This window comes from Salvelinus sp. IW2-2015, linkage group LG14 (genome assembly GCF_002910315.2).
Source record: "Salvelinus sp. IW2-2015 linkage group LG14, ASM291031v2, whole genome shotgun sequence".
Lineage (NCBI taxonomy): Eukaryota > Metazoa > Chordata > Actinopteri > Salmoniformes > Salmonidae > Salvelinus > Salvelinus sp. IW2-2015.
Window position 1 is genome coordinate 54,026,551 of NC_036854.1, and position 69,935 is coordinate 54,096,485.

At 41.5% G+C, this 69,935-nt stretch overlaps 2 protein-coding genes and 1 long non-coding RNA gene across 5 annotated transcripts; 2 read left to right on the plus strand and 1 right to left on the minus strand.

Annotated features, from left to right (window-relative positions):
* The first annotated feature begins 18,768 nt into the window (after nucleotides 1–18,768).
* Nucleotides 18,769–22,339, plus strand: LOC111973101 (enkurin). 2 transcript variants are annotated; one of them, XM_024000320.2, is made up of 6 exons: nucleotides 18,769–18,985; nucleotides 19,282–19,427; nucleotides 19,514–19,746; nucleotides 19,934–20,080; nucleotides 21,373–21,425; nucleotides 21,980–22,072. In XM_024000320.2, the coding sequence occupies exons 1-6, from the start codon at nucleotides 18,906–18,908 to the stop codon at nucleotides 21,984–21,986; spliced, it is 666 nt and encodes a 221-aa protein (XP_023856088.1). In that variant the 5' UTR covers nucleotides 18,769–18,905; the 3' UTR covers nucleotides 21,987–22,072. The 2 variants fall into 2 exon arrangements, with proteins under 2 accessions (XP_023856088.1, XP_023856086.1); XM_024000318.2 differs by lacking the exon at nucleotides 21,373–21,425 and having other exon boundaries at nucleotides 18,774–18,985; nucleotides 21,980–22,339.
* Nucleotides 22,340–43,814: 21,475 nt separating this feature from the next.
* LOC111972466 (uncharacterized) lies at nucleotides 43,815–47,291 on the minus strand. 2 transcript variants are annotated; one of them, XR_002878460.2, is made up of 3 exons: nucleotides 46,734–47,288; nucleotides 46,254–46,293; nucleotides 43,815–45,707 (listed from the first exon to the last, which is right to left on the minus strand). It is a non-coding gene; the product is annotated as an uncharacterized lncRNA (long non-coding RNA). The 2 variants fall into 2 exon arrangements; XR_011480960.1 differs by lacking the exon at nucleotides 46,254–46,293 and having other exon boundaries at nucleotides 46,734–47,291.
* A 106-nt stretch (nucleotides 47,292–47,397) lies between these two features.
* On the plus strand, nucleotides 47,398–54,607 carry LOC111972594 (zinc finger protein PLAG1-like). The gene is made up of 3 exons (XM_023999610.2): nucleotides 47,398–47,534; nucleotides 51,563–51,925; nucleotides 52,452–54,607. Exons 2-3 carry the CDS (start codon nucleotides 51,675–51,677, stop codon nucleotides 53,659–53,661), a joined length of 1,461 nt encoding a protein of 486 aa, XP_023855378.1. The 5' UTR covers nucleotides 47,398–47,534; nucleotides 51,563–51,674; the 3' UTR covers nucleotides 53,662–54,607.
* The last annotated feature ends 15,328 nt before the right edge of the window (nucleotides 54,608–69,935 follow it).

Here is a 69,935-nt window from a genome sequence, read left to right on the forward strand (position 1 = left end):
CTGGTTGCATCACCGCCTGGTATGGCTACTGCTCGGCATCTGACCGTAAGACGCTACAGAGGGTAATGCGTACRTCCCAGTACATCACTGGGGCCAAGGTTCCTGACATCCAGGACCTATATACTAGGTAGTGTCAGAGGAAGGCCCAAATAATTGTAAAATACTCCTGTCACCCAAGTCATAGACTGCTCTCTCTGCTACTGCACGGCAAGTGTTACCGGAGCGCCAAGTCTAAGACTAAAAGGCTCCTTAACAGCTTCTACCCCCAAGCCATAAAACTGCTGAACAATTAATCAAATGGCCACCCGGACTATTTACATTGACCCCCCCCCACCCTTCGCTGTTCATTATCTATGCATAGTCACTTTACAAATTACCTTGGACTAACCTGTACCCCCGCACATTGACTCGGTACCGGTACCCCCTGTATATAGCCTTGTTATTGTTACGTAATTTATTTTGTTACTTTTTCATTTTATATTACATTTTTCACTTTAGTTTATTTAGTAAATATATTCTTAACTCTATTTCTTGAACTGCATTGTTGGTTAAGGGCTTGTAAGTAAGCATTTCACGATAAGGTCTACACGTGTTGTGTTCGGCGCATGTGACAAATACAATTTAATTAGCTGTGACTGAATTTTGAGTGAAGGGAATGTTTTCAAGTTTTAGGAGGATGAGTTTTGTGTACAGGTTGGTGGCTGATTCTTGATCTATACCAATTATCCTTCCCGTCGTCTTAATCAAGCACTGAAGCTTGACTTGGTCTTGCATTCGCATGTTTCAAAACATGCATATCAGACCAAAGGACAGCACACTCTGTAGGACAGATTTATAGAACATTTGTAAGATATGGTGGTCCACATTAAAATGGTTCAGATTGCATAAAAAAAACATTCTCTGTTGCAATTTCTTTATCTTTGCAAAGGCACAGTCATTGAATTTCAGTTTAAGGGTCTATTTCGATTCCCAGGCACTTATAGGGGGGTAGGTGGTAGTGGAGTTTTGTTCCTTCTGAAATCAATTTCCTTGTCTTTTGTTTTCTTAACGTTTATTTTAAAAAAGTTATCTGCCCATCACTGGACGAATTTTGACGTTTCTCTATCAAAACCTTGAGAGGCTTGGTATGGGTGGAGGAAACCCACAACAGCAATGTCATCTGCATATTTCAAAAATGTGTGGGGTGCTTCAGAGGCTTGACAATCATTTGTGTACAGTGTGTACAGTATCGGTGAAAGTACGCAACCTTGAGGGGCTCCTGTATTCACTGTTCTAGATGTAGAGATGGCGGAGTTGAACTTCACTTGTTGAGTACGGTTCACAAGGAAGCTATTCATCCACTTAATCAGTAGAGAGTTGACACCCAAATTCACCAGCTTATCTACCAGTAGGTGGCATTGGATGGTGTTCAACGCACTACTGAAATCAATGAGTACAATTTTCACTAGGCTATTTGCCTTTTCTAAATGTTTGTAGATATTGTTCAGTATGACCAGTAACGCATCATCCACACCCCTGGAGGCACGGTAGGCGAATTGGTTTGAGTCTAATTGGGATGAGAGGCCAAAGAAATATATATATTTTTTCATAATTCTTTCTAAATATTTCATATGTACAGATGTCAGGGCAACAGGGTGTAAATCGTTATTTTCTTTTTGCATGTTGTTTTTAGGTATTGGGAAAATCAGCAACTTCTTCCATAAGTCTGGAATTATCTCACTGTTCAGTGACAGTTGGAACAGCTTCTGGAACAGTAATACAAGCTGGTCTGTGCACACCTGAATTGCCTTGCTKCTGACACCGTCCGGACCGTATGATTTTTGTAGGTCGACACATTGAATGTATTGCTTGACATCATTCACAGAGATCTGTATATCAACAGCTGGTATGCTGTGTATACTGTCCACGTATAGAGACATGACTTTGTTATACTGGTGACTAGCAGGGGAATACTACTGGGCATCAGACAGTAGCTACACAGGATATTGTACAGAGGGGTGTTATTGTGAGAGAGAGTAGAGAGAGTCCTCAGGCAGCAGCACCAGGCATGGCAGTCATGAGGTAGGATGGCACGGGCCTGGGGACAAGAACTCCCTGTCCACTGCTGTTTACTTGGTGGGGTTTTAGTTTGTTTTGCCAGGTAAAAATAACCCTGCTGAACACTCTAGGGAAGATAGTGACTTCCGTTGTGTTAGGATTATTGTATAATTCATGACTTTATAATATACAAGGGGGGAAAAGGATCTCACTTTTTCCAGCTGCCATATAGTGGAGTATATTATAATGCCAAATACTGACACTGGAAATTGATGGAAATTGATGGACGACACAGACACCTAGCTGTTGGGAGAGGAAGAGGAGATTTTCACTCTAAAAAAGGTTATAGAGATATCTCAATAAAGGATGATTGCAATCCTTCCACTGCAAAAATCAGACAGGTGGGATAAAAAAAAAATACGGATTGAACCCTGGTCTTCGGTGGGGAAAGAGGAGTATACATGTGTTTCAGCAAGAAGCAGTACTGCAATCTATGCTCACATGTCGCTATTCAACCCATAGGTCTTCATATTTGACATCCAGACCCTACTTAAAAGACACAGGAACATAAAGGTGTAATATTTTCCTATACTGCAGATTATCCCTCTACCCCACTGCGTTCCCAAAAAAAAGCTCTATAGTCAAGATGCATCCAAGATACATGCATCCCTTATTTTTGATGTGACCTGACATGGTATGGATGAAAGGCAATGTGATGCGATGTTTTTGGAGTATCATCTCTATTTTTATGCAAACAGTGCGACTATGGGGGCAACATGGGCCCCTGACGGTCACAGTTAATGAAACCTTTACAAACTAGAGCTGACAACTGAATCAGAGGTGGTCCAGCACTGGGCAGCCACACAGCTGAGATGACATGCATACACACAGGACACATACACACACACAGTCACACACACACACACAGTAGACAACTACACAGCCCAGCTAAGATAAAGCATGTTGTGCATCACTGTGCCACTCCACATCTCAGATGTGCACACCCCAGCTGTGATAAGGCAGCGCCCCATACACTCAAAAACACACATAACTGTGCCACACATACCCCATTTCCATCACTGGGCCTACTACACACACACACACACACACACACACACACACACACACACACACACACACACACACACACACACAACACACACCACACACACACACACACACACACACACACACACACACGCACCAACAGATGACAGCCATCCTGAATAAACAGTTAGCTCATTCACCTTTCAGAGAGCAGACTGTGAGGGCTTTTCAGTAGCACTGCCACTCTCATGCTGCTATACAAAATGTTATAGCATGGTTCTCAGTTACAGCCATGGCCATTTCATAGAATGAGAGAGTCGCCCCAGTTATGGCTTCTCACGTTTCCACCCAAACTCAATGTAATGAATGCTTACCAAATGTGAGGCTTTGTCGCGCCGTTGCTACAGCACTAATCCTATGCTCAAACACAGGCAGAAACACTGAAACCAGCCTCACTTAGACCTTAAAGTACATAGGACCCTGCCTGCCTGCCTGCCTGCCTGCCTGCCTGCCTGCCTGCCTGCCTGCCTGCCTGCCTGCCTGCCTGCCTGGGCTTGTATGTGTGTGCAAGCACACGTGCATGAGTGTGTGTATGGATCTAAGCACTATAAACCAACCCTGCCAGATATGACCGGGCGCTGCCAGAGAGAGCCCAGTAATCTGTGTGATGAAAAAGGGGACGATAAAATGCCATCAGATTTATTTCCCTGGCCTTTCTAAGGGAGCGGGGATTAGTGGCCATTGGCAGGCCAGGATTTCATTCCTCAAAGGAGGCCAATTAATGCTGGGCAGACTTGGCCCGGAGCCATCAAAGAAATCACAGCTAGGACACACACACACACACACACACACACACTGGGGCTCACTGCATTATTAGCACAGCTCTCCCTCTAACAGTCATTAAAGCACATGCCCAATAAGACTAATCCACCAGTTTCATAGGACTCATATATTCTCTTTTAAACAGCAGTATTCATACAAGGTTAAACCTGGCAGGGAGCTAGCACAGTGTTAAAATTGACAAGCCCACTAAAAAGAAAATGACAGTCATTCCCGGATAATTGACAGATACATAAGAATGCATTTTAATGGTGGGGGCCGACTTTAAATCGTGGCTTTATGGAGTCCGACATTGTGTGGTTACTGCGGTAGCCTAAAAAACCTGTGAAGGGAGAGTGGGTGGAGGAGGAGGTGAGGAGGAGGCTGTAGAAAACAGGAATATGAGAAGGGGGAGAAGAGGAGTAGGTAGAGGAGAGGAGGTGAAAAGGAAGTACAGACGAGGTAAATAAGGAGAGGTAGATGAGAGGAGGAGGAGAGTAGACACTCATCCCATAATGAGGCTGTTGATGTAGTCATTTCCATCCATGAGGCCAACGAAAGGAATGGAGACCAACTCATACTATATAAGCATTGATTGGTATCCTAACATGTTACATGACACAAGACCTAGTTTCCTGTGAAAGAGGTGCCATTTCAACCAAGGCCTCTCCCTCCAATGGCACACAATAGCAGAATAACACTGATGCTCTCTCGCTGTGCTTTCTCAAAGAAAATGTATATCCTTTTTGTGTATGTTAGACTCCCTGAACTCCCCACTAACCCTGCCTCCTTCACAGAAACGTATTGGTGTGATTTATAAGTAAAGAATGAATTAAGAATATATACATATGTCTTATGTCAGAGCGGCATTGGACTAAGATACAGTTACATAGTATAGAACACAGTGATAGGTGATGCAATATTTACACACAATTAAAGTGATTAAGATGCCGTAGAATAGTATAGAGTACAGTTTATACATATGTGATGAGTTATGCAAGATACAGAGACATTATTAAAGCGGCTAGTGTTTCATTTCCTTAAAGTAGCCAGTGATTTCTAATCTATGTCTATAGGCAGCAGCCTCTGGTGTGCTGGGGATGGCTGTTTAACAGTCAGTGGTGTAGTATAGAATACAATACAGTACATACATATGAGATGGGTGATGCAATATGTAAATATTACTGAAAAGTGACTAAGATACCGTAGAATAGTGTGGAGTGCAGTTTATACATATGAGATGAGTAATGCTAGATACTGAAACATTATTAAAGTGGCTAGTGATCCATTTCTAAAAGTGGCCAGTGATTCCTTATCTATGTCGCTGATGTGCTAGTGATGGCTGTTTAGCAGTCTGATGGCCTTGAGATAGAAGCTGTTCTTCTGTCTCTCGGTTCCAGCTTTGATGCACCTGTACTGACCTCGCCTTCTGGATGATAGCGGGGTGAACAGGCAGTGGCTCAGGTGGTTGACGTTCTTGATGATCTTTTTGGCCTTCCTATGACATAGGGTGCTGTAGGTGTCAAGGAGGGCAGGAAGTTTTCCCCCTGTGATGCGTTGGGCAGATTGCACCACTCTCTGGAGAGCTTTGCGGTTGTGGGCGGTGCAGTTGCCGTACCAGGCGGAGATACAGCCCGACAGGATGCTCTCAATTGTGCATCTGTTAAGGTTTGTGAGGGTTTTAGGCGTTAAGCCAAATTTCACCACATTGTCTGAGTGGGTGGACAATTCAGTTTGTCAGTGATGTGTATGCCAAGGAATTTGAAGCTTTCCACCTTCTCCACTGCGTTCCCATCGATGTGGATGTGGGGTGCTCCCTCTGCTGTTTCCTGAAGTCCACGATCATCCTTTGTTTTGTTGACGTTGAGTGAAAGGTTATTTTCCTGGCACCACACTCCCAGAGCCCTCACTTCCTCCCTGTAGGAGGTCCTTTTGTTCGATAAATTCCTTTATTATAGCCCCAAAATATCAATTTATTTGGCACGTTTGATTCAGAAAATACACTGGTTCCAGCTCGCCCAACATGACTACACAGTTTCTAATAAGTTACCTGTAAACTTGGTCCAAACATTTCAAACGACTTTCCTAATCCTTCTTTAGGTATTTTAAAACGTAAATAATCGATAAAATTTAAGACGGATTATACTGTGTTCAATAGCGGATAAAATGAAAGTTGAGCCAGTTCCAGGTCTTGCACACCAAAAAAAGTACACTTGGCTTGACACTTAGGAAGGAAAAGGATRCTTTTTCATTTCTCAAAGGAAAAACATCAACCAATTTCTAAAGACTGTTGACATCTAGTGGAAGCCATAGGAACTGCAACCAGGTGCCTCACAAATTTAGTTCCCTATAGAAACCCAATTGAAAACACAGTGATCTCAATTGTTTTTTTCCTGGATGGTTTGTCCTCAGGGTTTCGCCTGCCAAATAAGTTCTGTTATACTCAGACATCATTTTAACAGTTTAGAAACGTTAGAGTGTTCTCTATCCAAATCGACCAATTATATGCATATCCTAGCTTCTGGTCCTGAGAAACAGGCAGTTTACTTTGGGCACGCTTTTCATCCAGACATGGAAATACTGCCCCCTAGCCCAAAGAGGTTTTAACAAGAAATTTGTGGAGTGGTTCGAAAAACCTAAGTGTATGTGAACTTCCAATTTCAACTGTATGTGTATGTACAGTCGTGGCCAAAAAGTTTTGAGAATGACACAAATATACATTTTCACAAAGTCTGCTGCCTCAGTTTGTATGATGGCAATTTTCATATACTCCAGAATGTTATGAAGATTGATCAGATGAATTGCAATTAATTGCAAAGTCCCTCTTCGCCATGCAAATGAACTGAAAAACATTTCCACCGCATTTCAGCCCTGCCACAAAAGGACCAGCTGACATCATGTCAGTGATTCTCTCGTTAACACAGGTGTGAGTGTTGACGAGGACAAGGCTGGAGATCACTCTGCCATGCTGATTGAGTTCGAATAACAGCCTGGAAGCTTCAAAAGAAGGGTGGTGCTTGGAATCATTGTTCTTCCTCTGTTAAACATGGTTACCTGCAAGGAAACACATGCCGTCATCATTGCTTTGCACAAAAAGGGCTTCACAGGCAAGGATATTGCTGCCAGTAAGATTGCCCCCTAATCTACCATTTAAGAACTTCAAGGAGATTGGTTTAATTGTTGTGAAGAAGGCTTCAGGGCGCCCAAGAAAGTCCAGCAAGCGCCAGGACCGTCTCCTAAAGTTGATTCAGCTGCGGGATCGGGGCACCACCAGTACAGAGCTTGCTCAGGAATGGCAGCAGGCAGGTGTGAGTGCATCTTCACGCACAGAGAGGCGATGACTTTTGGAGGATGGCCTTGTGTCAAGAAGGGCAGCAAAGAAGCGACTTCTTTCCAGGAAAAACATCAGGGACAGACTGATATTCTGCAAAAGGTACAGGGATTGGACTGCTGAGGACTGGGGTAAAGTCATTTCTTTGATGAATCCCCTTTCCGATTGCTTGGGGCATCCGGAAAAAAACTTTTCAGAAAAAGACAAGGTGAGCGCTACCGTCAGTCCTGTGTCATGCCAACAGTAAAGCATCCTGAGACCGTTCGTGTGTGGGGTTGCTTCTCAGCCAAGGGAGTGGGCTCACTCACAATTTTGCCTAAGAACACATCCATGAATAAAGAATGGTACCAACACATCCTCCGAGAGGAACTTCTCCCAACCATCCAGGAACAGTTTGGTGACGAAAATGCCTTTTCCAGCATGATGGAGCACCTTGCCATAAGGCAAAAGTGATAACTAAGTGGCTCGGGGAACAAAACATCGATATTTTGGGTCCATGGCTAGGAAACTCCCCAGACCTTAATCCCATTGAGAACTTGTGGTCAATCCTCAAGAGGCGGGTGGACAAACAAAAACCCACCAGTTCTGACAAACTCCAAGCATTGATTATGCAAGAATGGGCTGCCATCAGTCAGGGTGTTGCCCAGAAGTTAATTGACAGCATGCCAGGGCAGATTGCAGAGGTCTTGAAAAAGAAGGGTCAACACTGCAAATATTGACTCTTTGCATCAACTTCATGTAATTGTCAATAAAAGCCTTTGACACTTATGAAATGCTTGTAATTATACTTCAGTATTCCATAGTAACATCTGACAAAAATATCTAAAGACACTGAAGCAGCAACCTTTGTGGAAATTCATGTTTGTGTCATTCTCAAAACTTTTGGCCATGACTGTACTATATGTGAGAGCAAAAAACAATAATTCTAATGTACATATTTCTTATAACACCTCAGAATGGCAAATTAACTACTTGAAATTGACTGGGGTAAATGTGTCTTTTAATCGTTATCAAATGTCCATCAACACACTGTGAAAATATGAATGCTACTATGATTTCAGGCACTGAATTCCTTAATTAACATTTGACATAATTTACTATCAAATGAATCTGTGAGTGATGTAATAATTGATTATAGGGCCTTGATTTTCTTCTTGACCAGGAAAACTGTAGTTCCTAATTCCACACCATAGGCGACATCATCAACATCAATCTACATCATCAAAATCATTCAGAATTATTTTCTATGGTTTGTATCATGACATATATTGAGATCGTGATTCCCATCTCCCCTATAGCCCCAGAGGTTAGGCCCTGTGCCTGAGGAGAGCTGAGTAGCTTGCTAGCTGTAGACACATCAACGATGTATGATTCTTGAGCACTGATGGAGCTGGGAGAGTTTGAGCGTCTCCCCACATCAACCTAGTGCGTGTTGACTGTGTCGTTTCAACTGTAGCCCATCCCCCCTTTTTTATTCTTGCTTGGTGGGTGTTTATTCCACTAACTATTTGTTAATAGTGATATTTATGTTAACTAACATGTCTGATTGTATTTGACCAAAACAACGTCTAATACATATTGTATTGCTACATAATGTAATATCTCTCACTCTGCTCTTGGAAGCTATGCTCTGAATCGAAGAAACATCCGGAGCCCCTTCCTTGAGTGGAGACTCCTTTCCAACATAAACAAAGAGCACGTTGTGTCTCCTCATCATAGTCAACCATCTGTTTGCCTGGATGTTCTCGGACTGCTGGCCTGGAGAGGACAGAAGACATACACACAAACAGAAACATTACAGTTAAGATAAGATAATGTCTTTGACATCAGTTAAAATGCTTWGAGGCAGAACACAGGGTGAACTAATCACCGGTTTCCTCTGGTTGAACTATAAAGTGTATGGTTCTGGTGCCATCTAATGGACACTGCAGCAGCCTGCAGTTAGAGAGAATACCTTTGATGTATAGGTTCATACATAGTCCACTGAATATACAGCATATGTCCAGTGAGACTATAGGATTCATATGCCTACATGCAGGGCATGTAGATGTAACAGGGTTAGTTACGTTCCCACTTTCCTCTGCAGAAATATGTATTCAATGGTTATGTATTCATATTGGTTGGTTGAATTTACATATCATTAAGGTGTTATGTTATTGGTCATGCTTGCAGATAGGGGGAGATTGCGAACATCAATTCTTCCCAGTCTGATATTGACATGCAAGAGGTAGGTCACGTTCTGAAATACTGTATTCTATTTTCATATTTACAATGTGTATGAGTTCACTATGTACATGTCCTTATGTGTATAGATGTTGTAGATTCACCAATATTTTGTTCTACTCGGGTGCCTAACGTCACACCATCAGCTCCTGTAATTATGCCTAGTTACACCCACTCAGATAGTTCAGAGCTGGCCAATCCTGAAAATCTTATCACACAATTTGCTCATCAGATAGGACCGTCTATATCAGCTCAGATTAGGAAGGAAGGTGCGAGGAAGGATGATAGAGGGGCACATGCTCAGTGTAGGCCAGACATTCACTGACACACCCTCTCTTAATTTATCTGGTATGAAGTTGATCAAGCAGTCTGACATCAGAGAGACCCATTATTCAGAGGGGACGGGTCTGACAAGTACTCAGTACATGAATAGGAGGAGCTCATGGATGCTTACCTGAGGAAAAGGGGCATGCCTGTGATATAACAGTCACAGGAGATTATGTCCAAGCTTATGGTGAGAGCTAGAGACATCGTAAAGATAACACTCCACAGCAATACATCTCTGAAACCTTACGAGAACCCTAAAGTGATAATAGATATACTGAAACAGCATTTCAGTGAGTCGACATATTCATCCATGCTTCTTGCCAATGTTTATAACACTTTGCCAGTACTAGGTGAAAATGTCACAGAGTACTGGATCCGTCTGAACAAGTGGCTGACGAGTGTTTGAGGAGGCAGGGTCAGAGCATCGAGGACTCCAGCAGAGGTAACCATGATGTTTGTGAAACACTGCCCAGATCCTTCTCTTTCTGCGGTTCTAAAGTTCAAAACAGCTGATAGGTGGACGGCAGCTGAGATACAAGAACGTCTAGACGAGTATCAGTCTGAAACGAAAGCCCGATTGCTGACCAGGTCAAAACGCCCTGCTGCTGTGAGACAGGTGGCCACATACGTCCAGACACCTGTACTTGAAGATGAAGTGACAACTTGTCCAGTGTCTCCTAGCCATAGTGAGGTACTTGTCACACCCTCTAATCAAACTGAGCGAAACTGCATGCAAACCTTGATAAGTCTACTTGACCGTGTGCTAACACAGACCACTCAGACAACAGTAAGACCGCAGAACCCACCTAACCAAAGGTACTCTTTCAGGAAATACTGCAAGGTGTGTAAAGGTACAAACCACTCTACGCTTGCATACTGTAGAAGGGAGGGTCTGTGTTTGTCAAGCTTTGAGTCAGGTCACTGGAAGAAAAACTGTCTGAAGCCTGGGTCTAGATACAGCGAAGAGCCAACACAAGCAACCCATGGAGCGGAGCCATTAAACTAGGGGGCCCACATTTGGAGTGGGTGTATACGGGTCAAGAGAAAGAAACTCTCGAGTGTGATGAAGATTTAGAACAACGATATGTGAACGACGAAACATCATGGTGGGCCGAGTCATCACACCCATGTGGGGCGACAGGTGGGTGCCCATGAATGTCACTAACCTATCGGACAAACCTATCACTCTAAAGAGAAACTGCAAGCTGGCTGATGTGTCTCCCTGTCCGGCTATAGAAGACTTCACAGTTTTCCAAGGCTCCTGCAAGATGGAAGGGGAAACTCTCGGGATGCAGTGGATTTGAAGCAGCGACTACTAGATGAAGGGTTGGGAGAGGTTGACATCGAATCCTGTAAAGTCAGTCAAGCAACAAGAGAATAATTAGTTTAACTTGTTTGGGATAGGGGGCAGCATTTTCACGTTTGGATGAAAAGCGTGCCCAGAGTAAACTGCCTGCTACTCAGTCCCAGTTGCTAATACATAAATCATATTATTAGAGTTGGATAGAAAACACTATTAMGTTTCTAAAACTGTTTGAATTATGTCTATGAGTATAACAGAACTCATATGGCAGGCAAAAACCTAAGAAAAATCCAACCAGGAAGTGGGAAATCTGAGGTTAGTAGTTTTTCAACTCTTGGCCTATCGAATACACAGTGTCTATGGGGTCATATTGCACTTCCTAAGGCTTCCACTAGATGTCAACAGTCTTTAGAACCTTTTTTGATGCTTCTACTGTGAAGTGGGGGCGAATGAGAGGGGATTGAGTAAGGTCTCTCCCAGAGTGCCACGAGCTGACCATGCGCGTTCATGTGATAGTTAGCTTGCGTTCCATTGCATTTCTGAAGACAAAGGAATTCTCCAGTTGGAACATTATTGAAGAGTTATGTTAAAAACATCCTAAAGATTGATTCTATACTTCATTTGACATGTTTCTATGGACTGTAATGGAACTTTTTGACTTTGTCTGCTCCGAGTGATCGCGCTTCATGAATTTGGAATACTGTTGACTCCAACATGGCGGATATCTGTTTGGGTTGTGTTGGTCTCTGAGCGCCGTACTCAGATTATTGCATGGTTTGCTTTTTCCGTAAAGTTTTTTTGAAATCTGACACAGCGGTTGCATTAAGGAGAAGTATATCTTTAATTCTGTGAATAACACTTGTATCTTTTATGAATATTTCTGTAAATTGATGTGGCTCTGTGCAAATTCAAGGGATGTTTTGGAGGCAAAGCCAAATGTAAATTGAGGTTTTTGGATATAAATATGAACTTGATCGAACAAAACATACATGTATTGTGTAACATGTTGTCCCGGGAGTGTCATCTGATGAAGAATATCAAAGGTTAGTGATTCATTTTATCTCTATTTCTGATTTTTGTGACTCCTCGCTTTGGTTGGAAAATCGCTGTATGCTTTCTGTAACTAGTTGCTTAACTAACATAATGATATGTTCTGCTTTCGCCGAAAAGCCTTTTTGAAATCGGACACTGTGGTTGGATTAACGAGAATTTTATCTTTAAAATGGTGTCTAATACTTGTATGTTTGAGAAATTTGAATTATGAGATTTCTGTTGATTGAATTCCGCTAGCGGAACCCCGGTCCTAGACAGGTTAACCTTTTCTCAATAGGGGGTGCTGTTTACACTTTGAAGATTTTTCGTTCCCAGATTAAACTGCCTCGTACTCAATTCTTGCTCGTACAATATGCATATTATTATTACTATTGGATAGAAAACACTCTCTAGTTTCTAAAACTGTTTGAATTATTTCTCTGAGTGAAACAGAACTCATTCTACAGCACACTTCCTGTCAAGAAGTGAGAATTCTGAAATTGAGGTCTCTGTTCCAGGGTCGGTTTATAAATTCCCTTATAAGCTATGGGGCTACATGCACTGCATACGCCTTCCCCTAGATGTCAGTAAGCGGTGAGACTTTGAATGGAGCGGATAGCACCATCTGGGGGAGTATAAAACCTCTTACATTTACATTTAGGTCATTTAGCAGACGCTCTTATCCAGAGCGACTTACAAATTGGAAAGTTCATACATATTCATCCTGGTCCCCCCGTGGGGAATGAACCCACAACCCTGGCGTTGCAAGCGCCATGCTCTACCAACTGAGCCACACGGGACCACGGGGAACGGAAGTACTCTTGGAACGGAAGTACCGACCTTTTCGACGAGGCGCCTGACGCAGGAGGGAAACCGGCATGGCGTCTTCAAAAGCTTTCGGTTTAGCAGTTCTATATCTCCGGCTCTGATTTAATTAGTTTTTTGTTTAAAAAACTTCATAAGGTAGTTCATTTAAACCGACTTATAGCAGTTTATGGCAGTTTATTGCGATTTTCTGGAGTTTCTTTGTCAGGCGTTGGGCACCTCTCCGGTACATCGGCGTTAGCAGCTAATTTCTACAGGAGTAGAGGACATTTTTCAACCAAAAGACGATTGTTCTGGACAAAGGACCACTTGCCCAAGATTCTGATGGAAGATCATCCAAAAGTAAGAGCTATTTATGATGTTAATTCGTATATCTGTGGAAAGATGTAAAATTATTWGTYCGCCATTGATTTAGGCATGGTCTCGCTGTAACGCAYGCTGAATGTCGAGTAACGTTAATTTWAAAAATCTAACACAGCGGTTGCATTAAGAACTAWTGTGTCTTTCATTTGCTGTCCAACCTGTATTTTTTAGTCAAGTTTACGATTAGTTATCGATTAGATTAGGTGCCTCTCCAAGAAGGCGCCGGCCAGATTGCCTGAAATGTTGCTACTAATCACATTGTATAACCACGATTTGTGCTGCTAAATATGCMCATTTTCGAACAAAAYCTATATGCATTGTGTAATATGATGTTACAGGACTGTCATCTGATGAAGTATATCAAGGTTAGTMAAAAATTATATATCTTTTGCTGGATTGTTACGATCGCTAACCTTTGCTACTGGTAAACGGCTTGTGTTTCCGGCTATTGTGGTAAGCTAATATAATGCTAAATTGTGTTTTCGCTGTAAAACACTTAAAAAATCTGAAATATTGGCTGGATTCACAAGATGTTTATCTTTCATTTGCTGTACACCATGTATTTTTCAGAAATGTTTTATGATGAGTATTTCGGTATTTGATGTTGCTCTCTGTAGTTATTCTTGCTGCTTCGGTGCTATTTGTGATTGTAGCTGCAATGTAAAACTATGATTTATACCTGAAATATGCACATTTTTCGAACAAAACATAGATTTATTGTATAACATGTTATAAGACTGTCATCTGATGAAGTTGTTCCTTGGTTAGTGACTAATTCAATCTCTATTTGGGGGTTTTGTGCAAGCTACCTGTGCTGTGAAAGAAAGGTCTGTGCTTTTTTGTATTTGGTGGTGAGCTAACATAAATATACGTGGTGTTTTCGCTGTAAAACATTTAAAAAATCGGACATGTTGGCTGGATTCATAAGATGTTTATCTTTCATTTGCTGTATTGGACTTGTTAATGTGTGAAAGTTAAATATTTCTAAAAAATATTTTTTGAATTTCGCGCACGCCTTTTCAGTGGAATGTGTTAGCGGAACCCCGGGGCTAGACAGGTTAACATTGCCAAAGCAAGTGAAGTAGATAATAAACAATTAAGAACTGTAGTCTGTATTCCTGCTGTTCTGGAAGCACAATTTGTACTAGAAACATACACAAACAGGCTGAAATCATCACAGAAAGGGAAACAAATGGCATCAACCTAGTCTCTAGGCCGTGCCGAGTTCAACGAGATGCCCCACTTGACCATAGCTCACTCGGTCTGAAAACACTGCATTCAACCCTGTGTAAATCAGTAAATTCTTAACGTAAAGACTATAAACTATAAACTCATGCAGACCCAGTGGGTTAGTGAAGGCTGTATACGTTTTATTCTCCTCACACATAGGTATGTTGTTAAAGCCTCTTCAAGTCCATTGTACTGAAGTAGGTGTTGCCCCCTTGGTCAGAATGGTGTGGAAGTGGGTGTGCATCTTTGAGTGTCCTTGCATTTAGCCATCTGAAATCTTTACATATACGGAGCCCACTGTCTTTCATCCACACCATTACCAGAGAGGAAGCATATTTGCTGACAGATTTCCTGATTATATCCTGTCCCTCCATTGACGTCAATACTTGTCATAGTTTGGGCAGGCAGAACCCTACCGTATGGTAGGCAAAATGGTCTGTCATCTGTGAACCAAATGCGATGCTTAAAGCCCTTGGCTTCGCCACAATCCTGAGCGCTCTTGGAGAACACATCATTGTAGATAATATTAAACCCTAAACCTCAACTAAATCTTGTAATAAATAATGTGGAAATTGAGCAGGTTGAGATGACTAAACTGCTTGGAGTAGCCCAAGACTGTAAACTGTCATGGTCAAAACATATTGATACAACAGTAGCTAAGATGGGGAGAAATCTGTCTATAATAAAGCGCTGCTCTGCCTTCTTAACAACACTATCAACAAGGCAGGTCCTACAGGCCCTAGTTGTGTCGCACCTTGAGTCGTGTGGTCAGGTGCCACAAAAAAGGACTTAGAAAAATTGCAATTGGATCAGAACAGGGCAGCACGGCTGGACCTTGGATGTACACAGAGCGCTAACATTAATAATATGCATGTCAATCTCTCCTGACATGCCACTAGAGGTCTCTTCACAGTCCCCAAGTCCAGAACAGACTATGGGAGTCAAACAGTACTACATAGAGCCATGACTATATGGAACTCTGTTCCATATCAAGTAACTCATGCAAGCAGTAAAATTAGATTTAAAAATATATAAAAATAAACCTTATGGAACAGCATAAACTGTTAAGCAACACAAACATGGGCACATGCATACACACACACACAATAACATACACACACATAAACATGGATTTTTATAAATGTGGTAGTACAGTAGGAGCCTGAGGGCACACACTTATTAATGTGTTGTGAAATCTGTTGTGAATGTATTGTAATGTTTTTAAAATTGTATAACTGCCTTAATTTTGCTGGACCCCTTGGCAGCAGCTAATGGTGATCCATAATAAATACAAACACAAATACACTTCACTTACTGCCATTAAATAACCCAGATTTTTTCAAATTCAAGGTGTCATATCATAGCTGACACCCCATTATTTCTGCAGACATCTTTGAATCTGAATTCAGAGTAGATATTTAACTTGGAAAACGTGGTCACATAAAAAAACGGAGGTACATTTTAAATGTGTTTTGTAAAATTGTCAGTGGAAATTGTTAAAAGTAGTCATTGTGCATAGAGTTGTATGGTTTGTTGAACTTTGTAATAAACATTTTTGTTTGACATACTTTTAAAGTGAAATCTGTGTCTCAGTATCATTCTGTTATCGTGGAATTGCGCTGAATTAAATCAAACAATTATTCATTGTTTAGCCTATATTTAATTAATGTTCATTTAGAATGTATTCATCCCCACCCCTGAATATAATAAATATGGGTTTGTAGTCCCCTATAACACAAATTAAAAAAATATCACTTTACAGTTCAGATCTCATTTTCTGAGCTGTAATAACACAAGTACTACCATGTCATCTTACCGCATGACCTCACCTGTGGTAGCAGCCATGCCCGGGTGATGGTTAGAGGTACTGATGACAGTGCCATACTCCACAGCCAAGTGTCCTGTTAGACCTAAATCCCAAAATATTGTCTTAATGGCCCTCTCACAGAAGTCCGATAGGACACTGACAGCCCTAGCGTTGCCCTCTTTGTAGCCTGTCATCTGTAGCTTCTCGATCTCACTCACTCCCTCCTCTGGGAAGAACACTAGCAAGCCGTTCCTCTGCCGGTCCAGGTCATTCAGGCTGCCAAACCTACTCAGCACTGTACTGTCGGTGTCACCGGATGCTGCCACAAGGATGAGGTAGTTGCACATTTGTGGGAGACAAAGAGCTGAGGCATCAACTACCAGGTCTTTGAACGAAGCAGTGGGGCAGTGGAAGAGCTCCTGCACAAACTGGTTATGACCGAGGTTTCACTGGTGCAATGGTCTTGCTGGCAAAGTTAACCCCGTAAGCTCTGAACACCATTCTTCTGAGATCTGTACCAAGGATATCCATGGGGTGTATTGCAATTTTCAAGGATGGCTCGTTCAGGATAGGGCATGTCTGCTCAACCCTCAACAACAACTTCACTGAAGTATTTTGAATCACTAGATAATCCGTTAAAACTCCTGGTTGACACAGTGGTCTCCGAATCAGAGTTCTGGTATCCCAGCCCACATTCCTGTTCATCTTCATCATGGAGAGTCTCTGTATGATGTCATCGGTGGCTACATCTAGATACACTACCAGTCCAGTGCGTTTGAGGTGCTGCATAGCCCCAGAGTGGAGTGGGTTGGATCCAGTTATGGAGATGACACTGCCAGCAGTGGAGAATTTGCACAACCTGCCCCTCTTCTTCCAGGAAACGTTCACCTCTGACAGCTTGTCAGCCACGGCACCTTCCACGCCCCACTGAGGTTTTTCCTGTTCCAGCCAGACCCATTAGCAGGATGTTTTGGTCCCCTATCTGGGGTACAGTAGATAGCCATGATCTAGATATTGAGAAAGAGCTTGTGCTTGTCCACCATTTCCCAGCTTTCTGAGCAAGCTGCTGTGTGTTGTTCAACACTCCCATCGCTATATACATTTTCACCCTTTGACAGTAGGATACTGGAAGCATTTTGAGGTAGTTGTTATGTCAGATCTGTAAGACATAAGATCAGATTGATTCTGCAGGGTAATGCCATCAAATATTGACAGGTAATACATTCATTCAGTGAGGTAAGTTTCTTGTTAGGAGCTGTTGAAATGTGTAATTTATGTAGATGATAATTAACATCTATCCTGGTCATACAGCAGTTAATGTAGCTAGCTAAATTGGCTACATGACCAGTATGAATAGACCCCATAGGTTATCTGCATACTTCAATTTCTGTCTTCTAAAATACGATTCTGTTTAAAGAGGCAATCAGCAGTTGAAACAATAACAAAGCCTTCTCTTCACCACTGTTTGTTTTCCTAAAAAGCTGAGAGAAGGGGCTGACATTTTAACCATGTTTTGAAGCTATACGGTGTTTGTTAATATTTACTTTGTTTACAAACATTGGAGTAAAACAAGCTTATATGTTGGGTTTTGATGGGGTACGAGCTTGCTCTCTGATTTAATCTGACATGCATCAGTCGATAATTATTTTATTTAAATGTTATTGTCTACCTGGATAATATTTTACAGTACCTTAGCTAGCCATTGTTGTAATAGAGAAAGAGCTGCTGGACCAAATTCAGCCACATTGGCTTGTTGAACGTCGACATATTGTACAGCAAAGTAAATGGACAAACTTGATTTCGCGATTACCGTACTACATGTAAAATAGGGCAAAGCAAAACAGACAAACTGCAGATTGCTCTACGATTAGATAGGCCACTTGTTTCTATTTTCGATGCACCATCCTATTTCACTTATTAAATTAATATACAATGTAGTAATCAATCAGTAACAATGCCTATATATGAATGAAAGTAACAAAGAGATTACACTGTGGTAGTAATACTGTCTGTCTTCTATTCAGTTCGTAAATTCTGAGCGTTTTGCTCTCGGGCTGCACACTGGACGCTCCGGCAGAGGAGTAGGGTTGATCCGAGCGTTCTAGGCTCACAACGGCAGTCAAGCACCCGAGCCAACTGGCTAAAGTTAGCTAGCTTGCTAGTAACTTCCAGAAACAAATGAGAGAACACCTCACTCTGACCATTTTACTCGCCCAAGCAGAGCTGGTTAGGGGGTTTTCATGTTATCCAGAGCGTTTAATGTTTAATGACACCGGCCATATTCGATGCGTGTTATGGGTCAGTTATTCTGCGCTCTGCCACGTTCAGACAGACGGGAGTGCTCTGACATCCGAGTAGACAGCCAGTGCGAATTACAAACGCGCCCTTAGATTGTAGCGCGTTGATGCTGATGTCGTAATCATTCCGCGACAGTTGCCCAGCAACTGTTGCCCAGGGATCTTGTCAAACAAAACATTCCAGAAATTCGAATGTAGAGCCAGCTAGAGTTGACTAGCTAGCTATTATTTGCTTCTAAAAAAAAAGGTGCATATTCCAGAAATATGTCGACCACTATGTATCCAGCAGAAAGTATTTACAACCTTATTCCAAGGGAGGAGGTTAAAATAGAGAAACCACCAAGGTATGGCTGACTGTGAACTGCCTATAGCTAGCTAACGTAGCTAGTTAACAACGTAACTGTATGTAGGCTACATTGTAGCTAGCTAAACTTATTTGCACCGCACACAGCCGATGGCATTTTTACTGTACCCAGCTAGCCACATATATTTATTTAGCCTATGTTTCTGTGTATCATGAATGTAATGGAGATACTTTGTTGCCACAACCTGCACAGTGAAAAAGACTGCACATGGCTTCTGACTCATGCCATGTCCTGTAATAATCTATCAATCTTGTCTTTTTTATTCCATTGTCAAGGTATATGTCAAAGTTTAGGGCACAAGTTAAGCATGAGAAAATGCTGAATAAGGCTACCAACAAGACTATGGGACCAGTAAAAGTAGACTTTCCCTCTCCAGAGAAATATCTGCTCAAGCACTCCAAGGAACCCAAACTTCCTGAAAGTAAGCAATAGGATGAGATTACATCTCAATATCACTTTGTTTGGAGGTCATTTCCTAACTCTGTGTCTATGTTGTTATACCCTTAGAGCAACCATTTTCATATTTGGATAATGAGACTTTCAAAAAACCACAAATACCTGCCAAAGCAGACAACCCACTTATGGGCATTCACACCAAAAAGGACTTTGTAAAGACAAACGCCTTTGAGAACATCATGGCAGTGCCAAAAAAGCCACAGCCTATCTATGCCGACACTAAAACTGGAGACAAACAGCTCCTGGAAAATTCAGGACTACTCCCAAAGTACATCAAGAAAAAGGTGAACTTATCATTACATATGCAAATACTGCTTTTGCTTTGTCTATCAAGCAGGTAGTGAATTTGTCCAAGATTTTGATTGCTATTCAAAGAAAGATACTTATATGCTTATTGCACAAAGACACTCAACCTATTTGAACTGAACTGAAGAGGAGCCCAACATAACTATTTTCCCATCCCCTCCCTAGGACTTTGGAAAGACCCCTGAATACTTGCAGCATCGCACTGAGGAGATGAGGAGGGCTCAGGATGAGTATGACAGCTTTGTCAAGGAACACATGAGACAGGGCACCATGAAACAGCTCTCTGAGGATGAGCAAAACAACATCCTACAGGTAAACCACTTAGGTTCTTAGAACCAAGCCAATAGAATCTGACCTAGAATTATTCATAAAGTTTCATTACATTCATGTATTTGTTTTAGTTGATTAGTCATTTAGATAAGATTCAATATTTGAACAATGTATCAAATGATGAAAAGGCTTAGAAAGCACCAGCATACATTCAAATTGAATGAAGGGTGTGAGAGAAGGGGTAAGATTTGTGTCTGTTAATTTTTGGAACACGGAAGGGCATTACGATTATTCTCTTTTTTAAATTATTTAATTTATGATTAAAAAATAATAATAATACAAAACATACACATACAAACGACAACATACAGACGCATACAAACATCCACAACATCACCCCTGCCCAGACCCACCTACTCACACCCCCATCTCCAGCACTGCATCACTCCGCCACATGGCCTCAAACTGCACCATTTTGTTTCTCTCCATCGCCCACTCACTTTCAACATTTGGATAATAAATCATTTGAATTTGTATTTATTATGGATCCCCATTAGCTACTCTTCCTGGGGTCCAGCAAAATTAAGGCAGCTTATACAATTTTAAAAACATTACAATACATTCACAGATTTCACAACACACTGTGTGCCCTCAGGCCCCTACTCCACCACTACCACACATCTACAGTACTAAATCCATGTGTATCTATAGTGTGTGTGTGCGCCAATGTTTGTGTTGCTTCACAGTCCCCGCTGTTCCATAAGGTGTTTTTTAATCTGTTTTTTTTAATCTAATTTTACTGCTTGCGTCAGTTACTTGATGTGGAATAGAGTTCCATGTAGTAATTTGTGTTAACGATGGAGAATTGGTTGATTTCCAGTTAACTATACAGGTATCTCACTGCACCCTCATATGCCATGTCTTGAAATATGCAGACAGACGGAATTAAAAGTAAATGTACATTGTAATACTTTTGACAGCCAACTTTCTAACACCACGCATAACTTTTCGAGAAGGCATGTATTATTGAGTCATTGTTAGTTTTATACTTAAGACATGACTCTGCCGTTGTGCAGTAGAATGTGTGCATTTTGTTTTGTGTAATAAATTATATACCTTACATTAGTTTATACTGGATTAAGCGTGCATTTTTGTTAAATGTAATTTCATTAGTTATGTTCCAACATTTCCTCCATCTTGTGCTATTGTCAGTTATTTAAGTCTTGGTTCCAGTAGTTTATATTGTTTTCTAATAGATTGTCAGTTGGATAGGCTCTCTGCAAGATTTTATATATCTTACCTATCATATGAATATCCTTTTCTAACTCAAATAGGGTTCCCTCAAGATTGCTCTGATGTCCAAAAGATTTCAAAACGAAATTTCTTGGTATGAAACTTTTAAGTTGCATGTATTTGAAAATATCTACATTGGTCAGTCCAAAATGGCTTTTTAATTCTGTCATGGAAATACATGTATTTTCATATTACCATGTCATTTATGCCTTTAGTTTTCCATGTGGACCAATTTATCTGTGAATTCTGAAAAGCTATCCAAGGATTGTTCCATAGGGTTGTGTTTTTAGGAAGTGATATTGGTTATTGTAGAATACGTTTCATTTTCTTCCATATTGTTATAGTGTTCTTAACTATGAAGTTGTTAATGTTCTTAGCTTTATCCTTAGGAAAATAGACACTTAAAACCACCCTCTAACTTAGGAAGATGTAAAACATTCCTTTTTATTCTATGAGTTTTATTTGCCCATATATAGTCTCTTATGACCAAGTATACTTTTTTTAAGCTGTCTTTGGTGGGGTAATTAGTATTACAGAGAATAAATATTACGCTGACATACACAGGCTCATTGATAATTCATTGTTCCTGAGCAATAATGGAAAGATCATCTCTTAGCCTGTGTGATTGATGGATCATCCTCTGTCCAGGGCTTGAAGATGAACTGGGGGGAGCTGCACCATCAGTACCAGGGACTCTCTGTTGTCACGGACACCACACCTAAGAAGTACCGCAAGGAGCGTCTGGAGCTGGAGATGAAGCAGCTGGAGAGGGACATTGACCTCATCGAGAGATACAAGACTATCTACATCGCCAACAACTAACACACGACACCTCTTTTCTGTAGTGTCAAATGGCAAATGCATTGTAAACAGATATTCAGTGAAGAAAAAAACAACTGCCCTAAATGCTAGATGTGAAATTGTCTGGAAAATAGTCATATAACTCTCATTACCCTTGTCTATGATTTCACTTTGTTTTGGAAAACTAAATAAACTCTGCACTATAAACCCTGTATTTCCTGCCAAAACCATAAATTTAATTCAAAAGCATATAAATAGGCCTGTCTGGATTTGATTAGAGCTTTGATCGAAAACTCTTGGTTAAATACATGAAACTAGCTCCAGTAGGCTAATCTTTTTGAGTGTGAACTGTATTACTGTACCATACGGTATTATACTGTATTAGATGGACTGGAATCACACACCTAGTTCAAATCATGATAAAGTTGAGAGAACATGCAATTCTGGTGCAGCACACAAAGTTAAAAGTAGTCTATAGGCTAGCAAATTTGATTTTAATTTTGAAATAGGACCTATTTGCTATTAGTAGGCTGATGCATACAGTATATAGTCTACCTTTCATAATATTTCCCTGAATGTTATTAGCCTACCTCCTCTTTCAATCTCTGTTGCTTTATTCCTGCCTCGCTGTCAGTTAAATTAAATAAGGTTCATTGTCCTTATCTTCATCATTCTAATGACATGCTTGAATAATATAGGACTAGAACTAGATGCAGACGGCTTTCACTTCTCTTCACAAAGATTGAATGGTTATGGGTCTGAATAAATAACTGCTCTAGCCTAGCACGTTCTCTTTTCTTTCAAACTACACGTGATCTGTTGGCAGCTCTATTTAACATTCTTCAAACAAGAGCTTGCGTCCTTCTTTGAATAGTCTATTGGTATAAGAAATGCAAAAAAAATAATAATCTAGCAAGCTATTCTAGTCTAGCTTTTCCTGCATGGGACTCCATGAACTGAGGAGCATTTTTTTAAGGAGAGGCTAGCGGAGCACAGGTGCGTGCCTATAGTGCAAGAGGCAGTGGCTATAAATTAGAAGCTTATTATGCATAAGCCATTATTCATTATCTTACACTGCATTGAATGTATTACCTGAAAGAGTTAGGCTAGGACATAAAGTATATATCTTGAAGAGGATTATTTATTTTGGATGCAATTTCAATAGAATTGATGGAGAGAGACTGCTCATGCATGCTCTGATTTAAAGAAATTATATTCTAGTGGTAGACTGTTTTCAAACTCTGCAGCTGAAATAAATAAAACAAATCTTTACAACAAAAAATATAATGACCCGAAAGCCAGATAGAGATGTGTAAATTTGACGCACATTCGGTCCTTATATTACTGTAACATAGGCTATGCTGCAGCAAATCTAGGCTTACCTGTCACAAGAAAAAAAGTTACCATGATGAGATAGATGATAGGTGAACTGTACTCCATACTGAGAAATTGTGTTCTGTAGAGATTTCCATAGAAAACTACTTTGTGATGCTGTCACCAGGGGTACTGGTGAGTATAATATTACTGTTGCTCTACACTCTTAAGATATAATATTAGGAATTGAAGTCTATCATGCGGTTGTCTCTGTGAGGCCGAGTGTGAAATATATCAGAGTTTAGTAGACCATTTACTATAGCCTGGATTAAGTGAGAGTAGAATTAGGATTACAGTATCACCCACTGTTGTTTAACACACACTGAAAGGAGATAGAGAAGAATTTATATTGGCATATTGTCACGTTAGCTAGGAGTGGTGGGTGTGGAGTCAGGCGCAGAGAGCAGAGTTTTCAGAAAATACGTATTTATTCCCAAGATTGGTCACGCCAAAAACAACAGGCACAAATGACCAACAAAACGGGACACCAAACAATACGTAATGAAACAGAACACAAACCTCTACTGACAGAACAGAAAATAAGCCCGCACAAAAGCAGGCGGGCCTAGAAGGCTTAAATAGCCCCGAATTAACCATAAACAAGGAACAGGTGAAACCAATAAAGACAAAACCAACAGAAAATGGAAAAGGAATCGGTGGCAGCTAGTAGACCGGTGACGACGACCGCTGAGCGCYGCCCGAACTGGGAGAGGAGCCACATTTGGTGGAAGTCGTGACACATATTCATTAGAAAACACATTACACGCAGACTATCTAAATAAAAAGCCGGAGCACCATGGCACAGTCAAACCAGAATGAGGAGATAGGAGCAATGAAGCCTGTCACGCCTGTTGAATATATGCAAAATACATTTCCAGCTGTGGAATTTACAACAACTTTTAAGAGATGGCATGTCTGGACAGAAATGGCAGGAGAAAACAGATATCCACTGGATGGTTTATTCAACAAGACTAGGTTGTATTTAGTCAAGGAGAAAATTCAGACAAGAAACATTTATAAAAAGAAGGAGAAGAAGAAAAGTACACTTGTATCAGAAACTGTGATAGGAATGATGATCCTGGAAGGACAGATCCTCATGAACAAGGCTACCGTGACCAAACTAAAGTTGGAGAAAACAATAGAGTGCGAGAGGAAAGAAATGAGTCAGGACAGGGGCAGAACAGGAGTACTCCTTACTGCCCCGCCGCTGTATGAGACTCAACCCAGAGGCCCCCCGGGTGACTATACACAGATCTACCATCTCATACCACTGACAGAAGAAAATGGAGAAGCAACCACAATTATCCTCGAGAGGACTCTAATGAAGGAGGTGGATGACACAACAGCAGCAACAAGCGGCATGAGAAAACTAGAATTGGATGGAAAAAAAGGAGGCACAGTTCCTGGAGGGAGGAATATGGTCCACCCAAACTCACTCCACAAAAAGGAAAAGACTGGAAGACCATAGACATATGGCCGCCTGAACAAAAAAAAACGAACTAAAGAAGCTAAACAAAATTACAAGGTACAACCATCCATGGGTGACCTATTCAGAGAGAAAGGGAAGAAAGAAAGAGAAGAAGGAAGACTGGAAAATAATAAGTTGTGTTCATTACGAAAAGAGAAAAGTTGATAGAAGATCTGCAGGTGCTAATTGCTGATAAGATTAAAGAGACAATGGACACAGATGATGTGGGCGAAAGTAAAAAGCTAAAAGAGGAGGTCAGACAAGCCATGGATATGCTAACACAATACCAGAGGGAGATAGAAGAGTGTGAAGAGGAACTGAGAGACTTAGGGAAGGATAGAGATGGAGAGACATTTTCCATGATGCCCTTTGTGTATCATATGGGTCCAGGGGAACAGGTGACTCAGGAATACAAGGCTTGGAGTTTTGGAGACCTGGAAACAGCAGTGAAAGGCATGCCCAGGATCTCGAAAGGAGCGGATGTGTGGATACAGACTTTTGAGCAGGCACAATGAAAACCTGTGCCTGGGGGACCTCAAGGTGCTGCTGGCAAGGATGATGACACCAGGGCAATTGGAGACACTGTTGTTGAGAGCCCGCATCGATGACGCCCCACCTGAAACAGTGTTGCGTGAAGTCCGAGCACCCCTGTGGAGTACTCTAAGATATGAATACCCCACTGTAAGAGATATGACCAGACTAAGCCATGTAGCCCTTGATGAAAACATAGACTTCGCAGAATGGCTTGAAAGGAATGGCTGCAATCCCGTTAACGGGATGATATGACAACAGCCAGTGAAAGTGCAGGGCGCCAAATTCAAACAACAGAAATCTCATAATTAAAATTCCTCAAACATACATGTATCTTATAACATTTTAAAGGTATTCTTGTTGTTAATCCCACCGAAGTGTCCGATTTCAAATAGGCTTTTCAGCGAAAGCACCACAAACGATTATGTTAGGTCACCGCAAAATCACAGAAAAACACAGCCATTTTTCCAGCCAAAGACAGGAGTCACAAAAAGCAGATAGAGACAAAATGAATCACTAACCTTTGATGATCTTCATCAGATGACACTCATAGGACTTCATAATACACAATACATATATGTTTTGTTCGATAAAGTTCATATTTATATCCAAAAACCTCAGATTACATTGGCGCCATGTTCAGAAATGCCTCCAAAATATCCTGAGAAATTGCAGAGAGCCACGTCAAATAACATAAATATTCATCATAAACTTTGATGAAAGATAAATGTTTTACATAGAATTAAAGTTACACTTGTTCTTAATGCAACGCTGTGTCAGATTTCAAAAAGCTTTACGGCAAAAGCACAATATTCAATCATCTGAGAACAGCGTTCAGCCACAAAAGGAGGCCATACAGTTACCCGCCAAATTGTGCAGTCAACAAAACTCATAAATAGTATTATAAATCTTCACTTACCTTTGCTGATCTTCGTCAAAATGCACCCCCAGGGACTCCCACAAGAAATGTTCGTTTTGTTTGGTAATGTCCATCATTTATGTCCAAATAGCTATATTTGTCAGCGTGTTTGGTAAACAAATCCAAAGTCAGGAAGCGCGTTCACTAAAAGCAGCCAAAATGTCAAAAAGTTCCGTAACAGTCAGTAGAAACATGTCAAACGATGTATTGAATCAATCTTTAGAATGTTTTTAACATAAATCTTGAATAACGTTCCAACCGGAGAATACCATTGACTTCAGATATGCGATGGAACAGAGCTCCCTCTCATGTGAACGCACATGGTCAGAGCATGGTCAGGTCATGGTAGACCTGACTATTTCCTGTCTCCTTCGGCCCCACTTCACAGTAGAGGCATCAGACAAGGTTCTACAGACTGTTGACATCTAGTGGAAGCCGTAGGAAGTGCAAACAGATCCATATCCCACTGTGTATTCAATAGGGGCTGGGTTGAAAATCGACCAACCTCAGATTTCCCAATTCCTGTTTGGATTTCTTCTCAGGTTTTTGCCTGCCATATGAGTTATGTTATACTCACAGACATCATTCAAACAGTTTTAGAAACTTCAGAGTGTTTTCTATCCAATACTAATAAAACTATGCATATATTAGCAACTGGGACTGAGGAGCAGGCAGTGTACTATGGACACCTCTGGGCACCTTTCATCCAAGCTACTCAATACTGCCCCTGAAGCCATAAGAAGTTAAAGCAATATGGAATGAGGAACTCAGATTTTTGAAGATGAAATAGGATGGGACCGAAAGACTGGGGGAGAGAAAGAAGAGTTTCTCAGACACTGGTTCAGGAACTGGAAGAAACAAAAGAATGAGAAATCAAGAAAAGAAGTACTAGACACTGCACTGAAGAAGGCCCAGCTTGCACAGATTGAGAAAGGAAGGGGTGGTTTTACTCACAATGTGATGGCTGCTCGAGCTGTTTCTACAGGCTCACCACAACCACAGCCTGCAGCTCTCCCACAGTCACATTAGTCACACCCGTGAACCTGGTGCCTGCAGGGTATGTGAGAAGAAATACAGTAGATGACACGTCAAAAAGGGATTGATGACCTATTTTATGTGTCACGTGGTTATGCCCATATATGTATATCCTGTCCTTCCGTTCTCACGCTATTGAGTGAGCGCTTATGTAACCTGATACTGCATCTGTTTATGGTAAAGCATGTGTTTGCATTAAAGCTGTCAATATGATTGATGTGTAGTGACCTTTTTGAACTGTGGAATGTGTTTGAACATTTTAAAGAGTAGGGCACTGTTGTAGTGAGCTTATGGCCTGGTTGTTGTATATGAAACAGTAATTTCCGGGGGGGTAGGGTATTGGTCAGTATAAGTAAACAGCTGTGAAGACTACGAACGACAAGACACCTCGAGAGATAAACCACAGAAGATTAAAGAAGAAAGGAAACATGTCTCCTCGACCAATTGTAGGTGTATTGTGTCCTTCGTGTCATGAACACAATGACTAAACCATCAGTGGCATATAGTCCAGACTCCAAAGTGACAATTTTAGCTTGTGCCGAATTCAATAGTTTAAAACCTCTTTGGGCAGTATTTTCACGTCCGGATGACTGCCTGCTACTCAGGCCCATAAACTAGGATATGCATATGATTAGTAGATTTGGATAGAAAACACTCTGAAGTTTCTAAAACTGTTTGAATAATGTCTGTGAGTATAACATAACTGATTTGGCAGGCAAAACCCCGAGCACAATCCATCCAGGGAAATTTTTTTTTGAGCACAATCTGTTTTCCATTAGATTTTTATGACAATCCCCTTTTAATAGAAATATGCTTGCAGTTCCTATGGCTTCCGCTAGATGTCGAACGTCTTTAGAAATTGGTTGATGTTTTTTCTTTGAGAAATTAAGAAGTAGCCCTTTCCTTTCTGAGAGTCAAGCCCAGTGTACTTTTTTGTTTGGGGCACACGACCTGGAACTCGCTCCACTTTCATTTTATCCGCTACAGAACAGAGTATATTCTGTCTTAAATTTTAGCGATTATTTACGTTTTAAAATAGCTAAAGTTGGATTAGGAAAGTTGTTTGAAATGTTTGGACAAAGTTTACAGGTAACTTATTAGATACTTTGTAGGCATGTTGGGCGAGTTGGAACCAGTGTTTTTCTGAATCAAACGCGACAAATAAATGGACATTTTGGGGATATAAAAATGCAATTTATCGAACAAAAGGACCATTTGTAATGTTTATGGGACATTTTGGAGTGCCAACAGAAGAAGATCTTCAAAGGTATAAGGCATGAATTATATCGTTATTTCTGACTTTTGCGTAGCACCTGCCTGGTTGAAATCTGATTTTCATGTGTTGGTATGCAGGGCGCTGTCTTCAGATAATCGCATGGTCTGCTTTCGCCGTCAAGCCTTTTTGAAATGTGACACTGCGGCTGGATTAACAAGTTAATCCTCAAACCGATATATAACAGTTGTATGCTTCATGAATTCTTATTATGAGTTTTTCTGTTTTTGAATTTGGCCCGCTGCAATTTCACTGGGTGTTGTCAAATCGATCTAAAGGGATTGGCGCGCGAAGGGATCCATAAGAAGTTAAATGCGACCAAATTAGTTAGTTCATATACTTTTTCAAAAGCCTGCACAGAGGTCAACTATTTTGTGCCTGTCTTTAGCTTTAGATGGGGAGATTACTTTAAAGTCCTTGAAATGATGAAACGTGTGGAAACTCTTTTCCAATATCATGAACATTTGCGTCGATGGACGCTTCTGTCCTCAAGACATAACCTGGGCCTAAAGGCAAAAAGGCTGATTTATCCAGGGAATGAAAACATGCGAAACCTGGAAGGCGCTGGAGATCACGGGGGAAGAGACAGTGTCTGAACCGGCCACATCATGATGAAGGGGATTTAGAGACTGATGGAGGTCATTTGGTTACAAACATACTGATAACATTTTTTTTTAAGAAAGGGAGAATAATTATACATGTAAATGTAGTCTCTCTCTCTCTCTCTCTCTCTCCGTCTCTGTCTTTGTCTGTGGTTGGAGACAGGTGTGCTGGAGTCAGAGCAGTTCCCTACCAGCTGCAAATCGTCCCATAAATCAAGACCCCTACATACAGTATACTCTTTCCTGCCACCTCCACTCTGCCAGATCGTAATCTCTGCTCAGTCAGTATCAGTCTAGCCTTTTGTCTATTCTCAAGATCCTGTTGCTCTGCTTTGCTCGTTTTCCTGCCTTACACCGTTTGTGTCCTCTCCTTGCAGTTCCCTCTCTGGCTCCTGTTCCACATCTCACCAACAAGCACCTTGCTCTGGATATCACCCACCACCATTACCTTGGATTCCCCTCAGGACCTGTTCCCCAGTTCTACTCAGCCAACTCCAACCTCACTCTACCCTCCTGCTTTTTGCAACTCATCTGAGCTTCCCCGGGTTCTGCACTGCCCATTTCTCTGTGATCAATAAACCTTTTTGTGCGTTCATCCCGGCTTCCTCTTCTGAGTCTGCTCTTGGGTTCCCCCCCTTCGCTCATCGTAACAGCAAGTGCATAATGAGTGCTCTAACTCCCCCTTGTGGTGATTTGGAGCAATGAAGCCGTGACACTGGGTACCTCTACGTCCTGCGGTGAAGGCTCGCAACTTTTAAAGGAAGAACCACTGTACCTACACGTACTCTACGGTCACAAGACGGAGGCCTCCTTACTGTCCCTAGAATTTCTAAGCAAACACCTGGAGGCAGGGCATTCTTCTATAGAGCTCCATTTTTACGGAATGGTCTGCCAATCCATGTTAGAGATGCAGATACGGTCTCGACCTTTAACTAACTGCACCTACAGCTGAAGAATACACTTTGAATTGCCTAAGGGCTCCATTTAATCAAATACACTTTTGGCGGTCAGTGGTGGAACTCTATTAGATTGGCTCCTGGCAACTGCACAAGTGGCTTTTGGCATTATATAGCGAAAGCGGACATTGCCATTTGCTGCATGGAGTCACATTAAGATAAATCCCATGCATTTCTTTACAAGTTCAAACACTGGAATGTGAGATGTAATCTACACTTGATTAGGCTGATAGACATCTTCATTATTTTGTTTAATGATTTTCAACTTGAGCTTCATTATTTCTACAGTATATAGACTACAGTGGAGATTTTAGCATGTACAGAGCATTCGGAAAGTATTCAGACCCCTTGACTTTTACCACATTTTGTTATGTTACAGCCGATTCTAAAATTGATTTAATTGTTTTTTTCCCCTCATCAATCTACACACAATACCCCATGATGACAGCTGATTATTTTTGTGCAAATTTATAAAAATAAAAATAAACTTAAATATCACATTTACATAAGTATTCAGACTCTTTACTCAGTACTTTATTGAAGCACCTTTGGCAGTGATTACAGTCTCGGGTCTTCTTGGGTATGACGCTACAAGCTTGGCACACCTGTAATTGGGGAGTTTGTCCCATTCATCTCTGCAGATCCACTCAAGCTCTGTCAGGGTAGATGGGGAGCGTTGCTGCACAGCTACTTTCAGGTCTCTCCAGATATGTTAGATTGAGTTCAAGTCCGGGCTCTGGCTGGGCCACTCAAGGAYATTTACAGACTTGTCCCGAAGCCACTCCTGCCTTGTCTTGGCTGTGTGCTTCGGGTTGTTGTCCTGTTGGAAGGTTAACCTTCGCCCCAGTCTGAGGTCCTGAGCACTCTGGAGCAGGTTTTCATCAAGGATCTCTCTTTACTTGGCTCCATTCCTCTTTCCCTCGATCATGACTAGTCTCCCAGTCCCTGCCGCTGAATAACATCCCCACAGCATGATGCTGCCATCATGCTTCATCGCAGGGAGGGTGCCAAGTTTCCTACAGATGTGACGCTTGGCATTCAGGCTAAAGAGTTCAATCTTGTTTTCATCAGACCATATAATCTTGTTTCTCAAGGTCTGAGAGTCCTTTAGGTGCCTATTGGCAAACTCCAAGTGGGCAGTCATTTGCCTTTTACTGAGGAGTGGCTTCGGTCTGTCCACTCTACCATAAAGGCCTGATTGGTGGAGCGCTGCAGAGATCATTGTCTTTCTGGAAGGTTCTCCCATCACCACAGAGGAACTCTGGAGCTCTGTCAGAGTGACCATCGGGTTATTGGTCACCTCCCTGACCAAGGCCCTTCTCCTCCGATTGCTCAGTTTGGCAGGGCAGCCAGCTCTAGGAAGAGTCTTGGTGGTTCCAAACTTCTTTCATTGAAGAATTATGATAGCCACTGTGTTCTTGGGGACCATTTTTTGGTACCCTTCACCGGATCTGTGCCTCAACACAATCCTGTCTTGGAGCTCTACGGACAATTCCTTCAACCTCATGGCTTGGTTTTTGCTCTGACATGCATTGTCAACTGTGGGACCTTATATAGACAGGTGTGGGCTTTTCCAAATCATGTCCAATCAATTGAATTTACCACAGGTGGACTCCAATCCAGTTGTAAAAACATCTCAAGGATGATCCATAGAAACAGGATGCACTGGAGCTCAATTTCTAGACTCATAGCAAACGGTCTGAACACTTATGTAAATAAGGTATTTCTGTTTTTTATTTTTAACATATTAGCTAAAATTTCTAAAAATGTGTTTTCCCTTTGTCATTATGGGGTATTGTGTGTAGATTGATGAAGAAAAAAAATATTTAGTACATTTTAGAATAAGGCTGTAACGTAACGAATGTGGAAAAAGGGAAGGGGTCTGGAATACATTTTTTTTATGTATGCCAGCAAAGCCACAACACAACACAAAACTAGTAAATATAACTATTTGTTCAGCACTTTTGAAATGAACAGCGACAGAATTCAGAACATGGCCCGTTCTTACAGTATTCTTCCTGTACACCAAGTCAGAACCATAGGATAAATAAAGGGGCATATAAGCAGACAATGAAAGCTCTTACATTATTCAATGATTACATTTCTATACAACAGGCTGTAGGCTACATCTGCACCACCAAGTCAGAACAGTAGGCTAAATTATAAGTGGGAAAGGGACCAAAATATTAGGGTGAGGCACATGGGCTACTAGCAGCTTACTACACAACATACACTTTGTATTACTTTCTTTGCTACCGTATACATATCTCCCTAGCATATTACATAATTTATGCAGCAGCATACGATACCTATTTGGACTCACCTTTTTGTGCTGTGCTCACTTGATCAGGAAGGTGGTGTGGCGGTCCTCATGGGCTAATAGCCAGCAGCATACCACCCTGCATCCCACTGTTGGCTTGATTCTGAAGCTAAGCAGGGTTGGTCCTGGTTGGTTCCTGGATGGGAGACCAGATGCTGCTGGAAGTGGTGTTTGAGGGATAGTAGGGGGCACCCTTTCCTTTGGTCAAAAAAAATATCCCAATTCCCCAGGGCAGTGATTGGGGACATTTCCCTGTGTGGGGTGATGGCTTTCAGATGGGATGTTAAACGGATGTCCTGACTCTCTGTGGTCACTAAAGGTCCCATGGCACAATCATCCCCCGATTACAATTGGCTCATGTCCAATGGCCGATGAGCACCGATATGTTATATTTATATTTTCTCTTCATAATTTCTCTTCATATGACAAGGATTGAAAAAGATTTGCCAGTAGATTGTTGACTTGATTCATGATGATGGCTGCTCATAGCAAGCTTGCTAGCAAAAATGTTGAAAGTATGATGCAAACATGATCAGTCCAATCAAAGTAGATATTGTAGATATAACGTGATTTGACATCCTGTTATCTGTGGTCAATAACATTGAGCCTTCTTATATGTGTACCTCTAATATAACTCTATGGCAGCACCGAAGGTGCTTGAATTTTCGAGCTCTACGCATAGATTTTGAGGTGACGTAGTGACAGAACACTGAGCCAATCACGGCGCAACTACAGAACATTACCAAACCCTACACTTCGCATTTTCCGCTGGCTGCCCCACTACGACAGAAAGCACGGACCTAGGCTGAAACACCTGCATCTTGGAGCTTTATCTTTTGCGAATTATCTTTGAAAGACATGGTCCTAAAAAGGGACGTTTCTTTTTTTGCTGAGATTACATATACACTACCAGTCAAAAGTTTTAGAACACCTACTCATTCAAGGGTTTTTCTTTATTTTACTATTTTCTACATTGTAGAATAATAGTGAAGACATCAAAACTATTAAATAACACACATGGAATCATGTAGTAACCAAAAAAGTGTTAAACAAATCAAAATATTGTTGGATCTGCTCCTGCCACGCCCTCTACTGCTCATCCTGTGTCTCCTTGACCTGCCGCCACTTCCCCAGTGCTCTCTCCCTCTCTCTCTGTGTGTGTGTGATTGTGTGGGCKGAGACAGGTGTGCTGGAGTCAGAGCAGATCCCCACCAGCTGCAACCAGTTCCATTATCAAGACCTCTACAAATACTCAGTCCTGCCACTTCCACACTGTCAGATCGTAATCTCTGCTCAGTCAGTCTACGTTTCTAGCCATGTGTTACTATTTAGATCCTGTAATCCTTTTGTGCCTGTTTTCCTTGCCTGACACGGTTTTCCTCTCCGCTACAGTTCTGCCCTCTCTGACTCTGGTCCCTGTCTCCAGTCCCACGTCTCCTCATCCTGCTACTCTGCCCTTGATTGCGCACTCTACTGCTTCCCTGCTCCAGCCTCAGCCTCCGCACCTGGTTTCCTGCAACCCGCCCGAGCTTCCCCTGGCCTGCACTCCATCTTCCCCCTGTGTTTCAATAATTACCTTGGTTACTTCATCCCAGTCTCCTCGTCTGGGTTTCCCTGTTACACTCCGCGTAACAAATATATTTTATACTTGAGATCTTTCACATAGCCACCGTTTACCTTAATGACAGATGTGCACACTCTTGGCATTCTCTCAACCAGCTTCATGAGGTAGTCACCTGGAATGCATTTCAATTAACAGGTTGCCTTAAGTTAATTTGTACAATTTCCTTCCTTCTTAATGCATTTGAGCCAATCAATTGTGTTGTGACAAGGTAGGGGGTATACAGAAGATAGCCCAATTTGGTAAAAGAACAAATCCATATTATGGCAAGACCATCTCAAATAAGCAAAAAGAAATGGCATGAAGGTCAGTCAATACGGAAAATTTCAAGAACTTTTCAAGTTTCTTCAAATGCAGTCGCAAAAACCATTAAACGCTATGATGAAGCTGGCTCTCATGAGGACCGCCACAGGAATGTAAGACCCAGAGTTACCTCTGCTGCAAATAATAAGTTAATTAGATTTACCAGCCTATGAAATTGCAGTCCAAATAAATGCTTCACAGAGTTCAAGTAACAGACACATCTCAACATCAACTGTTCAGAGGAGACTGTGTGAATTAGCCTTCATGGTCAGACACCAAGAAGAAGAAGAGTCTTGCTTGGGCCAAGAAACACGAGCAATGGACATTAGATCGGTGGAAATTTGTTCTTTGGTCTGAAGTACAAATTGGAGATTTTTGGTTCCAACCGCCGTGTCTTTGTGAGACGCGGTGTGGGTGAATGGATGATCTCCGCCTGTGTATTTCCCACCGTAAAGCATGGAGGAGGAGGTGGTATGGTGTGTGTGTGCTTTGCTGGAGACACTGTCTGTGATTTTATTTAGAATTCAAGGCACACTTAACCAGCATGGCTACCACAGCATTCTGCAGCGATACGTCATACCATCTGGGTTGGGTTTAGTGGAACTATCATTTGTTTTCAACAGGACAATGACCCAACACACCTTCGGGATGTGTAAGGGCTATTTGACCAAGAAGGAGAGTGATGGAGTGCTGCATCAGATGACCTGGCCTCCATAATCCCCCAACCTCAACCAAATTGAGATGGTTTGGGATTAGTCGGACTGCAGAGTGAAGGAAACGCAACCAACAAGTGCTCAGCATATGTGGGAACACGTTCAAGACTGTTGGAAAAGCATTCCAGGTGAAGCTGGTTGAGAGAATGCCAAGAGTGTGCAAAGACTTGGCATTCTGAGTTAGATGACGGTTAAAAATATTTTAACAAATCTGATCTGTTTTTTTTCCCGACTTCCCAGTTGACTTGAACGCACTGAATTCGGAGATTTCTACGCATTCATTGCAGCGAGAGTGGAAGAAGAAGCGCGTTTTATGTTTCTTTAATAGTGTTGAATAAAAACAGTGTTAACCTCTCTGCGCTATGGATCCCTTTAGCGGGATCATTTTCCTAAACAACAGCTGAATTGCAGGGCGCAAAATATTACTAACAATATTTATAATCATGCAATCACAAGTGAAATATACCAAAACACAGCTTAGCTTGTTGTTAATCCACCTATCGTGTCAAGACTATGAAAATATGCTTTGCAACGAAAGTAATCTAAGCTTTTGTGAGTGTATCAATCAATGCTAGAACAGTTAGCCTTATATTAGCTTGGTTAGCTTGGTCACGAAAGTCAGAAAAGCAATAAAATGAATCGCTTACCTTTGATAATCTTCGGATGTTTGCACTCACGAGACTCCAGTTACACAACAAATGTTATTTTTGTTGATAAATATTACTTTTATAACAACATTTTTTTAAACATTTTATTTAACCTTTATTTAACCAGGAAGGGCTCATTGAGATTTAAAATCTATTTTTCAAGAGCGTCCTGGCCAAGATAGGCAGCACCAAGTCATTACAAAAATTACAGACAGACAACATGAAAAACTACAAGTTTTTTTTTTTTTTATTTTACCTTTATTTTACTAGGCAAGTCAGTTAAGAACAAATTCTTATTTTCAATGACGGCCTAGGAACAGTGGGTTAACTGCCTGTTCAGGGCAGAACGACAGATTTGTACCTTGTCAGCTCGGGGATTCGATCTTGCAACCTTTCGGTTACTAGTCCAACGCCCTAACCACTACGCTGCCTAGTAATCTAGTAAAAACCATTGAATTCACAAGAGTATAACAATATCAAAAACAGCAAATTAAAAACATTGACAGGTCAGGGAATCAGCCTCAAAATCCTTCATCAGTGATTTAAAAAAAGCAAAATGGAAAGAGCTTACCCTCTCGCGCGCAGGAACTAATCCGAGGACACCTGACTACTTTTGAAAAATCTCGCTAATTTTTCAAAATAAAAGCCTGAAACTATGTCTAAAGCCTGCTCACAGCCTGAGGAAGCCATCGGAAAATGAATCTGGTTGATACCCCTTTAAATGGAAGAAAGACGGGCCAGTATGTTGTGATTTTCTCAGCTTTTTGCCTGCAGAATCAGTTTTGTTATACTCACAGACAATATTCAAATCAAATCAAATGTTATTAGCCACATACACATGGTTAGCAGATGTTAATGCGAGTGTAGCGAAATGCTTGTGCTTCTAGTTCCGACAATGCAGTAACAACCAACAAGTAATCTAACCTAACAATTCCACAACTACTACCTTACACACACACACAAGTGTAAAGGGATAAAGAATATGTACATAAAGAATATATGAATGAGTGGTGGTACAGAAGGCATGGCAGATGCAGTAGATGGTATAGAGTACGGTATATACATATGAGATGAGTACTGTAGGGTATGTAAACATAAAGTGGCATAGTTAAAAGTGGCTAGTGGTACATGTATTACATAAAGATGGCAAGATGCAGTAGATGATATAGAGTACAGTATATACATATGAGATGGGTAATGTAGGGTATGTAAACATTATATTAAGTGGCATTGTTTAAAGTGGCTAGTGGTACATTTTTACATAATTTCCATCAATTCCCATTTTTAAAGTGGCTGGAGTTGAGTCAGTATGTTGGCAGCGGCCGCTAAATGTTAGTGGTGGCTGTTTAACAGTCTGATGGCCTTGAGATAGAAGCTGTTTTTCAGTCTCTCGGTCCCTGCTTTGATGCACCTGTACTGACCTCGCCTTCTGGATGATAGCGGGTGAACAGGCAGTGGCTTGGGTGGTTGTTGTCCTTGATGATCTTTATGGCCTTCCTGTGACATCGGGTGGTGTAGGTGTCCTGGAGGGCAGGTAGTTTGCCCCCGGTGATGCGTTCTGCAGACCTCACTACCCTCTGGAGAGCCTTACGGTTGTGGGCGGAGCAGTTGCCGTACCAGGCGGTGATACAGCCCGACAGGATGCTCTCGATTGTGCATCTGTAGAAGTTTGTGAGTGCTTTTGGTGACAAGCCGAATTTCTTCAGCCTCCTGAGGTTGAAGAGGCGCTGCTGCGCCTTCTTCACACGCTGTCTGTGTGGGTGGACCAATTCAGTTTGTCCGTGATGTGTACACCGAGGAACTTAAAACTTTCCACCTTCTCCACTACTGACCCGTCGATGTGGATAGGGGGGTGCTCCCTCTGCTGTTTCCTGAAGTCACAATCATCTCCTTTGTTTTGTTGACGTTGAGTGTGAGGTTATTTTCCTGACACCAACTCCGAGGGCCCTCACCTCCTCCCTGTAGGCGTCTCGTCGTTGTTGGTAATCAAGCTACCACTGTAGTGTCATCCGCAAACTTGATGATTGAGTTGGAGGCGTGCATGGCCACGCAGTCGTGGGTGAACAGGGAGTACAGGAGAGGGCTCAGAACGCACCCTTGTGGGGCCCCAGTGTTGAGGATCAGCGGGGTGGAGATGTTGTTACCTACCCTCACCACCTGGGGGCGGCCCGTCAGGAAGTCCAGGACCCAGTTGCACAGGGCGGGGTCGAGACCCAGGGTCTCGAGCTTGATGACGAGTTTGGAGGGTACTATGGTGTTAAATGCTGAGCTGTAATCGATGAACAGCATTCTCACATGGGTATTCCTCTTGTCCAGATGGGTTAGGGCAGTGTGCAGTGTGGTTGCGATTGCGTCGTCTGTGGACCTATTGGGTCGGTAAGCAAATTGGAGTGGGTCTAGGGTGTCCGGTAGGGTGGAGGTGATATGGTCTTGACTAGTCTCTCAAAGCACTTCATGATGACGGAAGTGAGTGCTACGGGGCGGTAGTCGTTTAGCTCAGTTACCTTAGCTTTCTTGGAACAGGAACAATGGTGGCCCTCTTGAAGCATGTGGGAACAGCAGACTGGGATAAGGATTGATTGAATATGTCCGTAAACACACCAGCCAGCTGGTCTGCGCATGCTCTGAGGACGCGGCTGGGAATGCCGTCTGGGCCTGCAGCCTTGCGAGGGTTAACACGTTTAAATGTTTTACTCACCTCGGCTGCAGTGAAGGAGAGCCCGCAGGTTTTGGTAGGGGGCCGTGTCAGTGGCACTGTATGTCCTCAAAGCGGGCAAAAAAGTTGTTTAGCCTGTCTGGGAGCAAGACATCCTGTCCCGCGACGGGGCTGGTTTTCTTTTTGTAATCCGTGATTGACTGTAGACCTGCCACATACCTCTTGTGTCTGAGCTGTTGAATTGCGACTCGATTTTGTCTCTGTACTGGGACTTAGCCTGTTTGATTGCCTTGCGGAGAGAATAGCTACATGTTTGTATTCGGTCATGCTTCTGGTCACCTTGCCCTGGTTAAAAGCAGTGGTTCGCGCTTTCAGTTTCACGCGAATGTGCCGTCAATCCACGGTTTCTGGTTTGGGAATGTTTTAATCGTTGCTGTGGTACGACATCGTCAATGCACTTCCTAATGAACTCGCTCACCGAATCAGCATATTCGTCAATATTGTTGTTGGACGCGATGCGGAACATATTCCAATCCGCGTGATCGAAGCAGTCTTGAAGCGTGGATTCAGATTGGTCGGACCAGCGTTGAACAGACCTGAGCGCGGGAGCTTGTTGTTTGAGTTTCTGTTTGTAGGCTGGAATCAACAAAATGGAGTCGTGGTCAGCTTTTCCGAAAGGGGGGCGGGGGAGGGCCTTATATGCGTCGCGGAAATTAGTATAACAATATTTTGACAGTTTTGGAACCTTTGGAGTGTTTTCTATCCTAATCTGTAAATGATATGCATATTCTACGATCTGGACCTGAGAAATAGTCCGTTTACCTTGGGAACGTTATTTAAAAAATAAAAATAAATATCTGACCCCTAGCGTCAAGAGGTTAAAAGAAATCTGCAAAAACCTGGAATTTGGAATAAAAATTGTGCTATGCCCTCAGACGAACCACAATTACATTATCATAGAAGGCAAATTGCGCATCAATAAGGTGGCGGCAGCCTGTATGCCCACCTATCTTTCATGTCTCAGGTAGCCCGCAAAAGCCAGCTTGGATTGAATGCAAGAATTTACAAATATTTGTCATATTCTAATAATTCTTGTGTGTCATTCCTTGTCTTGTAAAGAAACATAATTTGTTGTTGAATAAATAGATTTTGCAAGCAGTAGGCATTTAGAATTAAACGGTGAGTGGAGCTTTATAGTTAATATCATCACATGCCCCACATAGGGTGAATTCAGAAAGAATGGGACATCAAATCAAAAGTTTATTTGTCACGTGCACCGAATACAACAAGTGTAGTAGACCTTACAGTGAAATGCTTACTTACAGGCTCTAACCAATAGTGCAAAAAAATGTGTTAGGTGAACAATAGGTAAGTAAATAAATAAAACAACAGTAAAGACAGGCTATATACAGTAGCGAGGCTATAAAAGTAGCGAGGCTACATACAGACACCGGTTAGTCAGGCTGATTTSAGGTAGTATGTACATGTAGGTATGGTTAAAGTGACTATGCATATATGATGAACAGAGAGTAGCAGAAGCGTAAAAGAGGGGTTGGTGGGTGGCGGGACACAATGCAGATAGCTCGGTTAGCCAATGTGGGGGAGCACTGGTTGGTTGGCCCAATTGAGGTAGTATGTACATGAATGTATAGTTAAAGTGACTATGCATATATGATAAACAGAGAGTAGCAGCAGTGTAAAAAGAGGGGTTGGGGGGGCACACAATGCAAATAGTTCGGGTAGCCATTTGATTACCTGTTCAGGAGTCTTATGGCTTGGGGGTAAAAACTGTTGAGAAGCCTTTTTGTCCTAGACTTGGCACTCCGGTACCGCTTGCCATACAGTAGTAGAGAGAACAGTCTATGACTGGTGTGTCTGGGGTCTTTGACAATTTTTAGGGCCTTCCTCTGACTCCGCCTGGTGTAGATGTCCTGGATGGCAGGCAGCTTAGCCCCTGTGATGTACTGGGCCGTATGCACTACCCTCTGTAGTGCCTTGCGGTCAGAGGCCGAGCAATTGCCGTACCAGGCAGTGATGCAACCAGTCAGGATGCTCTCGATGTTGCAACTGTAGAACCTTTTGAGGATCTCAGGACCCATGCCAAATCTTTTTAGTTTCCTGAGAGTTTCCTGTCGTGCACTCTTCACGACTGTCTTGGTGTGTTTGGACCATTCTAGTTTGTTGTTGATGTGGACACCAAGGAACTTGAAGCTCTCAACCTGCTCCACTACAGCCCCGTCGATGAGAATTGGGGCTTGCTCTGTCCTCCTTTTCCTGTAGTCCATAATCATCTCCTTAGTCTTGGTTACGTTGAGGGATAGGTTGTTATTTTGGCAGCACCCGGCCAGGTCTCTGACCTCCTCCCAATAGGCTGTGTCGTCGTTGTCGGTGATCAGGCCAACCACTGTTGTGTCGTCTGCAAACTTAATGATGGTATTGGAGTCATGCCTGGCCATGCAGTTGTGGGAGAACAGGGAGTACAGGAGGGGACTGAGCATGCACCCCTAGGGAGCTCCAGTGTTGAGGATCAGTGTGGCAGATGTGATGGAAATCTGTATGGAAATCTGCACACTGCCACAAAGCCTTCGATGGTTTCTATTGCACTTTATGAGTATTTCTGTCAGTCATAAAGGCATTTATGTTTGATTATTGATGTTTGAAGTGCAACAGTTATTTACAGAATGGCTTTACTGCACATACATGATGTACAGTATGTGTACATGACATCAACTTTTTTGTTCAGTATTTTTGTGCGTTTGGATAAAGTTGGTCAATAATTTACAGCCGTTGTCTCTTTTTATAATGTGCGCTCTCTCCTCACAGTTTTTTGCCCACAAAGCTGGGGCTCCTCTTGGGAGACTACCTGGGGGGATTCAATTTCATGGATACATTCAAAAGCCATGGGAAGAAGGACTGAAGCTGAAGTGCTCAGAAGGAGGGGCTCAATCCATTTCTCGCATCTGCAGTTTACAACCCATTGTGAATCTATCCTACATTTTAAAACGCTTTTCCGGCTATTATAATGGATGTAATTTTTCTGTTTTTTATAATGGAAGTAATGTATATCCTACATACATAGGCCTAACTGCCTATACATTTTATACAATGTAGTATTTTATTGTTAGTATGCAAATAACTATTGCATACGAAGGATGTTCAAAAGATCCATTAACAGTATGCTTGTATGAAACTATGCTGACTAATTAATTCTGCCATATCTTCTGTTTTACTGTTGTGTGGGAAAATAAAGTAAATGTGTACTCTTACGCCATTGGATATACACATCCAATGAGATTTCTCTTCTGAGTCTCTTGAAATGTATAAATTATTTACAAAAGCTAGTAGCTTAAAATGGATGTTGAATGATTTCTTTCTCTTTGTATTTCATTTGAAGTATATGTATTTTTAACTGACTTGCCTAGTTAAATAAAGGTAMATTTTTAGCCTTAATTATGTTATTGTCTTATTGTGTAGCTCATTCATCAGTATCCACATCAAAAATGTAAAATAAAAAGCTGTAATACATTGTCATTGCAATAAAGCTGCTAAGAAACTTTTATAATTTCATAATATGCTAAAGTACACTTTGAAGGGTGCTGTTTTTCTTTTAATTTATGTGATAGTGTGAAATTATGGCACATATCATTATTCATTTGCAGCCATGGTTATAATTTCAGATTATCCCAATTGTACATGTCTTAATGATTTACCATGTATGCCTCATAGTAATCTTGGCTGGAAAGTTGTGCATGTTTGGAAAGCCTTAATTTTTTATCTTTGTGCCATTCAAAAAAAGTAGGACATCTGTTCATGATAGGTTGGCACTGAGTAAGAGACATTGCTTACTTGATTGCTTATTTGACTATTATTGCCACTCTTAATCTGCGCTCTGAGAGCCACTATGTTGCTGTGTGCAGGGGGTTGTTCATAAATTGCATGGACTCATTCTGTGCAATAACATGGTTTTTTAAATGACTACCTTATCTCTGCACCCCACATATACAATTATCTGTAAGGTCTCTCAGTCGAGCAGTGAATTTCAAACAGATTCAACCACAAAGACCAGGGAGGTTTTCCAATGCCTCGCAAAGAAGGGCACATATTGGTAGACGGTAAAAAAAGCAGACATTGAATATCCCTTTGAGCATGGTAAAGTAGTTATTACACTTTGGTTGGTGTATCAATGTACCCAGTCACTACAAAGTCACAGGACTACTCCTAACTCAGTTACCAGAGGGGACGGAAACCACTCAGGGATTTCACCATGAGGCCAAAGGTGACTTTAAAACTGTTACATAGTTTAATGGCTGTGATAGGAGAAAACTGAGGATGGATCAGCAACATTGTAGGTACTCCACAATACTAACTTAAATGACAGTGAAAAGAAGGAAGGACGCCTGTACATAATAAATATTCTCAAATATGCATCCTGTTTGCAATAAGGCACTGAAGTAAAACTGTAAAAAAAAATGTGGCGAAGAAATAAACTTTATGTCCTGAATACAAAGCGTTATGTTTGGGGAAAATCCAATACAACACATTACGGAGTACCACTCTCTATATTTTTAAGCAGTGGTAGCTGAATCATGTTATGGCTATGCTTGTAATCATTAAGGACTGCTGAGTTTTTCAGGGTTAAACAAATGGAATAGAGCTAAGCACAGGCAAAATCCTAGAGGACAACCTAGTTCAGTCTGCTTTCCACCAGACACTGGATGATGAATTCACCTTTCAGAAGGGCAACAACCTAACACACAAGGCCAAATCTACACTGAAGTTTCTTACAGTACCAAGACCAGTGAATGTTCGTTCCTGAGTAGGCGAGTTACAGTTTTGACTTAAACCTACTTGAAAATCTATGGAAAGACCTGAAAATGGTTGTCTAGCAATGATCAACAACCAACATGTCAGAGCTTGAAGAATTTTTAAAAKAATAATTGGCAAATGTTGCACAATTCAGGTGTAGAAAGCTCTTAAGAGACTTTAATCATAGCTGTAATCGCCGCCAAAGGTGCTTCTTCAAAGTATTGACTCGGGTGTGAATACTTATGTAAATATATGTGTATTTCTTTTTTGCAAACATTTCTAAAAACATGTTTTGACTTTCTACATTATGGAGTATTGTGTGTAGATTGGTGAGAGAGGAAAAAAATAATTTAATCTATTTTTAATTAAGGCTGTAACACAATAAAATGTGGAATAAGTCATGGGCTATGTTTCTGAAGGCACTGTAAATTCATTGTGTTAGAAAACAAAAGAACAGAAGCTTTTCAAGTGTTTTATTGTATCAAGTCATAGGCCTTACATAATGACGTTACATAATGCATACACTTGAAACAATCAGTACCAAGTAAAATATTTTCGCTTTGGGGTACAAATTACCCTGGTTTCAGATCTGTATGTGCCCTAGAGTACATGTCGAAAGRATTTCACAGGGACGCTGGCCCATGTTGACTACAATGCCTCCCACAGTTGTGTGAAGTTGGCTGGATGTCCTTTGTGTGGTGGAYCATTCTTGATACACAGAAGAAACTGTTGAGCGTGAAAAACCCAGCAGCGTTGCAGTTCTTGACACAAATCGGTGCACCTGGCACCTACTACCATACCCCTTTCAAAGGCACAAATCTTTTGTCTTGCCCATTCAYCCTCTGAATGGCACACATACCCAATCCAGGTCTCAATTATCTCCTCCCTCTCATCTACACTGATTGAAGTGACATCAATAAGGGATCATAGCTTTCACCTGGATTCACCTGGTCAGTCTATGCCATGGAAAGAGGTGTTCATAATGTTGTGTACACTCCGTGTATGTGATGGTGTAAACACTGTAGTAGAATAGATGTATTGAATTCGAAAAAGGTCCACGCTACTTCTTGCGCTCATTAATTTAAGTGTCCAATAGAATAGACATTTACAATGTAACAAAGTTAGACTGTACAGCATAACAAGTCATAGATGTTGGCTAAAGCACATACAGATCTGGGACCAGGCTAGGTGCCAATATGTTAATAAATAAAATCACTTTTCACAAATAAACATTCAGTTTATTTTAGAGATGCTGGCAAGGTTTGCAAACAAAGGCGAGTAAGTCCATAGTCCTCAATTCTTTCTTGAAAAACTATTAACACACTTGAATCATCAAGGCAACTTGCATCGTGCAGTGCTTCTCCCTACAGCTCCACAAATACTAACCAACTATCCACTTCACAGGAGGTTGGTGACACCTTAATTGGGGAGGACGGGCTTGTGGTAAAGTCTGGAGCAGAATAATATCAAACGCATGATTTCCATGTGTTTGATTCCAATACCATTAGCGCCATTCAATACATTAGTATGAGCCATCCTCCCCTCAGCAGCCTCCTGTGATGCACGTTCATAGCCAGAATGTGGCATTAGGAATACTCAGGAATGTAGGGCTGCCGTAACAGAAGACCCTTCTACATGAATGTGGATGCTACCATGATTACGGGTAGTCCTGAATAAGTCATGAATAATGATGAGTGAGGAAGTTAGAGGCACAAATATTATACCCCCAAGACATGCTAACCTCTCACCATTACAATAATGAGAGGTTAGCATTTTGGGGGGAGGGGTGTATGATATTTGTGCGTCTAGCTTTGTCACTCATCATTATTCACGCTTCATTCACGATTATCAGTAATCATGGTAGCATTCACATTAATGTAGAAGTGTTTAGAAACATAAGTGACTCCAAAATGACATAATACATTACTTACCATTAATGTCCAAACTGCATGCCAATCATTTTATCTCAAATCAATCAAAAAACTAAGCTCCCGCACCTAAAGAAATAGCACTTCACCACTGGGCATACTGTAGTGTTTTAAAATTGATATCGGTACTTGACAGATTCCAGTGCCATCATCAGCCTGCAGCGGCACCTCTTGGGCTACGGTCGGCTTTCATAATGGTGAGGTGTGTGGAGGATTACTCAGATCTTCATAAAGAAAGTGTCTGTCCCAGAGCTTTCATGGAAAGGGTGATCCACACACCACTCCAGTGTTTTCTTCTGCATGGTCTTGCCAGTGGCTCAGAAGGGCTTGCTTCAAAAGGCAGCCTAGCATCTCCTGGCGCTCCTCAGCGGTGGGCATGTCAGGCTTCACACCTTCTCTTCTCCTATTCACCATGATGTTGTGCTGAAAGAAAAACAGAAGAAGCAGCGGTGACTCATGTGTTAAGTCTATTTCTTGCTGTGTCTGTGAGGGGAAATTGTTTGGGACCGCTGGGGACGACAGGTGCAACTGGGAGGGTTGCCGGTTCGAATCCCAGCTCCCGACGGGCAAACGGGTGAGGTTGGGCCGGCATCATCCTATATGTTTGTTCAGTGTAGATTTAGCCGTGGGCCGAATTTTTTCGAGTGGATGGTAGGGGGCCTGGAACATAATACTGAATAATTTGTAGACTGCAAACTGACCGCAAAAATCCCAAACATGTGTCTCTTCATTATGGGTGGGAATACTTGGGAACTGATTTCCATAATTAAAATCACTTGGAGCTGATTTCCTGGTGTTTTTAATAGTCCTATGTCGAACAACAAAGGCCAAAGGCCACAACAAAATTGTTTAAAAAAAATGTGTGTTTTGCTCAGAAAACTTGGGGGACAAATAAACCCCATAGGAATTACTGAACGAAACCGTTCTCATTTCAATTTTTTACGACAAGCTGCTGAGCTCTATACTTACTTCAAAGCGCGCGCACGTCTTTGTCAATTTCTTGCTGTGACTGTGTGAAAAAGACGTGCATTACATTTGTTCATTCGATAAATTGTTTATTAGCTGCACGAGACAATGTATCAAGATATTGTAACGACCCATGGTTTATAAGCGTGGAAATCGACTCTGCCGCACGAGCATACTTTTGCGGCACAGTCGATAGCGCGCCGGACCGAGCTAGAAGGTCGAGGGTTCGAGACCTGCTCCCTGCTGTTTCATTACAATATCATGTCCGAAACTTCCATTTCATAATTTCAGAAACAGCAAGCTAATAATTGCAACATTGTTTTTACTTGCAACAGCTCAAACTACTGAATTGAATGTCATTGACCTTAAGCTATGGCAACTATAGTATAGCAGCTAACTGTTAGCTAGTAAAAAAGCCAGCAAGAGGGCTAACGAGACTCTCTGATAACTGATGTGACAAAAAGAGACAATGCAAAAGATTACCTCGACAGTTTTGTATGGCTCTCCCCCAAGTTGGCTATGATAGTGCTGCAACTAACTAAGTTAGCTAGTTAGTCATGAAGTCGAATCGTTTGGTAATGATGTTATCCATCACGCGAAAACTAGCTAACCTTACACAAATCAATGTGCGCTTCGAGTTTGCCATTGTGTCGAGAGCCATCGTCATGCTTAGGTAAAATGTAAATGACTACTCAGCGTGTGTCACACTTACTTTTCTTGATGTTACGGAAACATCTTGAATACGTGTGTATGTATTCCCTAATGTCAGTTCGAACGTAATATAACAACATCGCACTACGATTATCATGTTCGCAACAAATTGACAGCAAAACTGACCAACACAACAAGATACAGAAATGACGACGGTATACTTTTCAGTTAACTGACAGTTCGATTAGCCAATAGGACGATTCTAATGACGTACTTAGCCCACCTATTGTTATAAATAAAAATAAAACTAAGTCAATGCAATTGACAATATCACTAGCGAGTCCAAAATGTATCATTATTAAAAGGGACTATCAAGGACACTGAAATATGAAAGTGACAGTATGTTACACAAATTAAAAATAAGAGGTGGGAGGGATATTGAGTGGGCGTGCCCAAAATGTATGTTTGGTTGCATCGCAGCGCATACACAATGGCTGCTGGAAAGAGGCGAAAGCAAACAATTTTCAGGCCCGCCGCGTCTAGCAAAAAATATGAGAAAAAAAATTGTTAAAAATTCGTAAAATAGTTGAAAGTCAAGAAAATTTCAGCAGAAAGGATGTTAAAGCTCATGGGGTGAGTTTGGCGTAATATAAGTAAATTGTTACGGGGTTCTTGAATTAAAATACCGGGGTTATTCAAATTATGGGAGAGGGGTGAATTGGGGGGGGGGGAAACGTTTGTGTTAATCAGCACCCAGTTCGGGACCTCAGAGGAAACTAAGGAAGACATGGCATAAATATTAAGAAAAGTAAAATAAATTGTGACGTTGGTGCTAGTCATGACTATGTTGCATACTACTGAATGTCAACAACGATTAAATAGTTGAGTTGAGAAAAGTGAAGTTAAGTTTTTTTTCTGAATATATCAACAACCGTGCTGCGAGAACAGCTGACTTGAACACACGCGTACTTAGCCTATATCAAACTTATACATTTAAAAAATGCATGCTGTGCGCATTCAGGTTTTATTTTTACTCACCTGAAATCACTGTAAACATACCCTGATCGATAGAAGCATATTTGCATTGCGAAACATGCATTAAAAATGAAATGTAATATGTGCATTGTGATTTAATTCTCTGTATTAAGTAATGTTTTCATCCAGAATGTAGACCGAACACGTCTTTGACTAAAATCTGAGATGACAGTGCAACTTTGAGTTAGTTTACAAGTATCGAAGAGAAGAAGTTGCTTGTCAAAACCATAAACAACCAAAATGGAGGGAGAACTGCGGGCAAATGAATTAGGCGATGCTAAACATTGTATTGTTCATGTCCGTCTATTTTGTACAGAAATAGTTATACTAAGCCATTTGCACTGTACTTGTGCACGTGACATTAAAACTTTTTTAACAACATGCATTGGATGCTATTATGCTGACCTGCTGTGTTATCATAATAATGTCCCATTGACTTTAATGCGACTATTTGCATGTTGCTTATATATCATTTTCAGATTGGACATGATGATTAGTAGCATTGCATGTATAATGCACTGATACAGTAGGCTACCTAGTTTTTGTGTTGTGTAGAAAACTATTCCCAGGTTATTGTTAGCCATAGCAATGAGCTCCTGCTATCTGAATGTTGCTGCTCATGGCTATAGGACGCACGAGGAGCCTATAGCAACATGGCAAAACCTGTAGCCTACAAGTGAACTCTCGATGGGTTCACACACTGCTGTTTGGCATTGGTTTTAGTCATGTAAGCTAGGCTTTTGGCTGTTTTGGGATGGTTTCTTTTGAATGCCACAGTTGTGCTATGGAAATCTTATTGTGCATGTTCAGACAATATGTTAATGTTGTCTTCTATGTAATAAATATTGGTGAATGGCAACATGTGTAAACCCTGCTTTGAAGTGGATGCTTTGCTTTGCTAAATTGGTTTTCACATGGGGAAAACTTTTTTAATTTAAAGAGATAGCTTTCCCTTGACTTTCGTTTCCAAGTTTATAAACCAGTTTGATCGCCATTTACGTAATGCATATAGATGTAGGCATACAGCTCTGGAAAAAAAACGTTAAATTATATGCTAAATATAGTTTTACATAATGTGAAAATCATTGCATTCTTATTATCTGAGTTAAGCTACCAGTGGTCCACATATTTTTCCTATCATAATGAAATAACTTGACTACATGCATGGTGTTTTTGGTTTATTTTATTTTTTTAAAGATAATCCTTTTGTTTGTCTTTGATTTTATATATTTTAATCAAGTTTGTATTTTAGAAGACTTTGCACCAGGTATTGAGGAAGAAACTTTGTTTCTTTGACATTCATTATGTGTTATTGAGCCAAATAAGATGAATCTGTTGCATTAAAACACTTAGTTGTATGCAACTTGTATATATCTTAGATGGTGGGATAATACTACTTATATACCACTTAAGATCTTAAAAACTGTACAGTTACATTAAACAAGTTAGGTTACATTTTCTTGTTGGTATAAGGTAGAATAAAATCTACAATTGGCTCCAAAGTGTTGATATTCATAGAGCATTTGATGTACTTAATATCTTTACATTGTTGATGTAATGTTTTTTCATCTGCTCAAATCAGAAGACTTTAAAAATACACATTTTAATTGACCTATTCCAGTGAGCCAGTATCTTTTTGAATTCTGTCAAGGCAGATGGTCTCTGTTGTCTTGGTTGATGTGTTTAAAATTGGAATACTCATTTGGGGCTTGAGCTCAAATGCTCACCAGTGTAAGAAATGTATCAAATACAGTTGTGTAGGCTAACCAACTTGTCTCACTGAGATTATGTATTTAATTCTTTTTTTCTATGTAGGAATATCGTGAGAATAGTGTTAGAAATATTAGTACAACCCAATGATTCAGTTCTACTTTGTCATAGTTTACTTATCTAACATCAATGGTATTATATGTCTATAAAGTAATGTTCTTAGACAGTTAGTGAGAGTATTGTGAAAGATAAAAAAGTATGTTTAATGTTACATTAAGAAAGAGGATTTGTCTTAATAAGGTATGGTAATTTAGAGATGATTCGCAAACCTCATTATCACAAAACTTATCGAAGACAGAACACTAAGTTCTAGTCAATCAAAACATCTTTAGACACTAAAATATGTCACCCTGTTGAAATTCTAAATACCAGTTTTTAAGTGCTTTAATTAGTCTTTTATTAGACTTGTGCACTGTGAATACAGATCACCAGAAAGGGTTTTGATAATAATTTGATTAATMAGAAAGTGTTATTTTTGATTTCATGTTTTGAAGATGATGATGGAACACCTCCATTATTTTTCACTAGCATTCTAATACATTTTTATGAATTGTGCATCTATGAATAAATGTATCACAACCATTTAATTTTATTGTTGGTTAATGAATACAACCAGCTCACTGCTCTGATGCCTTGTTTTAGCTGCTTAAAAAACTCTGAGACTGCACATTTTAACCATCTTTAATTGTATAAGACTGCTGTGATTGTTCATCCTACAAAGATGGGTTAAAATGTGCGGTCTCAGAGTTTTTTAAGCAGCTAAAACAAGGCATCAGAGCAGTGAGCTTACAAGCCTTTACCATACATTTAGCTATAAAACAATTGCCCTTTACACAACATTACCTATATATTGAGAGCAATGGATGTTTGTCTTAGCACACCTGAACTTAGTATTAATAACCCCCTCTAATAAGTGTGATCATTACAAAACCTGTTTGCTCTCCCCATATTCTTCTGCTATACATCTAATTTCTTCTTCCATCGCTGGTTCCATTACTGTTTCTCCTAGTTCTGTATCGCCCAGTCCTGTCTTCCCATGGGCTATAACCTGGTCACTGTGTGGAGATCAACTGATCCTTAATGTGTACTATAGCTTCTATAATGCTATATCCAGTAGGTATTTATTATGTAGGGCAGACAGGTTTTTAATGAGAGCTCCTGTGCGCTTCCTCTGCTCCCTGTTGCACATTTCCCTTCTCGGCTTGCATTGGTAGTTGGGACTATTTGCTCCAGGTCCGGGATAATCCGACTTGGTAATTAGCCATGCAGGTTTGCCAGAAGCTGCGTTCCTGTTGCTGCGGGAATGTTATCCTGGAAGCCTTCTGAATCATGTCCCGATAGTGGATAAATATAGGATCAAGATGGATTGATTGCTATATTTAAAAGCAATAGCTTGATTACTGTTTTAGAACCTTCTCTATGACTGGATTTTGTTTGGATTTTCAATCTTATAAATGTAATCAATGAATGACACACACAGGGGCTTCTCGTCAATACTGGGCTTTATACAAATACATTGTATCAACTCAAAAATGTATATTACTCATATCCTATACATCTCTCTACTTTCATTGAATTTGATATACCTTCATCCTCATCTGTGAAATATTTGGAAACTGTGGAAATAATAAAAATAACAAATGTATTCCCCTACTTGTAGAATGATATGGAATTTCAGTAGAACATCTTACCCTTTTGAATGTGAACATTGACCTTTTTCTCTCTCTCTCTCACTCACTCACTCACTCACTCACTCACTCACTCACTCACTCACTCACTCACTCACACACACACACACACACAMACACACACACACACACACACACACACACACACACACACACACACACCCTCAGGCCTCTGAGTCCTGGCGGTGTTGAGCACATAAAACTGGATAGAGAACAAGCGTCATCGACACTAGGTGGGAACCGCGTCCCTGCCCAGTCAGCCGCGCTGCCCTAGGGTGCAATGGCCACGGGAATCCAGGGGCACCTAGACCACATTTCAGATAAAGCCAGGCTCGCGGTGGCCACGGGGAGGCGAAAGAGAGCGGAAGGGGGCAAGCCCAGGAAGAACTTCCCCTGTCAGCTGTGTGAGAAGGCCTTCAACAGCGTGGAGAAGCTAAAGGTGCACTCATACTCACACACGGGAGAGAGACCGTACTGGTGCTCCCACCAGGACTGCACCAAAGCCTTCGTCTCCAAATACAAACTGCTACGGTAACAGAACAAGCGCCCGTTATCTTCTAGTAGGCCATTCTGTATTCATCTGTATGTACAACACTTGCTTTAATATGTAGTTGTTATCTTTAGTAGTCTATCATTGTATACATTCGTGGATTATTCAAGTTTTAAGATCATACGTATCTGTCCTGACTAGCATGCTTACATAAGCACTAGGGCAGTGACGATTCCAGTATCGCAATATTTTTTCCATGGCAAAAGTGTAAACATGAAGCAGATCGAACTCTTTGGTCCTTTAAAAACCTGCTGTAAAATAGTGTGTGCTATAGCTTGGAAAATAAATAAATGTGACTATGGTGGACTACATAATGATGTTTGTTTCCAACATTAGGGCTGTTTTCCTAAAGAAGTGAAATCTGCTTCGTTTTTTTGTTTCCTTGCCACGATACTAACTAGTACCGTCTAGTACTTGCAACGATACTGGTAYCGTCCCGGCCCTAATAAGCAGAAAGAATTATTGCTGAAATATGAAGTGTTGATTGAATGTCATCTGTGTTCGAAGGCATATGGTGACACACTCGCCGGAGAAAACCCACAAATGTACGTACTGTGAGAAAATGTTCCAGCGAAAGGATCACTTAAAGAACCACCTGCACACTCACGACCCCAACAAGGAGGCCTTCACCTGCCAGGAATGCAGCAAGAGCTACAACACCAAGCTGGGCTTCAAGCGCCACCTGGCCCTGCATGCGGCCAACAGCGGAGATCTCACCTGCCAGGTGTGCCTGCAGCCATTCGCCAACACAGGCCTGCTCCTGGAGCACCTCAAGACCCACGCCGGCAAGGCCTCGGGCGGCACCAAAGACAAGAAGCACAGGTGCGAGCATTGCGAGCGCCGCTTCATCACGCGCAAGGACGTGCGGCGCCACATGGTGGTGCACACGGGCCGTAAGGACTTCCTGTGCCAGTACTGCGCACAGCGATTCGGCCGGAAGGACCACCTGACGCGTCATGTGAAAAAGAGCCATGCCCGCGAGCTGCTGAGGGTCAAGACGGAGCCGGMCGATTCGCTGGMMTCMCYCTTCTCCWRCGGGMTRGCYGGAGGYGTCAAGGGYGAGCTGGCCACCATGTCRRYGCYGCACMGGCAGCTCCAGCTCAACCKSTACGGYGGCCCTCTSCTKCCCCAGCACCACTGCCCCACCACCCCCCCCCTGGACATAGAGCCCAATTCCCCACACCCCTTCTCCCTAAAGTACCAGCTGGGCTCCAACCTTACCTCATACTCCATCTCCACCCTGGAGAGGGAGCAGAATCTAAAGGGAGAACTGGAGACGTATCTGATGGAACTGCAGAGCGGCGTGCCCTCCTGGGCTGAGGGGGCTCAGCTATCCTCCGCCTCCAAACTGGAGTTGGACTCCCAGGTGGGCTTGTTGGATGAGACCTCGCCCGGCGAGGTGTCTCTGTCCAAAATCGTGGCAGTGGGCGAGTCGCTGGCCTCTTCCTCGTTGGTCGACTTCTCACAACTCTTCAACTTCCTGCCATTGAATGGCCCCCCGTATGGGCACCAGGCGGCAGCTGGCGGGGGTTTAGGCGGGTTCCCCTACCTGCCAGAGGAGGCACTGTCTCTCGTCCAGCTGGCGCCCCAGCCCCCGGATTCCCACAAGGTAGCGGGAAGTGGGGGGGGTATCAGCCCCCTCCTTGGCCACTCCTCCTATTCCTCAAACCTGAGCACAACCACCATGCTGCCCCGCTTCCACCAGGCCTTCCAGTGAGATGATAAAACACAAACACACACGCATACCCATTATCCACGCATGCACACACTTACAGTACATACACACACACAGGTTGATAAAAAAAAAAGCTAATTTGTATTTTTATGGCAGTAACCATTTTTTTTTTGTGTCTGCACAAAACTATGCCATAATTGCACTTCTGTTCAACAATTATGGGATTCTTTAAATACAGATAAACAAGTAGTTTGGCTCAACCACATAACTCAAGCCATGGGATAATGGTTGACATTTCATTTGGTTAGTGTCAACAATGCTATATCACCACCCTTACAAATTCACCTCTATAATGCTGAAGACTTACACAGTCCCTTTTAGTATACACAACAACAATCAAACATATCTAGGGTTTTGGAGTTTTCCATAGATTAATTTATGGAGGAATGAGATTGCAGTGATGTATTTCTATTTTGTATTTCTAATTGCCTTGCAATTGCTTTAACTTAGTGTGTCGATTTAACCATATTTTCATATAGCACTTTGTGTGATGTTGAATGTCAGCAATGCAAAACGTTAAAAAATGTCTTATCGTTTTTTGTTTTAGGATTTCAAGCAATTGGAAATATACATTATTAGACATAAGGTACTGAAAAGCCCCTTTTGGAAGGTAGTGTGAGAACCATCCCTGTTTCCCCATCAAAACCAAAGTCAACCAAATATGGACTGAATTGCCAGGCAGAATAGTGTCATGCTGTCACTGATGGTTGTAAACATTGCTGCTGCCTAGTTGTTCCCCTATAGACCCTTGAAATAACTCAACCAGATATAGACTAAGTTGTTCATCCTCATTTCAATTTATTTCATATAAAAGGTGACAAGATAATATACATTTTTAAGGCAAGATTGAAAACATTCATTTACGGTGACTAATAATATCACTTAAAATCCCTCAAATTTTGTCTCATATGTGTTTAGACACGGCGACCATTTAGACATAAATGGTCGCCGTGTCTAAACACATATGGGACAAAATTTGAGGGATTTTAAATTATATTATTAGTAACCAATCAGATCAATAGGACTGTAGATGTTTTCAAAGTGAGGAGAAAAAGACAGGAAATGTTGATATTTTGAGAGGAAACAAAATAAACCTTTAGTATGGTAGGTTTTCTGATTCTCCTAATGGCCCGGTACTATTTCGGCCCCTAGCCTCTTGCTGCTACCTACCCCTTTGTTTTATGGACTGGATTGGAAAGCAAAATTGTAACATTTCCACTTGGATTAAGCTTGTTGAGCCATCATCTATGCTTCCACCTATCTAGTCATTTCATAACTGTTGTTATCAAAGGCCAGCAGCTAGTGGAAGGGACTAAGGACTGAAATGGAACCAGACAATAGAAACAACAATAAAGCACTGCCACATAACTGGCAGTGCTTTATTGTTGTTTCTATTGTCTGGTTCCAATTTGCAATTTGTCTTTCCACATTCAACAGGTGTTAATACCGGAAATTAGGTTAGAAATAGTTTGGGGAACAATAACCCAATCATGCATCAAATCAAGGATAATGTTAGCARTATTTCAACAGCAGGAAACAAGTGAAGTTGAGCCACCAGTTACAAAGAGAAATATATCCATTGTGCAGTTTGAAGTGCTAGATGGGTGTCTGTCACAGGTGGCTACAGGCACCTTAATTGGTGAGGACAGGCTCATAGTAATGGCTGGAACTGAATAATTGGAATGGCATCCATTTCAGTCACTCCAAGCCATTATTATGAGCCTCCTTGGGATCTGTAAACATATCTGGTCACCTTGAATGTGTATGTGCAGGTTTGTGTGTGCCTACTTCACGTGTTTGTGTTTCCAGTCAAGGACAATTAAGTGATTGTCTATGTGAGGGTCCTCTTCTTTGCAACCTGGGAGACTAGAGGGGTCAGAACAGAATTGTCTGTTACAACTCATCAAGGTGGTGGGATGGATTAATCACGTGTGAATGGGAGATTTTTCCCTCACACATGCAGACATTCAGAGAAATGAATGCAAAGCACTTTTAATGTCATATGTGACAGGTTGTTCATTTACTCAGCGCCAAGTGATGTCCCAACTTTAAATTTCAAGTCAGGATCCAGTAATCCAAGATTATTTGCAAGGCCCATAATAATACAATTACAATATTTTGGTTTTTATTTTGTGAAAATGACATAAGCTTGCATCCATATGACATAAGCTATCTTTAGAGTTTTAACTACAAAAGTTGTTGGTTTGTCAGGTGAAGACAGAACAAACATTTTATTAACAGGTAGAGAATGTAAATACAATATTACAGCCAGCCAGGAATGACATTGCCCTTGTTATACAGTATCATTCACAAATAAGGATTCCTCAAATGTAAGTATATCGGCAGCCAGCATATCAATCATTCTCTGCTCAGCATAGAAAATGCTTCCCCACAATTGCTGTTTCAATAAGACTGATACATGGCTAATTTAGCTTACCAGTCCCTGAAGTAGCCCCTTAGCACCAACTTAGATAGCAGTTGTTTTGACATTGTAGGTTTAGATAAAGTACTGGATTGCACACCTCTCTGCATGATATGAATTCGGCTTGAGTTCATTCTCAGCTGCCATGGTTGTAGAGTGTTTCTGAGGTTTGGTTTTTAGTCGCTCAGAATGATCTTGTCAATTTTGTACATTGTGTTGCATAGTGCTGTATGATATACAGTAGAAACTATCAATATGGATGACAGTGAGAGGACATGCCTATATTACTACCAATATGGGTTCAAGACACTCTTTGGTCACAGACAGAGTTCGTGTTAGTATACTTTCATTTGTGTATAATGTATGTAATGGAAACATTTCTCACTTGAACTGCAAAATTAAAAACTAGACATGGTTGGTCTGTTCAAGAAGTGACATTCCCAGAATTGTCTCTGTGCGAGATGCAGTAACACTGTGCTGAGAGACACTGACCCTGCTGCCGTCAAACTGTTCCTTGAACAGCTATGTTAGATGAAACGACTTAGGTCACTGCCAGTCTTTAGGAACTTGTGTTCTTGGCACTGTGTGTGTGACTGTGCATGTGTGCGTGCGTGTCCGTGCATCTGAAAATCTAAACRCCTCTGTTTCTGCTTTGCTCATTGATAGTGTATGGCTCTCAGAGAATACAGTTTTTTAGTTACAACTGAGATGTAAGTATCTAGATCAATTCAAACCCATCATTGAAGGAATGATATTGATAACCCTGGGATGTAATGCTATGGTGATAGAGAGGGTTCAGATGAAAGTCAACCTTTGCCTTTAATGGATATATTTGACAGTATTTTGTACCCTTCTTCGAGAAGTGGCATTTATAAGTGTTTTTGCCTCACTCAAAGGGAGAAGGTCTGAAAATGAGGACCTCACACACAACTTTCAACCTCGTTCGTTTCAGTACAGCAGGGCTGATTACAAGCAAGCAATCTGTGCCTATAGCATTTTGATTAATAGTAGCAACATACTGCATATCCAGTTTAATTAATCAAGTTTTACTATTTAATTCTCTCATGTAAACCATAAATCACTTTTATACATAGATCCCATTGAAATAGTTAAATATTATATTAAAAACCTTTTGTCTTAGTTGATTAACTATTTGGATATAATTCGAGTACATTTTTATAATCCTAAAAACATTACATTCTCACGTAGACCAACTCTGTATGTTCATGTAACCTATTGGAGTGAATATTGATTCGCTTGATCATAATGACTGAAAAAGTACAGTAGCTGGGCTGTTCATTTACAGTGAGGTCCACTTTAGGTTGTAACTTCAACTTTAGCTCCAACTTGTATGTTTAAAGAAAAGACTGTGCTCAGTTTAGTGACTGTACAATTGGTATGAAGTGTTTACTTTAACTCATTAATTTAAGATAACACAGACTGTCCAGCAGTGTCTTCCCTTGGAGAAAAACATGACATTGTTCTACTCTGTTAAAAATGATCATTAAAGCAAAAAACTGCTTTGAATCTCCCCTGTTCCTTCAACATTTCTTKACTGAAAATAATATCACTTTAGTAAGGGCCACGTGATGTCATTAAAAGGGGAAGCTGAATGTCTGTGTAATGTTTTCAAGTGTTATGGAGGTGTGTGCTGTCAGTGTGTCTTGAAGATTTGTGGTTTTACATAAAATGTTTGGTAAGCCAGATTTATTTTAATCTTAGCACTTTTGGAAAATGGATTTCCTTTGTTTCCTCCAATATTTTTTTCTTGTTTAAAATGTCGTAGTTACCTCTTTAGAGAAAGTTAACGTGTAAATACAATATTAAATGTTTTATTTTTAAAGGTACAGTTTTTACAGTGTTTTTCTATCAACATTTAATTTTTGCATTAATTGCACAAATGTTCCGTGTGTCTCATTGAGGTGTCTATCTGTCAGATATTAAAGACTCTATTTTCACATCATTGCAATCATTTTACATATGCCAAATTCTTTAGCATCTATATCTACGCTGACAATTTGTTTGACTTTTATACAACGGGTGGATGCTGATTGGTTAAAAGTGCATTCCAGCCAGTGTCTATTCCACAAGTTACCACCAGCTAAAACTATGACGTTGAAATGCCAATTTACTCTGTTCCATCTTACTTCACAATCCACTGTCTTATTAGCCCACCGAGGCAATTTATAAACTTGATCTCCACTATAAAAAGCATCTAGACATTACCTCCCATTTCTTTTAGACTAGCATTTGATTTTCAACAGCTGAGATTTGTATAACCTTGCTGTCTGTCTCCACGACATTTGAAACTTTTCAATATTGAAATTCGATCTCCAGCTGTCCCATGAACATGGCGAGACCAGACAGACAGGCAGGCAGCGTTTCTCAGCCAGTCGAAATCATGAATCCGCTGGCATAATTTTTATGGATATATACAAAGAAATGACAATAGAAACAGGTCAAACGAAACGAAATGCAGCTAGTTTGCTGTCTTTCCAGCTTAAGTTTGAAGTGATTATGTTAGCAGTGTTGTTGGCCAGCTCCACTGAACAACAGTKTCCTGACGAGAGAGGACATTTTCTATGCCAGGCGAAATCGCGCATCTTTGGCTCATTGTTATGATCTATACAAATAAATGTCACTAGAAAACAGCTTAAACAAACGCAAATGCAGCTACTTTGTTATTCTGGCTGCACTGTTTGACGTGACTGTAAGTTAGCTGTAGTTGGCTAGCTAGCAAGCAAGGGATAAGAACATTTTGAACAAACATCTGGGTCACGTCCATAGATACATAACAAAAAGACTGAATCGCGTCCCTGGCAACCGAACCGATAGACCAAATTACCAGCCGGCTTGGGTAGCAACCCTAGATTTGTGTCGGGATTTTTTTTTTAAATTGAACCTTTATTTAACTAGGCAAGTCACAAATTCTTATTTACAATGACGCCTACCCCGGCAAAACCCGGACAACACTGGGCCAATTGTGCGCCGCCCTGTGGGACTCCCAATCACAGTCGGATGTGATACAACCTGGATTCAAACCAGGGACTGTAGTGACGCCTCTTGCACTGAGATGCAGTGCCTTAGACCACTGTGCCACTCGGGAGCATATGTCTTGTGGAAGGATGAAATGGTATGAATAAATTAATCAAAATAACGTTTTTAATGAAAATATGTCAATCATTATTTGAATATGTTTGTTACTCAACTTTGTCTCGGGCCTAACAACACCCGTGCCAATATATCCTCCAAACACCGGCTTCTCTGACATGATCACTTTATTAACCCTTGATAATGAAAAAGTTATCTAAGAACTATATATCAAATTTGAGTAAATGTATTGGAGTAGCTTATAAGGTTCAAGTGCTTGGGATACTGATATTTTTATATCCTCAATATTTTACACTTTTTATGGTTTCAGAAGGCACTTATTGTGTCCACTGATGGATTATTGAGTATCTGATACAAGGGTTTCTTCAGTGAGAGACACAGACCTTTAGCAATTCATGCCAACCTTCATTATAAGCTTCAGTGGTACCATTGAACCATGTTGAATGTGTATGTAAGAAACACTGCAATATTGCAATATTTTGGTATTGGATCAAGCTGCTAACATTACTTCTAAAGCTCCTTAAGGTGCCACAGACCTCTTTTCTAGTTCTTTGTTTTGTTTTTACAAAAAATATCTAATTGAGCTGAATGGTCGACATGTGTGCGCCTAGTTGTTTTCATGTACATATGTTTTCTGTACTGTGACTTTTTGTGGTATTGTATGGACTTTCCTGTAATGTCACAAGCTTCTCTCCTTCACTTTGTATGGCGGTATGATGGGGTACCTTTGTCATGCTGTTTATTGACAGAAAAGGGCTTGGGCGAGTGTTCACTTGTCACCTCAGTATAAAATTAGGCTGAGATTACCTTGATGGCGATGATGAAGAAGAAGAAGAAGGTAATGACTCTACGAGAAGGGACACATCTCTGAAAGGACTAGTAGTACTTATACAGAGGGATTTGTTTAGAGGCAAACTGCATTCCAGCCATGTTGGATTTTTTTTTGTATAAATATTGGCAAAATAATGTTTGCATATAAGTTGTGTAAAATAGAAATTAACGCTGCAGCTTTTTATGAATTTTCAAACATTGACATCATCCAAAGAGACAGATTATTTATTGTCTGGCCGAGTAACCTGATTTGTTTCCATACTACCTTGCTGCTATGAGAGTGAAGATCTCCAGTCTTCAACTCCAGTGTTATCACACAGTGTAATGAAAGCTCAATCAACATAAAAGAAGAATTAATGCAAAAGTCCACAATTGTTGRTCCATTTTTAAAGTGTGTCAGTATGTGTGTAAGGTCTACAAGCCAAAATAATGTATAATAGGTACATTTTACTGGAAGATAATACCATGCATATTGAACAAATTTCAGTTTTTAGCGACTATGTTTCTGACAAAAAATCTGTGGCGGAAAAAGTACGCAACTGTCATACTTGAGTAAAAGTAAAGATACCTTAATAGAAAATGACTCAAGTAAAAGTGAAAGTCACACAGTAAAATCATTTTAAAGTGTTTGGTTATAAATATTAGTGAGTAGCCCAAACTGTTCGGGCGCTACACACATTTTCGCAAGAAGACTGATTTTCAGGATGTATCCTGGTCTTACAAACACCACTCTAGCTCTGCCACCTTTCACGGATGCGGTGGATTAAGACGTATCCAATGTAAAAAAAAATAATAATAAATCACTAGCTTAAACTGCATACCAAGATGACATAGCAGTCAGACGTCCCGTGTCCTCGTCTTGTCGTGTCCGGTGTATATATACACTGCTCAAAAAAATAAAGGGAACACTTAAACAACACAATGTAACTCCAAGTCAATCACACTTCTGTGAAATCAAACTGTCCACTTAGGAAGCAACACTGATTGACAATAAATTTCACATGCTGTTGTGCAAATGGAATAGACAAAAGGTGGAAATTATAGGCAATTAGCAAGACACCCCCAATAAAGGAGTGGTTCTGCAGGTGGTGACCACAGACCACTTCTCAGTTCCTATGCTTCCTGGCTGATGTTTTGGTCACTTTTGAATGCTGGCGGTGCTTTCACTCTAGTGGTAGCATGAGACGGAGTCTACAACCCACACAAGTGGCTCAGGTAGTGCAGCTCATCCAGGATGGCACATCAATGCGAGCTGTGGCAAGAAGGTTTGCTGTGTCTGTCAGCGTAGTGTCCAGAGCATGGAGGCGCTACCAGGAGACAGGCCAGTACATCAGGAGACGTGGAGGAGGCYGTAGGAGGGCAACAACCCAGCAGCAGGACCGCTACCTCCGCCTTTGTGCAAGGAGGAGCACTGCCAGAGCCCTGCAAAATGACCTCCAGCAGGACACAAAGAAAAAAAGAAAGTATTATTCACCTCAAATCTGAAATCCACAACAGAAGCTAGCCAGAAGTTAGCCAGAAGTTAGCCAGTTCACTGGCTAACGTTACTATTCAGCTAACCACGGTTGGCGGTCATCAGCTATCCTTTAGCTCGAAAGCTATCACCAGTTTTGTACAACGCGACTCAGACCAGAGCATACCGGACATATTTTCTCTCCATATCCCCGGATTTCTATCGCACGCTCTGGACATCTACACCTGGATCTTGCAGCTAGATAGCTGCTATCCGAGTGACTATTGGCTAACGTCGGTCCCGGAGAAAAGATAAATTATTCCGGAGCTAGCCAGCTGAAGAGTTCCATCAGCCACTCCTGGGCTACAATCACCCATCCGGGCCCATTTTACTGCCAATGCGGAGCCTCACCGGGGCTTCACGACTGGACTACCGACGTTATCTGCCCGAGGGAGTTATCCAACTGGCCCCTCCGTTGCGGCGTAACCTGAATGCCCATCTGCGGCCCGCTAATCGTTAGCTGTCTTATAGGCTGCTATCTGAATAGGTCTATCGGACAATTTCCTTGGGCCACTATATAACTATAACTATTTTGCCAATTGGATTGGTCCCCTCTACCACACGGAACCCCACTAATCTACCGACAGAAACGCACGAGGTGACTAAAAACAGACCTCCATCCTCTGCCAGCTTGCTACCCATGGCCCGGCTAGCTGTCTGAATCGCCGTGACCCCAACCAACCTCACTACTCACTGGACCCTTATGATCACTCGGCTGAGCATGCCTCTCCTTAATGTCAATATGCTTTGTCCATTGCTCTTCTGGTTAGTGTTTATTGGCTTATTTCACTGTAGAGCCTCAAGCCCTGCTCATTATACCTTAACCAACCTTTCAGTTCCACCACCCACAAATGCGATGACATCACCTGGTTTCAATGATGTTTCTAGAGACAATATCTCTCTCATCATCACTCAATGCCTAGGTTTACCTCCACTGTATTCACATCCTACCATACCTTTGTCTGTACATTATACCTTGAAGCTATTTTATTGGCTCCAGAAACCTGCTCCTTTTACTTTCTGTTCCGGACGTCCTAGACGACCAATTCTCATAGCTTTTAGCCGTACCCTTATCCTACTCCTCCTCTGGTGATGTAGAGGTGAATCCAGGCCCTGCAGTGCCTAGCTCCACTCCTATTCCCCAGGCGCTCTCTTTTGATGACTTCTGTAACCGCAATAGCCTTGGTTTCATGCATGTTAACATTAGAAGCCTTCTCCCTAAGTTTGTTTTATTCACTGCTTTAGCACACTCTGCCAACCCGGATGTCCTAGCCGTGTCTGAATCCTGGTTTAGGAAGACCACCAAAAACTCTGAAATCTCCATCCCTAACTACAACATTTTCAGACAAGATAGAACGGCCAAAGGGGGCGGTGTTGCAATCTACTGCAGAGATAGCCTGCAGAGTTCTGTCCTACTATCCAGGTCTGTACCCAAACAATTTGAACTTCTACTTTTAAAAATCCACCTCTCTAAAAACAAGTCTCTCACCGTTGCCGCCTGCTATAGACCACCTTCTGCCCCCAGCTGTGCTCTGGACACCATATGTGAACTGATTGCCCCCCATCTATCTTCAGAGCTCATGCTGCTAGGTGATCTAAATTGGGACATGCTAAACACCCCAGCCATCCTACAATCTAAGCTTTCATGCCCTCAATCTCATACAAATTATCAATGAACCTACCAGGTACCACCCCAAAGCCGTAAACACAGGCACCCTCATAGATATCATCCTAACCAACTTTCCCTCTAAATACACCTCTGCTATTTTCAACCAAGATCTCAGCGATCACTGCCTCATTGCCTGCATCCGTAATGGGTCAGCGGTCAAACGACCTCCACTCATCACTGTCAAACGCTCCCTGAAACACTTCAGCGAGCAGGGCTTTCTAATCGACCTGGCCCGGGTATCCTGGAAGGATATTGACCTCATTCCGTCAGTAGAGGATGCCTGGTTATTTTTTTATTAACTTTTCTAGGATAGGGGGCAGCATTTTCACTTTTGGATAAATAGCGTGCCCAATTTCAACTTCCTTCTACTCATCCCCAGAATATAAGATATGCATGGTATTAGTAGATTTGGATACAAAACACTCTGAAGTTTCTAAAACTGTTTGAATCATGTCTGTGAGTATAACAGAACTTATGTAGCAGGCAAAACCCTGAGGACAAACCATTCAGATTTGTTTTTGAGGTCACTGTCTGTTCAATGACATTTCATTGGGATACTAGATTTCTAAGTGACTTGTTTGCAGTTCCTACCGCTTCCACTGGATGTCACCAATCTTTGGAAATTGGTTGAGGTTATTCCTTTGTGTAATGAAGAAGTATGGCCATCTTGAATGAGTGTCACTTGAAGTGTACTTTTTGAGAGAGGCGCATGACTCGAAAAGTAGCGTCAGTTTGTTGTCTTCCTGTATTGAACACAGATAGTCCCGTCTTCAATTTGATCGATTATTAACGTTTAAAAATACGTACAGTTGTATTACAAAAGTAGTTTGAAATGTTTTGGCAAAGTTTACACGTAACTATTGAGATATTTTTGTAGTGACGTTTCGCAAATTGGAAGCTGTTTTTTTAAAATAAATTGACATTTTGGATATATATGGACGGAATTAATTGAACAAAAGGACCATTTGTGATGTTTATGGGACATATTGGAGTGCCAACAAAAGAAGCTTATCAACGGTAAGGCATGATTTATATTTTATTTCTGTGTTTTGTGTTGCGCCTGCAGGGTTGAAATATGCTACAACTCTCTTTGTTTACTTTTGTGCTATAATCAGATAATAGCATCTTATGCTTTCGCCGATAAGCCTTTTTGAAATCTGACATGTTGGCTGGATTCACAACGAGTGTAGCTTTAATTTGGTATCTTACATGTGTGATTTAATGAAAGTTAGATTTTTAGAGTAATATATTTGAATTTGGCGCGCTACATTTTTCTGGATTTTGGCCAAGTGGGATGCTACCATCCCACCTATCCTAGAGAAGTTAAATGCCTTCCTCACCATCTTAAATAAGCATGCCCCATTCAAGAAATTTTGAACCAGGAACAGATATTGCCCTTGGTTCTCTCCAGACCTGACTACCCTTAACCAACACAAAAACATCCTGTGGCGTTCTGCATTAGCATCAAACAGCCCCCGTGATATGCAACTTTTCAGGGAAGTTAGAAACCAATATACACAGGCAGTTAGAAAAGGCTAGCTCTTTAAAGCAGAAATTTGCTAACCTGCAACACAAACTCAATATGGTCTGGGACACTGTAAAGTCCATGGAGAATAAGAACACCCCCTCCCAGCTGCCCACTGCACTGAGGATAGGAAACTCTGTCACCACTGATAAATCCACTACAATTGAGAATTTCAATAAGCATTTTTCTACGGCTGGCCATGCTTTCCATCTGGCTACCCATACCCCGGTCAACAGCCCTGTACCCCCCACAGCAACTCGCCCAGGCCTTCCCCATTTCTCCTTCTCCCAAATCCAGTCAGCTGATGTTCTGAAAGAGCTGCAAAATCTGGACCCCTACAAATCAGCCGGGCTAGACAATCTGGACCCTTTCTTTCTAAAAGTATCTGCCAAAATTGTTGCAACCCCTATTACTAGCCTGTTCAACCTCTCTTTCGTGTTGTCTGAGATTCCCAAGGATTGGAAAGCAGCTGCGGTCATCCCCCTCTTCAAAGGGGGACACACTCTTGACCCTAACAGCTACAGACCTATATCTATCCTACCCTGCCTTTTCTAAGGTCTTCAAAAGCCAAGTCAACACAGATTACCGACCATTTCGAATCCAACCGCACCTTCTCCGCTATGCAATCTGGTTTCAGAGCTGGTCATGGGTGCACCTCAGCCACGCTCAAGGTCCTAAACAATATCTTTACCGCCATCGATAAGAAACAATACTGTGCAGCCGTATTTATTGACCTGGCCAAGGATTTCGACTCTGTCAATCACCACATCCTCATCGGCAGACTCGATAGCCTTGGTTTCTCAAATGATTGGTTCACCAATCACATGGTTCACCAACTACTTCTCTGATAGAGTTCAGTGTGTCAAATCGGAGGGYCTGTTGTCCGGGCCTCTGGCAGTCTCTATGGGGGTGCCACAGGGTTCAATTCTTGGGCCGACTCTCTTCGCTGTATACATCAATGATGTCGCTCTTGATGCTGGTGAGTCTCTGATCCACCTCTACGCAGACGACACCATTCTGTATACTTCTGGCCCTTCTTAGCACACTGTGTTATTTTTTGGTCTGCAGGCTCGACGTGCCTGGGCACATTATGAAACAGCCACTTCAAGTGCAGGGCGAAAATTCAAAATATATTTTTTAGAAATTTTAACTTTCACACATTAACAAGTCCAATACACAAATGAAAGCAAAACATCTTGCGAATCCAGCCAACATGTCCGTTTTTTAAATGTTTTACAGGAAAACACCACGTATATTTATGTTAGCTCAACATATCAAAAAAGGACGACACTTTTTCACAGCACGGGCATGCACAAAACCAACCTAACTAACCAAGAACCAACCAAACTAACCAGAAACAAACTTCATCAGATGACAGTCTTATAACATGTTATACAATAAATTATGTTTTGTTCGAAAAATGTGCATATTTGAGGTATAAATCAGTTTTACATTGCAGCTACCATCACACCTACCGTCACAAATAGCACCGAAGCAGCCAGAGTAATTACAGACACCAACGTGAAATACTAAATACTCATCATAAAACATTTTCTGAAAAATACATGGTGTACAGCAAATGAAAGACAAGCATCTTGTCAATCCAGCCAATATTTCCGATTTCTTAAGTGTTTTACAGCGAAAACACAATATAGCATTATATTAGCTTACCACATAGCCAGAAACACAAGCCATTTACCAGCAGCAAATGTTAGCGCTGTAACAAACCAGCAAAAGATATATAATTTATGACTAACTTTGATAAGCTTCATCAGATGACAGTCCTATAACATCAGGTTATACATACACTTATGTTTTTGTTCGAATATGTGCATTTTTAGAGCTGAAATCAGTGGTTATACATTGTGCTAACATAGCATCTTTTTCCCAGAATGTGCGATATTTTTATGACACTCATATTTCTGACCAAATCTATTCATAACGTTACTAAAAATACATGTTGTATAGGAATGATAGATACACTAGTTCTTAATGCAATCGCCGTGTTAGATTCTAAAAATAACTTCATTACGACACTCAGCTTAGTTATAGCGAGAGAGTGCCCAAAATCTGGGCGAAACTACTAGTACACTGTTCGACAGATATATGAAATAGCATCATAAATTGGGTCTACTTTTGATGATCTTCCATCAGAATGTTGTACAAGGGGTCCTTTGTCGGGAACAATCGTGTTTTGGTTTTAGAATGTCTCTTCTCCAGTCAATTAGCAGGAAAGCTAGCAAAGTGGCGCGAAGCTCTCCTTCGTGAACAAACGCAGACAAAGCAACACGCCTAACGTCCCGAAAAAATTTAATAATCTAATAAAATATAATTGAAAAACATACTTTACGATGATATTGTCACATTATCAAATAAAATCAAAGCGGAGATATTAGGCGTCTATAACGACAGCTTTACAGAAGGCATACAGGTCCTTCTCGCACGTTCAGAACAGGAAATTGGGGTCACGTCATGCCAAGAGCTTTTATTCACCTCAGATCATGTTATACACTCCATTTCTTCTCTCACTGCCTGTTGATATCTAGTGGAAGGCGTATGAAGTGAATGTATACTAATAAATATCAAGCACATTTATAGGCAGGCCCTAGAACAGAGCATCGATTTCAGATTTTCCATTTCCTGTCAGGAAGTTTGCTGCAAAATGAGTTCTGTTTTACTCACAGATATAATTCAAACGGTTTTAGAAACTAGAGAGTGTTTTTATCCAATAGTAATATAATATGCATATTGTACGAGCAAGTGAAGTACGAGGCCGTTGTAAATGGGCACCTTTTATCCGGGCTACTCAACACTGCCCTGCAGCCAACAGGTTAACAACCTCTCCAGACGAGCTTCAATGCCATACAACTCTCCTTCCGTGGCCTCAACTGCTTCTAATACAAGTAAAACTAAATGCATGCTTTTCAACCGATCGCTGCTGCACCTGCGCCCGCCCCGCCGTCCAGATCACTACTCTGGACGGTTCTGACTTAGAATATGTGGACAACTACAAATACCTAGGTGTCTGGTTAGACTGTAAACTGTCCTTCAGATTCTCACATCAAACATCTCCAATCTCAAGTTAAATCTAGAATTGGCTTCCTATTTCGCAACAAAGCATCCTTCACTCATGCTGCCAAACATACCCTCATAAAACTGACCATCCTACCGATCCTCGACTTTGGCGATGTCATTTACAAAATAGCCTCCAATACCCTACTCAATAAATTGGATGCAGTCTATCACAGTGCCATCCGTTTTGTCACCAAAGCCCCATATACTACCCTCAATGGTTCCATGGGAAGTTCACAACCAGGAACTACAACCCATGCAGCCCATCGGACCAGGGGGGGTGGGTTCATTTACAGAGGCGTGTACTTTTGGGAGACTGTCGTGTCAAAAAAGTGAAGAAGTGCGTCAAGAATAAGCTCGCATCCAGGCACACTCATTTACGCCATAAGAACATTGTTTGCATTATAGCAAACACCACATGCATATCGGTGAATTTGGTAAACGGGGACAACATTGGCACTCGAGTAATGGAATATGCACGTGAACAAAATCTCCACCAGGTCATCTACGGTTGAGCGGATATGCTTGCAGTTGACAGGTTAGCCCGGTTAGCCAATGTGCGGGASCACTGGTTGGTCGGCCCAATTGAGGTAGTATGTACATGAATGTATAGTTAAAGTGACTATGCATATATGATAAACAGAGAGTAGCACCACTGTAAAAGAGGGATTGGGGCTGGGGGAGGCACACAATGCAAATAGTCAAGGTAGCCATTTGATTACCTGTTCAGGAGTCTTATGGCTTGGGGGTGAAAACTGTTGAGAAGCCTTTTTGTCCTAGACTTGGCACTCCGGTACCGCTTGCATTGTGGTAGTAGAGAGAACATTATATGACTGGGGTGGCTGGGGTCTTTGACAATTTTTAGGGCCTTCCTCAGACAGCGCCTGGTGTTAGAGGTCCTGGATGGTAGGCAGCTTAGCCCCAGTGATGTACTGGGCCGTACGCACTACCCTCTATAGTGCATTGTGGTCAGAGGCCGAGCAATTGCCGTACCAGGCAGTGATGCCACCAGTCAGGATGCTCTCGATTTTGGAGCTGTAGAACCTTTTGAGGATCTCAGGACCCATGCCAAATCTTTTTAGTTTCCTGAGAGGGAATAGGCTTTGTTGTGCCCTCTTCACAACTGTCTTGGTGTGTTTGGACCATTCTAGTTTGTTGTTGATGTGGACACCAAGGAACTTGAAGCTCTCAACCTGCTCCACTACAGCCCCGTCGAATAGGGGCGTGCTCGGTCCTCCTTTTCCTGTAGTCCACAATCATCTCCTTAGTCTTGGTTACGTTGAGGGATAGGTTGTTATTCTGGCACCACCCGGCCAGGTCTCTGACCTCCTCCCTATAGGCTGTCTCGTCGTTGTCGGTGATCAGGCCTACCACTGTTGTGTCGTCTGCAAACTTAATGATGGTGTTGGAGTCGTGCCTGGCCATGCAGTCGTGGGTGAACAGGGAGTACAGGAGGGGACTGAGCACGCACCCCTGGGGAGCTCCGGTGTTGAAGATCAGCGTGGCAGATGTGTTGCTACCTACCCTCACCACCTGGGGGCGGCCGTCAGGAAGTCAGGATCCAGTTGCAGAGGGAGGTATTTTAGTCAAAGGATCCTTAGCTTCGTGATGAGCTTTGAGGGTACTATGGTGTTTTTGAAACGCTGAGCTGTAATCAATGAATAGCATTCTCACATAGGTGTTCCTTTTGTCCAGGGGTGGGAAGGGCAGTGTGGATTCGTCTTCGAAAATATTTTCCGTTCAGGAGAAAAGGCCGCGCTCGTTTGCCCCGTGTTCGTGCGCCTGCAATATGATTTATTTTCCCCCTTGTGGGAATTTTTGAGAAGGCTGAAAAAAGTCAAAATTTTGTTTTTTTTATAAACGGAAACCGAATGTCCGAACGAATTCCCGGGTGACTTCCCGAAAGAGCTCCCCCCCCGCCTTCGCACCAGCCGTCCGCGATTTTCTAAGACGACGTCGGACGTCGGGTAAGGGACCGTACGTTCGCAATGGGAAAATCCTCACCGATCATACGGCTCCCGTACGAGATGTCCTTAAGGTATGTTGGGGAAAGGGGTCAAAAACGGCAGTTGTTTGTGGAAAGTTTAATAAACACATGGTTGTGGCATTTTAG

Excerpts from the sequence above, each read along its gene's own strand:
- LOC111973101 (XM_024000318.2), top strand. The coding sequence starts at position 18,906 with ATGTCGACCACTATGTATCCAGCAGAAAGTATTTACAACCTTATTCCA. Across the intron at positions 19,428-19,513 it reads GGAACCCAAACTTCCTGAAA|AGCAACCATTTTCATATTTG; the intron begins GTAAGCAATAGG and ends TTATACCCTTAG. Across the intron at positions 19,747-19,933 it reads CAAAGTACATCAAGAAAAAG|GACTTTGGAAAGACCCCTGA; the intron begins GTGAACTTATCA and ends TCCCCTCCCTAG.